The 71,340-nt window shown below is 41.4% G+C and overlaps 6 protein-coding genes and 1 long non-coding RNA gene across 8 annotated transcripts; 6 read left to right on the top strand and 1 right to left on the bottom strand.

Moving 5' to 3' along the window:
* Nucleotides 1–7,735: 7,735 nt before the first annotated feature.
* On the top strand, nt 7,736–10,057 carry LOC114427696 (interferon-inducible GTPase 1-like). Its single transcript, XM_028395886.1, has 3 exons — nt 7,736–7,785; nt 7,971–8,538; nt 9,686–10,057. Exons 2-3 carry the CDS (start codon nt 7,977–7,979, stop codon nt 9,745–9,747), a joined length of 624 nt encoding a protein of 207 aa, XP_028251687.1. The 5' UTR covers nt 7,736–7,785; nt 7,971–7,976; the 3' UTR covers nt 9,748–10,057.
* Nucleotides 10,058–14,687: 4,630 nt separating this feature from the next.
* LOC114427541 (interferon-inducible GTPase 5-like) lies at nt 14,688–16,921 on the top strand. The gene is made up of 3 exons (XM_028395658.1): nt 14,688–14,737; nt 14,923–15,490; nt 15,828–16,921. The coding sequence occupies exons 2-3, from the start codon at nt 14,929–14,931 to the stop codon at nt 16,469–16,471; spliced, it is 1,206 nt and encodes a 401-aa protein (XP_028251459.1). The 5' UTR covers nt 14,688–14,737; nt 14,923–14,928; the 3' UTR covers nt 16,472–16,921.
* Nucleotides 16,922–17,924: 1,003 nt separating this feature from the next.
* On the top strand, nt 17,925–21,373 carry LOC114427833 (interferon-inducible GTPase 5-like). Its single transcript, XM_028396039.1, has 3 exons — nt 17,925–17,931; nt 19,257–19,805; nt 20,736–21,373. The coding sequence occupies exons 1-3, from the start codon at nt 17,925–17,927 to the stop codon at nt 21,371–21,373; spliced, it is 1,194 nt and encodes a 397-aa protein (XP_028251840.1).
* A 7,019-nt stretch (nt 21,374–28,392) lies between these two features.
* Nucleotides 28,393–31,633, top strand: LOC114427648 (interferon-inducible GTPase 5-like). Of its 2 annotated transcripts, XM_028395822.1 has the most exons (4): nt 28,393–28,527; nt 28,648–28,788; nt 29,370–29,931; nt 30,470–31,633. In XM_028395822.1, the coding sequence occupies exons 3-4, from the start codon at nt 29,385–29,387 to the stop codon at nt 31,096–31,098; spliced, it is 1,176 nt and encodes a 391-aa protein (XP_028251623.1). In that variant the 5' UTR covers nt 28,393–28,527; nt 28,648–28,788; nt 29,370–29,384; the 3' UTR covers nt 31,099–31,633. The 2 variants fall into 2 exon arrangements, with proteins under 2 accessions (XP_028251623.1, XP_028251622.1); XM_028395821.1 differs by having other exon boundaries at nt 28,484–28,788.
* Nucleotides 31,634–39,917: 8,284 nt separating this feature from the next.
* LOC114428071 (tripartite motif-containing protein 16-like) lies at nt 39,918–41,679 on the top strand. The gene has a single exon (XM_028396398.1). The coding sequence runs from the start codon at nt 39,958–39,960 to the stop codon at nt 41,626–41,628; it is 1,671 nt and encodes a 556-aa protein (XP_028252199.1). The 5' UTR covers nt 39,918–39,957; the 3' UTR covers nt 41,629–41,679.
* A 4,817-nt stretch (nt 41,680–46,496) lies between these two features.
* LOC114428090 (uncharacterized) lies at nt 46,497–47,736 on the bottom strand. Its single transcript, XR_003669513.1, has 3 exons — nt 47,595–47,736; nt 47,226–47,318; nt 46,497–46,709 (listed from the first exon to the last, which is right to left on the bottom strand). It is a non-coding gene; the product is annotated as an uncharacterized LOC114428090 (long non-coding RNA).
* Nucleotides 47,737–56,330: 8,594 nt separating this feature from the next.
* Nucleotides 56,331–57,999, top strand: LOC114427835 (interferon-inducible GTPase 5-like). Its single transcript, XM_028396043.1, has 3 exons — nt 56,331–56,765; nt 56,919–57,027; nt 57,363–57,999. Exons 1-3 carry the CDS (start codon nt 56,331–56,333, stop codon nt 57,989–57,991), a joined length of 1,173 nt encoding a protein of 390 aa, XP_028251844.1. The 3' UTR covers nt 57,992–57,999.
* Nucleotides 58,000–71,340: the final 13,341 nt, after the last annotated feature.

The following is a 71,340-nucleotide window of genomic DNA, read 5'->3' on the forward strand; positions in this document are numbered from 1 at the left end:
AAACAAAAAGCTTCATCTTCCAGCATTCTCACATAGCGGCATCTCTCTTCGTAGGGCCATCAAATGCTTCTCCATTCCGTATGGTCTGAAAACACTTCACTAGATCATCCTTGTGCTCGTACACTGTGTTAACAGGCTGTTGAAATTCCAACGTGTTGATGATGCACTTGGAAGTCGATGCACCACCACCTCATCAAGCACTGCGGTTCTCTTGCTCGATCTTGTGAAAAAAAGAAGCAAATCCTCCCATGTCAGAAAAAAAGTGACCTAAGTGATCTAAGGGATGCGAGTTTGCTTGTTGCCTTACCAGGTTTAACTGGTGGGCATAAGAGTGAACGTAGTGAGCGTTTGAATAGATGTCCTGTACCTTACGCTGCACTCCTCCAGTGGCACCCCTCATACTGAAGCCCCATCATAGGCCTGGGCGATCAACTTTTTCAAAATTCAAAAAAACTCTCTTGAATGTTGTGGCGTTGGTCAATGTATCTCAGTACCAGGACTAGTTGACACCACGGCGCACAACTCTCCCTCCCCTTAAATAAATGGCAAATAGTAACGTGATGAAGTTGCACTCACCACAAAACTGAGGCACAAAGCTGCCTCCTGTAGCTGTGTGCCTCGTTCTTCTTCTCTGATCCTTCAGTACTCCGTGTTTAGTCAAGTAATCACGCTTGACATTATTTTCCCTTTGGACGCCGTTTTCTTTGCACTTCAGGCAGGTTCAATTCCCCAAAATATCCTGCTGTGTCTTTGAACCTGTGGTCACCATTCACTTTTTGTTTTTTTAACACCTTTGTTCACAGCCGTACAAATCTCTGAGCTGCACGACACAAAATAAATAATTTTTTGTTAATATTACTGTAGTGTTATTCAGCAGAATATTGTGGGTAGTTTAAATTTATATATAAAAAATAAATTCTTATATTTATAAAAAACATTTGGGCTGGATCATATATGTTTTGGACATCTTGGTGTGGGCCAGATAGAACGTTACAGCGGGCCAGATTTGGCCCGCAGGCCTTGAGTTTGAGGATAAAAGAGTCCACAAGGTGGCGACAAGTCACCGCACTACTACTAGCAGCTAATACTGCACACAATCATTTGGATATAGTTCTGTCATTACTGTTGTTTTTCAGCTCACTTAGATAATACTAATACTGCTCTCCCTTATTTTGCCTCATCTTGTTTATATGTCATACATCATCCTCCCATACTGGTACTGACAGACCTCGCTTTGTCTCTAGCTTGTAGTAATGCTAAAATCAAACAGTCCAATCAATTCCTATATTACAATATTATTCAAATATTTTCACATTTCTCACAGGTGTGGCTCCTGTATAAAATGAGGTAAACAAAAAAACGTCAAATTAAAAACACAGATGTAGAGCAGACCTGTTCATAGCATAAGGGTACATAGGACTGACCTATCTGTATGGAGGAGATCAGAGGAGAGAGTCTGTCTAACCTAAGCATCAATTGCCATGAATGTACTTGAGTCACCTTTAAACCTACACACAGAAGAGCAGAAAAAGTTATGGTCTACTGTGAGCAGGCCTGATCGTAAAGTCTGACAGCAGCAGGGAGGAGCGCTCCTTCACACAGTGCGGATGGTAGTGTTGGGAGGTTCGACTCGTTACTGACTCGATTCAGTTACTCTCAAACCCTAATGTGAACGAATCTTATTGTGAGTCATTTAGTTCATTTTTATAGCCGATGGCGCATGTTCCTCTGTAGTATAGTGCCGCGCATTGATATAGGTCAAGCGGCGACGTGCATTAGGTGTGAAGCGTTGTGTGTTGCTATGGTAACTGGAAGTCTTGCGTGAATAAACAGAACTGAAGAAGCCTTGGCCGCGGTTCTCAAACACTAAATACTGAAGACAACATGGTTTGCTTCAGCTGACAAAGTATAATACACAACTACCACAAGCAATTCAAAGCATGTGAAAACATAAGAGAGCAAATACACACCACAATAAAGCACCTGTTTTTTTTTTTAAATCAGGAAAACGGCACAACGCACTATTCTCACGGGCGGGTCTTATTTTGCTGCTGCTGGTTTATCTGTTAATAAAAACCGCCAGGCTAGGCCACACACACCACACCAAAATCCCAACAATATTTACAAAAACACAGAGGAGCCAGAGATCGATTGTTTAGAGTTCACGCTGTGTTGCAGGCAGAGCTCAGGTGATCAGCTCCGCACACAAGCAGCGCGACACAACCGGTCTTTTTCCACAAAGCTTCTCCCCTGTACCCCCAGAGTTTAGTGCAACCCGATCAGTTCCCAAATAATATATACAGAATATTTATAGTTCAGAGTTCGAGAGAACGGTCCAAATGAACCCGTGTCCCTCCGTGAGGACAAGATCAGCAGTTCCTCGGTGAGACGTCGCTCCATTAAAAAAAAGAATAAAACGCGATCTCACCAAACTCCAGTCGTTCGGGTAAATCCTTTTTAGTCCTGGGGTAATCCACTGTCTTTGGTAAATCTACATTGTCCGTAGATTCCACTTAGATCGCGGTGAATCCAGCCAGGGAAAAGGTCCACTCGTCCACCTGTGCCTTCCGTGTGTCTCCTGAGTTCCCCCCGTGTGTCCTCCGTAGAGACATCTAAATGTTCCGCACAGATATCCCACACCTCCGCAGCGTAGATTGGCAGGTGACAAATATACATACATGACATTTATATGTGATGAGAAATAATAACCTCTTTTCTCTCATTTCTAAAACAGCCATGAACGAGAGTGTGCTGCTTCCCACACAGCGTGTGTGGAGCCCGTCACGTGACAGATGAACGAAGAACGAGAACGAGAAGGAATCCACAGCTCTGATCTGTGCAGCCTGAGCAGCCTATCGCATGACAAATGAACGACGGACGAGAAGGAGAACTGCTTCTTACACACTGGTAAAGTTAAAAAATATTTATCATTAAATGAACACATATGTGCAGCGGAGAGGATGAAGTACAGGAACTATTAAAGTATGTATTATTATATTTTATTATTTAATGGCGAATAACACTAAAACATATAATTTTCGAAAGCATTTATATACAGACACACTTTACATTATATACACAATAACTCTACACATCAACAAGAACCAAAGACCACTAATTAGTTATGATAGCGTATGCCGGTTGTCACAAATGAAGGAGGTCAGATATCAGATTCATTTCCTTGTTTGTTTCTCAGTACACAGCCCCGGAGCTGAGCTTCAGCAAATGAGCAATCTATGAATGATCTGTGAACGATCCACGAACGATCCGTTCGTTTGCTGATCATTTGCTGCTGGTCAGATGCCACACAGCCTGAGTGGCTTGGTCGTCATGTGACAAAAGAACGAAGATCCGGGGGCGACTCGTGAACGAATCATATCTGTTTCCTGTCCTGCCAACTGAGCTTATGCGGCTGCCTGCCATGTGTGCGAGAGAACGAATCGCTCACTGAGACATTCTGGGTTGATGTCCAGTACTAGACCTGTTCGTTTTATCTTCTGTGCAAGACTTGTTGAGTTCATCTTCAGGCCTCAATATCCTGAAAAAGAAATTTCTAATCCTCGTCAGCAGTGTCTTCTGGGTTTTATTTGTGCTAAAACCTGTATTTTCTCTGTCACTGCCTGACTTGTGTTGTTGACTGTGGATTTCTTGACTGTACTTGTTCGGTTTATCTTCTAGACAGGACTTGTCAGTTTTATCACCACAAAGAGGCTTGTTGGGTTTATCTCCAGGTCTAGCCTTGTCAGGTTTATCTCCAGGTCTAGACTTGTCAGGTATATTCCACGTCATCCTCTTCAGAGTGGACTTCTCGAGTTTCCCTTTGGGTGTACTGTTGTTTGTGTTGTTTGTATTAGTGCCAATGTTGTTTTGACCAACAAAGCTGCAGGAAGTTGAAGGTGTGGGTTCTTCAACATCTGGAAGTTCACTTGGGTCTGTGGGACTCTTGTTAGGAAAGTGTCTCATGGTCAAAAACTGGTGCCCCAGAGCTTCTATGGGCGTGATTCTCTTTGCAGGATCTGTGTGTAACATCCTTTTAAGAAGGCTTAAAAATGCCCTATTGTCTTTCCACTTCTTGACTGTTTCTGGGTCTTGGCGCATCTTGAGCAGATCATCCACACAACGAAAGTCTTCAGAAATACCACCATAGTCTTCGCTGTGCATACTGTTTGTGGTCATGTATTCATCCCTGGTTTTCAGTTGCCATGTGTGCTGCTTTCCATGTTTTTTCTTCCAGAAAAACCTTTTAGTGTACATCCCTTTATCCAGCACATGTTTAGCTGGCTGACCTTGCATCTTTATAATGATGCTTAATTCCTCAAATGGATCCTGGATAGGAAACAGATGGGAGTTTATATACATGAAAGCCGCCACACATCCGAGAGACCACATATCCACAGCCGTGGTCACTGGGAGGCCCAAGGTTACCTCTGGCGCTCTGTAACCAGTAGGTTGTATGTGGAAACCTTGCTCTATTTCTGACACATCAGAGGCTAAACCAAAATCAATCAGTTTCACCTTTAACGGCTTTTCATGACTAAGCATTATGTTGTCTGGTTTGATATCCAAATGTACGAGACCAATGCTCTTGAGTGCATTCAAAGCCACCAGGGTCTGGTGCAGGATTACTCGAATCTCATCCACAGGTAGGTATGTGTGGTTTTCCATGTAGTTGTGTATATCTGTATTTAACTTTTCCATTGCAATATAAGTGTAGCTGCCTTGCTTGAAATAGCCATAACACTTTACCAAATTGCACTTGTCCGGATCCAAACATCTGAGTTTCTTCAAAACGTTTATCTCCCTCATGGCCATCGATCGATATTCTTTCCTAATACATTTTACTGCCACATTTGTCAGACTGGGAAGCCTGTAACCATTCAACACGGTCCCAAAGCTCCCCTCTCCGATGAAGTTTGTGAGTAAGTACCCTGACATTTTCTGTGTTTTAAACACACAACGGTTGTTACGCATGACATCATAACTTTAAGGATGTCATGACAACCGATGATATTCTAGAATTTTCTCCTAAAACCATGACAACCATCAAAACACAAGAGTCCTTCAAATTACAAATAACATGTAATTGGCTTGTACAGCACAGCATGGCATTAAATCATTGTGTAAATACTGACATGTGCCATCAACAGGGCACAGCAGGAAACATGGGTAAAACAATAAAATTATTATTAAGTTATTAAAATATTCTTGTACACCTACAGTTTAAATTTAAAGTATGTGTTTAGTATGTATTTAGATTTTTCTGCCTAAGTTTACAAATACTAGAACTTATATACCTGGGGTGATATTAAAGGCAATTAAAGCAATGGTGTGAGCTTGCAGGTAGTGTTCACCTTCAATCCACGATCAGGCTTTTTAATTTATCTGTCAGAGCTGTGCTCACTGACCCAGACTAATGCATCATTTCATGTGCATGGGGGAAAGGTTGGGTTAACACCCCAGCCTGTATCTTTCGAGAAATAAAACCCCATTAAGTTACAGAAAGCTGGAGGGCTCCAGCTCAGGACGGGAGGTGAAAAAAAAAAACACAGAAAATCGCAGATTCACTGGCTATTAAGTCTGAAGGAGCTGCAGCAGATTGGCCCCATATGCAAGCATTTGGACAATTATTTATAACACACAAACAAATCAACCACAACCTTTGTCCTGACGTCAGTGCCACTATATAAGTATCCATCCTCATGCAGTTTCTCTTGCCAAGTTTGCTTGTGCCATCTCTCCCTATCAATACATTTATTATTTTTATTTTCAATAGCCAGTTATTTTTAACTGCTAGACTGCTGCTCTGCCTTTTTCACCATATTGCAACACAACCACGACATGACACACACACACAAAGCAGTGTTTCCCCATCCTTGAAATTAGGGAGCAGCCAACCCCTCCAACTTACCTTATTTACCTTATTTACCTTATTTGCACGATGACATGTGGTTTCTGTCTCTACATGGTGGTGTTTTTATAATTCACTGCTGCTGTCTGCACACATGGGCCCGGTGCGCATATACACAGATTGTCATTTTAATGTGTTTAATTTGTTTGGCTCTCAGCATATCACTAAAACAATATATATACAAAGCATAAACCAGTAAACTGAACATGATTATTGATGAGTTACATTTTTCCAGCAGGTACCAGAGAAACAGTACCATTGCACCCATGATTATTAGACCAGAATCTTGCATGTGCGTGTGAGATGAAATCAAACGTTGACCACAAAACAAGTCTTAATTGAGAAGAAACAAAAAGATTCTTCATTCTTTGGTGTCCTTTCAAAGCTCAGTAAAGCTGGATGTTGTATATAGCATCTCTCCACTGTATACTTCTTGTAAATCATGTCATGCCTTAAGAACTGTTCCTGTTGCCTTTCCACCACATCCAACCAGTTTGACCGTTAACACAGAACCTCCGCTCACTAGACATGGTCTCCACTTTCTCAGGTCATCTTTGCATGCCTGTCTGCACAAATGCACTGAGTTTCTGTGTGTCTGATAATCTGTGGTAAGATTACATGTTAGATTGAAAAAAGATTACAGATGTGTTCCCTTTTTGACTGTCATGACATTAATAAATACAAATAAAAAGAGATGTGCATCATTTGATTATTTGTTGATATCATTATTATTAGCCATGCACAAACTTACACTAACAGCAGCAAGACCCAGAAGCAGACTGACAGCTTAGGTTGAGGGTTTCTTTAATGAACTAAACGACAGCAGAGGAGGCAGTTGTGGGCAGGAGAGGGAGTCCAGATGAGGTCCAGGTGTACCAGCAGCCAGCACCCAGGAAACCACGCCCAGCCACTCTGAAACAAAAACACCTCCCACCGAGAGGAAGAGCATAGATAGCAGGCATAGGCATAAGGCCATAAACACAAGATCAAAACATAACTCCAGTACAGTTATGTAGTGGATGAGCAGTGTGCTGTAATGAAAAACAGTTCTTCTGTATAGTCTTCACGGATAGTGAGTCAAGGTTAATGAGTTTGAGGGGGATCAATTTATTAATTGTAACATTTCTAACACCACCACACATAGGTGAGAGAGAGACAGAGACCGGGAAACTGAAGTAAACACTCTAAGTTCAGTTCAGTCATACAAAGAGTCTGTGTTTCACAAAGTGGTCAAACCTGTACCATCAAATCAAAGAAGCCATGAGCAGGAACAAGGGAAACATCACCACACCTTTGACTTTATGTAACAATCATTATCAGATTAGAATTTTCTAACAGATGTTAAAAAGTCACCCTAAAAACTACATGCCAATGCATCAACATTTGAATAAATCATTCATATAACTGTTCAGGTTATATACATATAAAATACATAAAAAGACATTTAAACAAGATGGCAGGAGCAAGGTGAAGTCAGGACAAAGGAGATTCATGTTGGCAGGTCTGATTATTTATAAGCCGTGGGCAGCTTATAAATTGTCCAAGTGGAGGACAAGACAGACCATGAATGATTTTAAACATTAAAACATAAAAATGTTTTACCCATAGCGTGCATAAAGCCCTTTACAGACTCAAACTCTCCCCGCCTACACACCTACAGAATACTTGCAGCTCCGCCCTGTGTACTTCCTGGGAATGACATGTATTACAGGTTTACCTTGAAATGAAGACAACTGATTGGTTTATACTGCGTCACCTAAAGTGTTTTGATAGGTCAATGACAGCTGATGACAGCCTAGTGCTTTGTCTAACAAATATCAGTGTAGATTAAGGTGTTGTTGCTGCTCACTCAGTGGTTGTTTGAGCAGGACTCCAGTGTAAGTACCTGCTAATATTCTGATTTATCCTTTTGATGGTGCTGTATGTAACTAAGTAGAACTCGCTTTACTATGATCATTACTTAGATTATTCCTAAATCAGGTAGAATAGGTGGAGATTTTTAAATATGATGATCATCTGTTGATTCTTTTTTCAAATTCTAACTTCCTATACTTTCCTTCAGTTGCCAATGGCTGGTCTACCTTCTTCTGAGCCACTCGCAGAAGTAATTAAAGAAGTACTCCAGAACAGTGATCAAACCCTGGCTGTAGAAAAGATCAATGAGTTTTTAGACAAGCAGAACAACATTCCACTCAACATCGCTGTCACTGGAGAGTCTGGCTCTGGTAAATCCACCTTTGTTAATGCCTTCAGAGGCATAAACAATGGAGATGATGGAGCTGCACCCACTGGTTGTGTAGAAACCACCACAGAGGTTACAGCATACCCTCATCCAAACTATCCTAATGTGGTCTTATGGGATCTCCCTGGTATCGGCACCACCAAGTTTCCAGCTAATAAGTACAAGAAGCATGTTGGACTGGAGAAGTATGACTTCTTCATCATCATCTCAGACACTCGCTTCAGAGAAAATGACGTCAGACTGGCTAAGAAGATCAGGAAGATGAAGAAGAAGTTCTACTTTGTCCGCTCAAAGATCGACAGGGATTTACAAAGTGAAGAAATTACGTGCAAGAGTAACTTTGACAGAGAGAAGACTTTAACCAAAATCAGGGACAACTGCATTCAAGGTTAGTTCACACTGAGGACATGTTCCCACCTGTGATGGTGTTCGCCATCATGCTCACACAACCCTAGCTTCCAGACTGCACACACTCACACAGTCTAATGTTGTGATCTTACAGATCTTACTAGAAGCAAATTTAATGTTGAGTTTCTATAGTCACAAACACTCTTTCTCATATGACATAATATTAAATACAATTTCCTTTTTTCATTCTGACCATTATGATGGTGTATTAAGGCCAGATGTCTTTACTAAGATTTGGTCCTTAAGTCCTTTTTAATGAGCACAGTGACCACAAACAGACTGATTTAATTTTGCTGACAAAGTATAATACACAACTACCACAAGCAATTCAAAGCATGTGAACACATAAGAGAGCAAATACACACCACAATAAAGCACCTGTTTTTTTTTAAATCAGGAAAACGGCACAACGCACTATTCTCACGGGCGGGTCTTATTTTGCTGCTGCTGGTTTATCTGTTAATAAAAACCGCCAGGCTAGGCCACACACACCACACCAAAATCCCAACAATATTTACAAAAACACAGAGGAGCCAGAGATCGATTGTTTAGAGTTCACGCTGTGTTGCAGGCAGAGCTCAGGTGATCAGCTCCGCACACAAGCAGCGCGACACAACCGGTCTTTTTCCACAAAGCTTCTCCCCTGTACCCCCAGAGTTTAGTGCAACCCGATCAGTTCCCAAATAATATATACAGAATATTTATAGTTCAGAGTTCGAGAGAACGGTCCAAATGAACCCGTGTCCCTCCGTGAGGACAAGATCAGCAGTTCCTCGGTGAGACGTCGCTCCATTAAAAAAAAGAATAAAACGCGATCTCACCAAACTCCAGTCGTTCGGGTAAATCCTTTTTAGTCCTGGGGTAATCCACTGTCTTTGGTAAATCTACATTGTCCGTAGATTCCACTTAGATCGCGGTGAATCCAACCAGGGAAAAGGTCCACTCGTCCACCTGTGCCTTCCGTGTGTCTCCTGAGTTCCCCCCGTGTGTCCTCCGTAGAGACATCTAAATGTTCCGCACAGATATCCCACACCTCCGCAGCGTAGATTGGCAGGTGACAAATATACATACATGACATTTATATGTGATGAGAAATAATAACCTCTTTTCTCTCATTTCTAAAACAGCCATGAACGAGAGTGTGCTGCTTCCCACACAGCGTGTGTGGAGCCCGTCACGTGACAGATGAACGAAGAACGAGAACGAGAAGGAATCCACAGCTCTGATCTGTGCAGCCTGAGCAGCCTATCGCATGACAAATGAACGACGGACGAGAAGGAGAACTGCTTCTTACACACTGGTAAAGTTAAAAAATATTTATCATTAAATGAACACATATGTGCAGCGGAGAGGATGAAGTACAGGAACTATTAAAGTATGTATTATTATATTTTATTATTTAATGGCGAATAACACTAAAACATATAATTTTCGAAAGCATTTATATACAGACACACTTTACATTATATACACAATAACTCTACACATCAACAAGAACCAAAGACCACTAATTAGTTATGATAGCGTATGCCGGTTGTCACAAATGAAGGAGGTCAGATATCAGATTCATTTCCTTGTTTGTTTCTCAGTACACAGCCCCGGAGCTGAGCTTCAGCAAATGAGCAATCTATGAATGATCTGTGAACGATCCACGAACGATCCGTTCGTTTGCTGATCATTTGCTGCTGGTCAGATGCCACACAGCCTGAGTGGCTTGGTCGTCATGTGACAAAAGAACGAAGATCCGGGGGCGACTCGTGAACGAATCATATCTGTTTCCTGTCCTGCCAACTGAGCTTATGCGGCTGCCTGCCATGTGTGCGAGAGAACGAATCGCTCACTGAGACATTCTGGGTTGATGTCCAGTACTAGACCTGTTCGTTTTATCTTCTGTGCAAGACTTGTTGAGTTCATCTTCAGGCCTCAATATCCTGAAAAAGAAATTTCTAATCCTCGTCAGCAGTGTCTTCTGGGTTTTATTTGTGCTAAAACCTGTATTTTCTCTGTCACTGCCTGACTTGTGTTGTTGACTGTGGATTTCTTGACTGTACTTGTTCGGTTTATCTTCTAGACAGGACTTGTCAGTTTTATCACCACAAAGAGGCTTGTTGGGTTTATCTCCAGGTCTAGCCTTGTCAGGTTTATCTCCAGGTCTAGACTTGTCAGGTATATTCCACGTCATCCTCTTCAGAGTGGACTTCTCGAGTTTCCCTTTGGGTGTACTGTTGTTTGTGTTGTTTGTATTAGTGCCAATGTTGTTTTGACCAACAAAGCTGCAGGAAGTTGAAGGTGTGGGTTCTTCAACATCTGGAAGTTCACTTGGGTCTGTGGGACTCTTGTTAGGAAAGTGTCTCATGGTCAAAAACTGGTGCCCCAGAGCTTCTATGGGCGTGATTCTCTTTGCAGGATCTGTGTGTAACATCCTTTTAAGAAGGCTTAAAAATGCCCTATTGTCTTTCCACTTCTTGACTGTTTCTGGGTCTTGGCGCATCTTGAGCAGATCATCCACACAATGAAAGTCTTCAGAAATACCACCATAGTCTTCGCTGTGCATACTGTTTGTGGTCATGTATTCATCCCTGGTTTTCAGTTGCCATGTGTGCTGCTTTCCATGTTTTTTCTTCCAGAAAAACCTTTTAGTGTACATCCCTTTATCCAGCACATGTTTAGCTGGCTGACCTTGCATCTTTATAATGATGCTTAATTCCTCAAATGGATCCTGGATAGGAAACAGATGGGAGTTTATATACATGAAAGCCGCCACACATCCGAGAGACCACATATCCACAGCCGTGGTCACTGGGAGGCCCAAGGTTACCTCTGGCGCTGTGTAACCAGTAGGTTGTATGTGGAAACCTTGCTCTATTTCTGACACATCAGAGGCTAAACCAAAATCAATCAGTTTCACCTTTAACGGCTTTTCATGACTAAGCATTATGTTGTCTGGTTTGATATCCAAATGTACAAGACCAATGCTCTTGAGTGCATTCAAAGCCACCAGGGTCTGGTGCAGGATTACTCGAATCTCATCCACAGGTAGGTATGTGTGGTTTTCCATGTAGTTGTGTATATCTGTATTTAACTTTTCCATTGCAATATAAGTGTAGCTGCCTTGCTTGAAATAGCCATAACACTTTACCAAATTGCACTTGTCCGGATCCAAACATCTGAGTTTCTTCAAAACGTTGATCTCCCTCATGGCCATCGATCGATATTCTTTCCTAATACATTTTACTGCCACATTTGTCAGACTGGGAAGCCTGTAACCATTCAACACGGTCCCAAAGCTCCCCTCTCCGATGAAGTTTGTGAGTAAGTACCCTGACATTTTCTGTGTTTTAAACACACAACGGTTGTTACGCATGACATCATAACTTTAAGGATGTCATGACAACCGATGATATTCTAGAATTTTCTCCTAAAACCATGACAACCATCAAAACACAAGAGTCCTTCAAATTACAAATAACATGTAATTGGCTTGTACAGCACAGCATGGCATTAAATCATTGTGTAAATACTGACATGTGCCATCAACAGGGCACAGCAGGAAACATGGGTAAAACAATAAAATTATTATTAAGTTATTAAAATATTCTTGTACACCTACAGTTTAAATTTAAAGTATGTGTTTAGTATGTATTTAGATTTTTCTGCCTAAGTTTACAAATACTAGAACTTATATACCTGGGGTGATATTAAAGGCAATTAAAGCAATGGTGTGAGCTTGCAGGTAGTGTTCACCTTCAATCCACGATCAGGCTTTTTAATTTATCTGTCAGAGCTGTGCTCACTGACCCAGACTAATGCATCATTTCATGTGCATGGGGGAAAGGTTGGGTTAACACCCCAGCCTGTATCTTTCGAGAAATAAAACCCCATTAAGTTACAGAAAGCTGGAGGGCTCCAGCTCAGGACGGGAGGTGAAAAAAAAAAACACAGAAAATCGCAGATTCACTGGCTATTAAGTCTGAAGGAGCTGCAGCAGATTGGCCCCATATGCAAGCATTTGGACAATTATTTATAACACACAAACAAATCAACCACAACCTTTGTCCTGACGTCAGTGCCACTATATAAGTATCCATCCTCATGCAGTTTCTCTTGCCAAGTTTGCTTGTGCCATCTCTCCCTATCAATACATTTATTATTTTTATTTTCAATAGCCAGTTATTTTTAACTGCTAGACTGCTTCTCTGCCTTTTTCACCATATTGCAACACAACCACGACATGACACACACACACAAAGCAGTGTTTCCCCATCCTTGAAATTAGGGAGCAGCCAACCCCTCCAACTTACCTTATTTACCTTATTTACCTTATTTGCACAATGACATGTGGTTTCTGTCTCTACATGGTGGTGTTTTTATAATTCACTGCTGCTGTCTGCACACATGGGCCCGGTGCGCATATACACAGATTGTCATTTTAATGTGTTTAATTTGTTTGGCTCTCAGCATATCACTAAAACAATATATATACAAAGCATAAACCAGTAAACTGAACATGATTATTGATGAGTTACATTTTTCCAGCAGGTACCAGAGAAACAGTACCATTGCACCCATGATTATTAGACCAGAATCTTGCATGTGCGTGTGAGATGAAATCAAACGTTGACCACAATACAAGTCTTAATTGAGAAGAAACAAAAAGATTCTTCATTCTTTGGTGTCCTTTCAAAGCTCAGTAAAGCTGGATGTTGTATATAGCATCTCTCCACTGTATACTTCTTGTAAATCATGTCATGCCTTAAGAACTGTTCCTGTTGCCTTTCCACCACATCCAACCAGTTTGACCGTTAACACAGAACCTCCGCTCACTAGACATGGTCTCCACTTTCTCAGGTCATCTTTGCATGCCTGTCTGCACAAATGCACTGAGTTTCTGTGTGTCTGATAATCTGTGGTAAGATTACATGTTAGATTGAAAAAAGATTACAGATGTGTTCCCTTTTTGACTGTCATGACATTAATAAATACAAATAAAAGAGATGTGCATCATTTGATTATTTGTTGATATCATTATTATTAGCCATGCACAAACTTACACTAACAGCAGCAAGACCCAGAAGCAGACTGACAGCTTAGGTTGAGGGTTTCTTTAATGAACTAAACGACAGCAGAGGAGGCAGTTGTGGGCAGGAGAGGGAGTCCAGATGAGGTCCAGGTGTACCAGCAGCCAGCACCCAGGAAACCACGCCCAGCCACTCTGAAACAAAAACACCTCCCACCGAGAGGAAGAGCATAGATAGCAGGCATAGGCATAAGGCCATAAACACAAGATCAAAACATAACTCCAGTACAGTTATGTAGTGGATGAGCAGTGTGCTGTAATGAAAAACAGTTCTTTTGTATAGTCTTCACGGATAGTGAGTCAAGGTTAATGAGTTTGAGGGGGATCAATTTATTAATTGTAACATTTCTAACACCACCACACATAGGTGAGAGAGAGACAGAGACCAGGAAACTGAAGTAAACACTCTAAGTTCAGTTCAGTCATACAAAGAGTCTGTGTTTCACAAAGTGGTCAAACCTGTACCATCAAATCAAAGAAGCCATGAGCAGGAACAAGGGAAACATCACCACACCTTTGACTTTATGTAACAATCATTATCAGATTAGAATTTTCTAGCAGATGTTAAAAAGTCACCCTAATAACTACATGCCAATGCATCAACATTTGAATAAATCATTCATATAACTGTTCAGGTTATATACATATAAAATACATAAAAAGACATTTAAACAAGATGGCAGGAGCAAGGTGAAGCCAGGACAAAGGAGATTCATGTTGGCAGGTCTGATTATTTATAAGCCGTGGGCAGCTTATAAATTGTCCAAGTGGAGGACAAGACAGACCATGAATGATTTTAAACATTAAAACATAAAAATGTTTTACCCATAGCGTGCATAAAGCCCTTTACAGACTCAAACTCTCCCCGCCTACACACCTACAGTGAATACTTGCAGCTCCGCCCTGTGTACTTCCTGGGAATGACATGTATTACAGGTTTACCTTGAAATGAAGACAACTGATTGGTTTATACTGCGTCACCTAAAGTGTTTTGATAGGTCAATGACAGCTGATGACAGCCTAGTGCTTTGTCTAACAAATATCAGTGTAGATTAAGGTGTTGTTGCTGCTCACTCAGTGGTTGTTTGAGCAGGACTCCAGTGTAAGTACCTGCTAATATTCTGATTTATCCTTTTGATGGTGCTGTATGTAACTAAGTAGAACTCGCTTTACTATGATTATTACTTAGATTATTCCTAAATCAGGTAGAATAGGTGGAGATTTTTAAATATGATGATCATCTGTTGATTCTTTTTTCAAATTCTAACTTCCTATACTTTCCTTCAGTTGCCAATGGCTGGTCTACCTTCTTCTGAGCCACTCGCAGAAGTAATTAAAGAAGTACTCCAGAACAGTGATCAAACCCTGGCTGTAGAAAAGATCAATGAGTTTTTAGACAAGCAGAACAACATTCCACTCAACATCGCTGTCACTGGAGAGTCTGGCTCTGGTAAATCCACCTTTGTTAATGCCTTCAGAGGCATAAACAATGGAGATGATGGAGCTGCACCCACTGGTTGTGTAGAAACCACCACAGAGGTTACAGCATACCCTCATCCAAACTATCCTAATGTGGTCTTATGGGATCTCCCTGGTATCGGCACCACCAAGTTTCCAGCTAATAAGTACAAGAAGCATGTTGGACTGGAGAAGTATGACTTCTTCATCATCATCTCAGACACTCGCTTCAGAGAAAATGACGTCAGACTGGCTAAGAAGATCAGGAAGATGAAGAAGAAGTTCTACTTTGTCCGCTCAAAGATCGACAGGGATTTACAAAGTGAAGAAATTACGTGCAAGAGTAACTTTGACAGAGAGAAGACTTTAACCAAAATCAGGGACAACTGCATTCAAGGTTAGTTCACACTGAGGACATGTTCCCACCTGTGATGGTGTTCGCCATCATGCTCACACAACCCTAGCTTCCAGACTGCACACACTCACACAGTCTAATGTTGTGATCTTACAGATCTTACTAGAAGCAAATTTAATGTTGAGTTTCTATAGTCACAAACACTCTTTCTCATATGACATAATATTAAATACAATTTCCTTTTTTCATTCTGACCATTATGATGGTGTATTAAGGCCAGATGTCTTTACTAAGATTTGGTCCTTAAGTCCTTTTTAATGAGCACAGTGACCACAAACAGACTGATTTAATTTTATTTTTCTTTTCTTTTCTAACACAGGTCTTCAGAAAGAAGGCTTTGAGTCTCCACAGGTCTTCCTGGGGTCCAGCTTTAACCTCCATGACTTTGACTTCCCTCAGCTACAGGAGACATTAGAGACAGAACTTCCTGAACACAAAAAGGATGCTCTCCTGAGAACCACACCCATCACCAGCCTGGAGATCATCAAGAAAAAAAAAAACGCTTTTAAGTCCAAAATAAAATACTATGCTGCTGCCTCTGCAGTAGGAGCAGCTGTTCCTGTTCCTGGTCTTTCTATTGCTGTTGATGTAGGCATACTTATTGCTGCTATCACGCAGTACGTGGTTGGGTTTGGTCTCGATGTCTCAACGCTGCAGAGACTTGCTGCAAGGATAAATGTTCCTTTTAAGGATCTGTCTGTCACAGTTTCACCGCTGGCTGCAAAAAGAGTAACCCGAGACCTTGTCGTGAGGGTGCTGTCTTCACTAGCAGGCACGGCTGCACTGATGGCAACAGAGGAAGGCTCCAGATTAATTCCAATTCTCGGAATCCCAGTATCAATGGGCGTCTCTTTTATCACAACCTACAAAGGTCTGAATCATATCCTCGACATGCTCACTGAAGATTCAGAGAGAGTCTTTAAAAGGGCTTTGACACCTCAGAGTGATGCATCATATTCGTAAACAATATGCTGATATAGATATTCAGTGTGTTAAGGCTTCCTGCTTTCTGTCCAGGTTTTTTCCATTATGTCACACAATCACTGTAAAAAGGTCTGGAGGTGTGGAGTTTCAGTACATTACAGCAGATGATGTTAGTAGGAGCTACTTTGCCAATTTGTTTATTGGAATAATTTGTTTATTTTTGGGTTAGTTAGTTAGTGGGTATTATTTCGCATGTTTATTTAATGTAAATTAGTTATTGATTTAGTTTAATTTATTGTTGCAATTTAGTGTCACTAGGGGGCACCAAGGTTATATTTATTAGGTAAGCAGGTAGACACAGGTAGACCAGAATGCCCTGGGTGGGCTAATGGTTTTTTACCAGCACAAGAGACACAGCAGGGACAAGTTTGTCTGGTTGTCTGCCTGAACACGGACTAAATAAACCTGCCATCAAAATGATTTTTTGGAATGGACATTGAGTTTTTTCTGCCAAATCCCCACGGTGCATATGAGTGATTGTTTGATTTTAGTTGATCGGTTTTGTTTAGTTAGAGTTTCAAATATTTTCGACAAATAGTCACTACAATGTTAGTAATATGTAACATCCACCAACCACAGCCATAATAACCCAGATAATCTCTTTGTTCTGTTCTTGTACGTTTGATTTATGTCCCCCTCTCTTGTATAAATAAATATGATTCTAGGTATAAAGTAGTCACATTAGTGCACATGATTTTTTTTCACAAGACATAATTCACTGATGTACTGTGTTACTGAGTCTGTCTGACGCCTGTAAGACTAATTGTGATTAATGTTTGCTGCCCTCTAGTGGTCGTGGTGAGGAAAAAGAACAGATGAAATGATTGCCGATTTGTAATTATTAAAACAATGAACAGCATTGTTTTAATCCTTCTTCTCTGCCATTTCTTCTTTAACCAAAAACAATGTTTGGAATTTCAGGCAGGTACCACTCAGCTGGCTTATCTTAACAGAGGGGAGTGCCAATCAATTGGCACCCCCTGCTTGTGTTGTCCTGCAGACTGTCTGGGATGGAATGATGTTAACCACAGTATAAAATTGTCTGTCTGTGCTCACCAGAAGGAATTTCAGGTAGGTACCACTCACCACTGTATTATTATATTGAGTGTCTGATTATAACTTATGTGGCCAGTCAGGTGCTTTTAGTGAACACTAAAAGTGAAGCAAATAGTAAATCCTCTATTAGTTACACTGAACTACGTCCTCAATAGAAACAGAAGCTCTGATGGCTCTGCACACCTGTTCATGAGTGTAACGCACACACCTGCAACAGACCCACTGATAATGACGCTGGTCATTTGACACGTCACAGTCTGGGTGCATAGAGCCTGACAGTCACCTCCTTCCTGCTGCCACACTAAACTACTTTTCATCTGTACTACACACAGCAGCATGAACACAGCTAAGAAGCCATCGGCCACACTTCAGAACCATGGAGGGTGAACAGCGAGCACACAACCACAGCAAACCAGCACTATGATCAAATATCAAATATCTTACACTATGATGACGGCTGAGTTGGTAAATACACAGATAATTCAGCATCACGACTTTTCTCAGATAAACATTAACACAGACTGCAAACAGCAGCAGCAGCAGCAGAGTGAAACCAGTCAGCACGACAGTTCTGTTCTATCCTCAGGGACAGGCAGAGAAACACCATTGAACAGTGCCTGTGATTTAAATCTTAAACTTATTGTGGCTTGTTGAGCTCCTGCACTTTTGTCAAAAATACAATTTCACTTGTCAAATTGTATGTTTTAATTGTCACATTTTGTAATTGTTTTATTGACATGTGCTGCTGACCTATCATTTTATATATATTTTATCAGGTTAAATAAAGGTTGATAGAGACAGCTATGGCATAATATTTGTGAATTTATTGTGAGCGCAGGCGAATAAAACTCCAAGCATGTCAATTATATGTTGAGGAGAAAATGTAATACTGTAAGGAAAAAATATTTTCGAGCACACAATAACTGAATTTGAGCAGACAAAAACATGTTTCCTTTGCTCAAATAAAGTGTCATCTACACACAAAATTACATATTTCCTTCAGTTTCAGGTTCTTTCTCCTTGCCTTGCGCTCTCTCTCCACTTCTCCTTATCTGCATGCCCAGTTCAGCCTTCCTGCTTGCACAACTATTACACACATGCCAGAATTCTGATACACCAGTTTGACATTCATGCTGCCATTCATGGAAGAAGGATGTATCCCACATGATGTGTGTTTATTGTGCCAACAAGAGCACACAGAGACACACTGTTATTTAGCCTAAAACAATAAGTACACAATAAGTACTACTGAACATACCAAAAGTGGACAAAGCTTCAGCAGTTATAAAACATAAAAAGCTGCCTGTGTTTGTAAGTGATATATGTATGCCCAGCTGATGACTACCTGGAGGTCTTTATGTCAACTTTCTTCTTTTAGAATACTCAAACTCTTCCTCAGTCTCAAATATGCAGTGAATACTTTACATACATTCTTGTAAATCAGGTGATTAGGTATTTAGTTTAGGCTGTTTGCCCTCTGATGACTGTATAAAGTTGTCCAGTAGTTGAACTCATACAGCTGGTCTTTTAAAAATCACAAACGTCTCTGCTCAGTCTGTTTTAACAGGACTCCTGTGTAAGTATCTGCCAAAATTCTACTTCCGTTTAATCTTATGTAGTTGAAATTATGTACTCAGATTACTACTGACATGGATTTTGTCTGTGGCAGGTAAGATAGTAAGACAGTAAGAACATCATCCATTAACAGCAGAAATTAAAGAAGCCCTGCAGAACAATGAGCAAAACCTGCAAAACAATGCCCAAAACTTGGCTGTAGAAAAAATCCATAGGTTTCTGGAGGAGAAAAAAAATATTCCACTCAACATTGCCATCACTGGAGACTCTGGCTCTGGTAAATCCACCTTTGTTAATGCCTTCAGAGGCCTAAAACGTGGAGATAAGGGAGCTGCACCTACTGGTTGTAATGAAACCACCACAGAGGTTACAGCATATCCCCATCCAAACTATCCTAAGGTGATCCTATGGGATCTCCCTGGAGTTGGCACCCCCAGGTTTCGAGCTGATAAGTACCTGGACAAAGTTGGACTGGACAAGTTTGACTTCTTCATCATCATCTCAGCCACTCGTTTCACAGAAAACAATGTGAAACTCGCTCGGGAGATTCAGAAGATGAAGAAGAAGTTCTACTTTGTCCGCTGCAAGATTGACAGTGATTTATGTAATGAAGAGCAGGATTTCAAGACGAAGTTTGACAGAGAGAAGACTCTGATGGAAATCAGACAAAACTGCATTCAAAGTAAGTTTCTGAATTAATATTGAATGTTATCCTCTTACAGTGTTAAAATGCAGTTGCATAGGTGTCATTTACAAAGAGTTTGGGCTGGCGCACATATCACAGATGAGTAGCAGCCAGCAGCCAACACGTTTGCTAATGTTCAGGTTAATACTATAGGAGTATTGTGGCCTTAGAGGCCAACAAGAAGCAGATTAGTGTGCACTGGCAGTGTCAGAACATAAATGCAGGCATGCATACACTTTTTTATTATCCCTAAGCATGGAGGGGTAGGCTGGTGCAGCATCACAGTGTGACAGATATGGCACACTGGTAGTGCCAGAACTGACTGTTGTGTTCTGGTATTGCTGCTACAGCGGCTATACTTCAAAATAGAGACACAATTTAAGACCCGTGTTTATATGTATGTAAAAACAAAAAAAACATTAAAAAAAAGCTGTGATTATATTATATTTCAGACATCATGTTCCTGCAAATGAGGAGCCACACAGAATAAAATGCAGGGGTTGCAGCCCCCTAATGTCCCCTCGTGGCACAAACTTCTTTTCATAATTTCGTCCTTTTCTTTTGTATTACATATTTTAACTGTTTTGAAATGTTGAGCTGACCAAACGATAGTTATTCATTTTGTCAGAAATTCAGATTTTACTTTATTGTCCATACATATTGCATCTATTTTAAATACAGTTGTAGTGTTCATCAGAATATTTGTGTGTTTTCATAAAATAAAAAAAATAAGTTTGACAGAAAGAGTTATTTGATTTATATCCTGATATGTATCATAAAAAAAACAATCCTCAAGTCCAGTTGCCTCGATTTAAATCACTTTCCTCATTTTAGCACACATTAATTACTGTACATTGTTTACAGATAATCTGGTGAGTTGACTTAAGAGTTATATTAACTCTGAAACATTTTGTATAATACAAACAGATCTTAAAGATGAAGGCCTTACGTCCCCAGAGGTCTTCCTGGTGTCCAGCTTTAAACTCGGTAAGTTCGACTTCCCTCTGTTACAGAAGACATTAGAGAGACAAATTCCCAGACACAAGAGGGACGCTCTGCTGTTTGCCATGCCCACCATCAACTCGGAGATCATCACGAAAAAGAAAGAAGTTTTCCAGTCCTGCATTAAATACCATGCCCTGGTATCTGCAGCAATAGCAGCTGTTCCTGTTCCTGACCTGTCTTTTGCTGTTGATCTAACTCTACTGCTTAGAGTTCTCAAAGAGTATATACTTGAGCTTGGTCTTGATAAGTCGTCACTGGAAAGACTTGCTGCCAGCTCAGATGTGCCATATGATGATTTGAGATCTGTCATTAAATCACCACTGGCTGCAGAAAAAATAACCTGTGAGCTCATCCTGAAGGCGTTGACCGCATTAGCAGGCACAGCTGTGCTCATGGCAGCAGAGGAAGGGTCCAGATTCATTCCAATATTTGGAATTCCAGTAGCAATGGGCCTCTCTTTCACCACAACCTACAGAGCTCTGAATCATTTCCTGGATGTGCTTGCTGAAGATGCACAGAGAGTCTTTATAAAGGCTCTGGGTGTGGACACCTCAGTGTGATGCATCATACGGTTTCTAACTGAATACCAGCTGCGAATGTAGTCAAATATAGTTTTTTTTTAAAAATAAAAACTATATTTGACTTGATTTGAAATAAAGATTAATCACTTTATTATGGCCTCAATCAGTCTCATTTATGTTATTAGTGCAGGACAGGAAATTTGAGAAAAATAAGATATTATTGTGTAAATGTTATAAAATGCTTATTATTGCGATTGTATTGTATAGTTACAATTGTAATTGTAATCATTTACGTAGGTGTATAGCATGTTAGAATCACTGCATTTATTTTGTTGCACACTGCAAGTTTCACCTCACTATTTCAGATTTGTTGGGGCCTCAGTCCTCTTTCTGTTCATGCCAGATCCTCTAGAGCTCTCACACCGCAAGTGCACTGAACTCTGGGTAGTTTTCACTTGAAGCAAAATATCTACTGTAATGCTTGTTAAATTATTACATGTCCATCCATCCATCATCCATTAACCTGCTTCGTCCTGCAGTGCAGGGTCACGTGGAGCCTATCCCAGCTAACTATAGGTGAGAGGCATGCAGACAAACAACCCTCACACTCGCAATTTAGAGTGACCAACTGACCTAGCATCTTTAGAATGTAGGCACAGGGAGAACACAGTGGAAAGATTTACATATTTACATTATTTATTGCCATAGTTATTTTTTATTGGGTGTCTAAATAACTTGTTTATAAAATGTAAATTATATTTATATAATTCGAATTATGCATTTATAATAGTAATAATTATAATAATTATTATATTTTATATAATTATTGTTTATTGCCATTGCCACGACCACGACCTGCTGCTGCCATGCTTTGTTTGTTTTCACCGACTACAGTCACTACGGCAAGTAAAGAAGGTTATAATACAGTGAAAAAGTCAAAGTGGACCCAGTGCACGTTCACAATGTTCACAATGCGCTGATTAGGTGAACCATACTGCAGACTTTTTTAGCAAACTTTTTAGGTTCGTTTTAAATGGGGTCTGGGTACGGTTGGAGCATTCACACAAAAAATGTGTCATTGATCTGAATTTGAGTTCGAAATACACCATATCTATGGTCTTTATATGCACAAGTAGTTGGAGGTCAACACTGAGAGAATGTGAGGGCATTCCCCCTTTTGGAAAAAAAAGGAAGCACAATGCCATTATTGCAATTACTGCCAGGGAATGGCGTAACATGTGAACTTAAAGTGGAGAACTTCACTACATTAAAGTCAATGACATAACACCAACACTTTATCACGTACATATCCAACATCAACAAAGCCACACTGCCATCAGTCTTGCATCCGTTTTCTTCTTTCAGCTATCACAACAAGTGTAACATTGTCCAATATTTACTATAGTTTGGTCACTTTCTAGCTTCCTGTTGTTTGTTTGCCACACATGTTCCTCTTCACTGGCGCTGCCATAACCTCCACTCAGATAATAACAGGCTAGATCTATCTTAACAGTTTGCTGGTGGTTAGCTCCTCCTTTGAGCAGCTCTAATATAGATATATGCCACAAAGCATGTCATATTTAGTTTCTGTGTGTCCTGTGTGGATCGGCTTCATACTGTTGAGTTAATATGCCATAAAAATTAATTTGCAGCATTATTTCAAGGGACAAAGAGGCATAGTATTAGTTAAAATATACACATCATGTCCTTAAAGACCCAAATAAGCAACTGACAACTACACACTTGGAGACAGCAAGAGCAGCACTGTCTGAATCTTCACTTCAGACAGGTCAGCTTTCAGTTTATAAACTACACACATATAAACTACATAAACTTGTGTTTGGACACACAAAGCAGTTGTTTGGAGGTTGCAACCCCCATTAAAATACATGGGATCTGCCCTGAGAGGAGTAAAATGAGGATTTTATGAATGATTCAGCTTGTATAATAATTTCAGCTTTTGTTCAAGCTTTTGAGTAATTCAACTCTTGTTCTGCCATTCAGCTTCTATTCATATGCATTCTGATGTGTTTTTTCATATTTTAAGAATTCAAAGCAATCGTTCAAATAAGCTTTTAAAGCAATGCTTCAGCTCCTGCAATCAAACTTGCATTTTCTTCAGGAAATTATTTTTCTAGTTATTATTATTATTTAATCAATATGCAACATTTATCTTAATATTAAAAATAAACTTTGAATTCATGTGGCTGTGAGCAAAATGTTCAACTGTTTGGATATTGTTGACTGTAACAATGTGGTGAGTTTACTGGCCTCCAGTGGTGACTGTGAGAAACTACAACAGATACAAAAAATGTCATATGGACATTTTTTGATCATAGATGTCAAAAAATTATTTTTATAACCATATTTGATTTTTTTAATCAAACAATCAATGCACCCTATAACATATTCTAACACAAGGTGAAGTTCTACACTTTCACATTCAGTAGGTACAATTACAACATCTGACTCAGCTCTAACAGTGGAGGTGCTGCAGGATGCTGCATCATGGCTTCAAAGCTGACCTCAACCTGCTGCCCTTAGAGCACACCTCCATCACCTTTCTTCTGGATGAACTGCAGAATGCTGCTGTCAACATATCAGGGTGTCACACTGCAGCCAGGACAAGAGTGAGGATAGAGGCATATATCATGTGTATGAAGCAGTCACATCAATCTATTGCTAATATATTCAATGTCAAATTCAAGTCTTTTCTTCAACTTTCCTGCTTTTTTTATTCTGTTTTCATGACTGAAACTGCGACAAATTACTGATGTGATTCCACACATTGATTTCTCTCAGTTATTCAGCATCTCACTTGTTCAAACTGGACAAATGGCTCAAAATATTTTTGAATAAAACATGACAGCTGTAACTGCAGGAGGTAACAGATGAGGGTAGGTTTAAGCTGGTTGGACTTAAACTTGCTTCTAATACTCGGTGAGAAATATCAAATATCTTCCTCTGTTACAGCACACATTTGTCAGTTTAGTTTTTCTGATGTTTATTTACCTCTGTGATCCACTGGACAGTCTGGATATTTAATAGCTATGAAAAAAACAAACTCTTGGATGTATGAGTTTTTTTTATTTATTTATAGTGCTCATTTAAAGTTTGTCAACCCTGTAGGATTTTTTTTATATTTCTGCACAAATATATAACACTAAAGTTTAAAAGAACAGCTTGAGTTCTACCACAGCGGTAAACTGAAAGAGGGGAGTGGAGGAGTGAGTGATCCCTAAATGCCACCAGCAGTCTGATAGGAGGATGGAAAACAGGTGAGTCCACCCAGATCCAGCATTCTGCCCAGCAACCACAGCAGCCTCATCAGTGCACCTAAAACACAAAGAAACCAACAACAGATAAGAGTCCACAAGGTGGCGACAAGTCACCTCACCGCATCCACTTTCTACACAACTACGGCTCACTGTCAGCACTCAGTGCGTCAACACACTCATCCAGCATCAACATCCGTCCTCTGAGGTACTTTGAGGATGTGACAGCAGCTGTGTCAGAGCTCAGAGACAAACTACAGGACACTCTGAGACAGAAAAAAAGTTCACTGGGGAAAATGTATTAATGTGATTAATTAATCATATTAACATATGAATCGATCTTTAAAAAATAATATAAGAATCTATTCAGATTAAGCCCAACACCATGCAGGGTGATTGGCATTTGCCAGAGAACACCAAGACTGGCATATTCACCGTTGGCGCCCTGTGTTCTTCACGGATGAGAGCAGGTTCACACTGAGCATGTGTTAGACGTGAGTCTGGAGACACCGTCGAGAACATTCTGCTGCCTGCAACATCCTCCAGCATTATTACTTATTCATTTTTTGCCTTTCTGGTTTTGGACCTCTACTCATTCTCATAGAAACCTTGAATAAAACTGAACTTGTTTTCTTTGAACTCATGTGTGCACCTGAGTCCACCTACCAAACCTGACAGGATTCAAATGCAAACAGGGAGTCAACCTTATTTAAAATGTATTTCACTTGAATTATACAAATATTGCCTCTCCCTTATTGACTCTCACATTGTTTGATATTACACAGCACACTCCAATATTGACAGACCTCTGTTTGTCTCCTTCAACTCATGTTGTATCACACTCACTTTCTACCTCAGTTATGTAATGTGTTTTCTGACCAAGTTCTTTCCTTGAGTGTGTTGTCTTGTGTGAGGCATCTCCTCTGTGGCTTCTGATGTAGAGATTCAGGTGAACAGGGAGGTGACACCACCTGCCGCTTAGGCAGGAATCCCCCCGGGTCTAGACCTGGTGGTGGTGAAGGAGCAGAAGAGCAGGGGATAAGAGGCCTTGCCCTGATGAGGAACTGGTGGAGCTTGGGGTGGAGGAGGGTTGCCGAAATCGATCTGAAAGACAGCTGGAGAGGAGACGGAGAAATTTTAAATGAATTGCTGAGCGATGATTGGGCAGGAGAGGAATGGCTCGGCCGCTGATTGGTGGGGGAGTTGCTCTATATTAACTAGCATATTCTCACTCTCACTCACATATATTCTTCTCTCACTCACATATATTCTCATCTCACATACATATATGTTTTCACTCTCACTCACATATATTCTTCTCTCATGCACATATATTCTTCTCTCACGCACATATATTCTTCTCTCATGCACATATATTCTTCTCTCACACACATATATTCTTACCTACATCCGTTTCCACTATTCTTTCTCTCTCACTCACATATATTCTTACTCTCACACACATATATGAATGTAAAATATGAATATATGTATGTGAGAGGGAGAATATATGTATGTGAGAGGGAGAATATATGTATGTGAGAGGGAGAATATATGTGTGTGAGAGTGTCAGACTGCATTATGTCTTGTACGGCCCCTCATAGCTACCTAGGGGGCATATTGTACAAGGGGCTACGACTCACCACACCCATTGTGCAATAGTAATGTTTCAAAATCCCAGAATTTGTTTACCGTATTATCCAGACTATAAGTCGCACTTTTTTTTCATCCTTTGGCTGGGTATGCGACTTATACTCAGGGGTATACTCAGGTGCGAGTTATCTATGAAAAAATATACAACTAGTTAGCCTTGCGTCCTGACGTCCCATTACAAATATAATGGCAGCTGTTCTGTCCCTCTCCTGATGGTTCTCTTCCACCTCCAGCTTGTCCACACTTTGCATTCCAAGCATAGATGACACGCATGTTCACGGAACGTGTGCTTGCAGCTGAGCCTCTGCCTGAACCTCAGACCTCACCTGGCAACAAGGAATTCTATTTTCTGATTGGTCGATATGTCGCTAATTCCAGACAGCTATGTGAGCGCACAGTAGTCTGCCTTTTACTCATCCTGTGAAGTTTGGGTGGGGTCAAATAAAACGTATGAATTCATTTGTTTGATCCTCAGATCACAAACATATTTTTTAGACAGTTCAATTTTTTTAATAAAATATAACCAGAAAACAATGTGGAATGATTTACAAACATGAAGTGAAATTCAACTATATGCTCTCCTCAGGAACCTTTTTTGTTGCCTTGGAGAGTCTCCACTGCCACCTGCTGGCTGTTTTAACTTGTGAATCCATCCATTAATGGAATAGATAGCTTTGAATCATGCAACAGGAACATTCACATTTTCTTAAATCAAATTATTCTTACCTATCAGTCCATTTATTAAAAAACTAAGTAAGGTCACTGATAATGGGAAATCATCACTTTTAGTGCAGAAAAAAACAATCAATCATCAGTGTACAGTTTTGTCTGTCCAAGCCATTAATTAAAATAGAAAGTCAACATAGAATTGGAAAGGATGTTTGCATTGGCAAGTAAAGCAGTAAAGCCAATGGAGACAATGTCCTCTCTTCTGTCTCCTGCCAACAAATTTCAGCTTCTTTAGCAATTCAGAGCAGTTTTTAATATGTTAATGTGGAAAAGTGAAATAAGCGATAAGGGCATGCTCTTCATAACATAATGTTGTTGACATAGTGAGGAGTCAAAGCAAATATTCAGACTTTTCCTTCCTTCCACTATTCTGGGCTGTGTTGCATTCCCCGGACTTGTGGAATAGATCATCATTTCACTTCATCACTTCAGTTGTGATGCTTCAAAAGTTTACTAGTAAGATTCTGCTGTGACTTAATATGAAACTATGAAGTTCCCTGTTACTAATAGACATGGTGGATAAATCAACAGGAAGTGTGGAGGTTTCTGCAAATTTGCAGAAATATGAATGCTGAGTATCAGCACTGTGGTGCAGCGGTTAGCCATGTCACAAAAAGGTTCCTGGTTCAATTCCAGCTGCAGCCTTACTTTGTGGAGTTTGCACATTCTCCCTGTGCCTGTGTGGGTTTTCTCTGGTTTGCTCTGGCCTCCTCCTACATACCAAAGACTTGTTAGTTTAATTTAAATTGCCCGTAAGTGTGAATTAAGTTTGTTCATGTTTGCCCTATTATGGACTGGTGACCTGTAGATAGGTTGATAGGCTGGGATAGGTTCCAGCCCCCCATGACCCTGCACTGCAGGAGGAAGCGGATTCAGGGAAGAGGATGGATGGATGGATGCTGACTATGGTAGAACAATTTGAGGACAGTGTGCAACATTTACACTAAATGGTAGGATTACCGCTGCTCCTCCACATCAGGAGTCAGCTGAGGTAGCTCGGGCATCTGTTTCGGATGCCTCCTGGATGCCTCTTTGGGGAGGTGTTCCAGGCATCTGTGTGTGTCCGGTGAGAGGGAAGTCTGGGTGTCCCTGCTTAGACTGCTGCCCCTGCGACCCGGCCCCGGATAAGCGGTTAAAGATGGATGGATGGATTAATACAGGAAGGCAGGCATCCCTGAGGGAAATTTAGGCTCTCAGGAAAATCACAGCTTATCAATTAATTGTTAATCGAACGATAAGGTCATTTAATGAAGGATTATTTGCACTCACTACTCACTTAAATATTATTAGTCTGTGTTTTGTACACTGGCTGTATATCTAAACAACAATGAAGTCTGGCTCTGTCTAAGTGTTAAGTCTTTTTAAAGGATCACACCTGGAGAGTGACTGAAGTTCAATGATGATCTATTCCACAAGAGAATGCAGCAGCACAATAAAGTGTAGTGGATGCATCATTTTCCAACATCCTCATCATTTATGAATGGATGTTATTATTTTAAGGGGTCTTCTAAGATCACTTTCTGTCCTTGTGTGCAGGTTAGTGTGCATTCACATTTTAACCGCCTGTTAGCAACATTTTCTAGTTTCTGTCATTAGTTTGTCAATCAATAGATAACAGCTCATTTCCTGTTTGTCTCCACCTTTTGTTGACTGAAGAACAAACTGAACCACAGATATTGCCAGAGAAGACACCACCCCTGTGTCATTTGCAAACACATTATCAGTCACAAAAGTGAAACTACTGTTTCAAACCAGACGAACCCACTGCTGTGGAAGGACTCATAAGTTTGGATCCAGGTGAGTATTATCATGGAATTTACTGATTTTACACATACGGCCTCAATATTTGATGAATTTGTTCTGAAGATCATCCCTCATACTCACGTTTGATACATTAAGCTGCAAGATAACAAGACTAAGTGCACAAGGGTGTGAATTTGAATGAATTCTGAATATTTGAGTTTGTATCTGTGTCTTTGGTTCACTGTGTTTCGCATGCACACAGAGGTGAAGCAGCTGACGTCTGTCTGACCATATAAAGCAAAAATTAGCCATGACCCAACACTGTGAACTGAAGTAACCTGTTTTCATTTGACCCTGTACTTTATTTTGAAATGGACTAATAATTATTCATTCCACTATTTATTTATTTATTAATTTTTTTATTTCAGGGGCAGTGTATATTAATTAACATGTCTGCAAATATGCCAGAGTTAGCCAAAGGGCTATTTTTCATCTGTAGTCCCTAGACTGATGTTAAAAGTCACTCTAAAAAAAAAATAAACTAAGAGTTAAATTGTCATATGTGCAGAACATATGGATGACTGTCTGCTATGTCATGAAAGGAAATGATTATGTTTACCTCTGTTTTACTGCAGATATTAGTTCTCATCATGGAGGCTGAAACTGATGCTGAAATTAGACAAATACTGCAGAACAGTGATCAAAGCCTGGCTGCGGCACAGATCAATGAAGTTTTGGAAAGGCAGAACAACGTCCCACTCAACATCGCCGTCACTGGAGAGACTGGCGCTGGTAAATCCACCTTTATTAATGCCTTCAGAGATCTAAATGATGAAGATGAGGGAGCTGCACTCACTGGTTGTAAGGAAACCACCAAAGAGGTTACAGCATACCCCCATCCAAACTATCCTAATGTGACCTTCTGGGATCTCCCTGGTATCGGCACCACCAACTTTCCAGCTAAAAAATACAAAAAGAAAGTTGGACTGGAGAAGTTTGACTTCTTCATCATCATCTCAGCACACCGCTTCACAGAAAATGATGTCAAACTCGCAAAGGAGATCAAGAAGATGAAGAAAACGTTCTACTTTGTCCGCTCAAAGATCGACAGTGATTTAGATAATGAGAAAAGGAGTAGAAAGAGCAACTTTAACAAAGAGAAGACTCTGACAGACATCAAGGAGGACTGCATTAAAGGTGAGCTTTCTGTACTTAATGTTATCCTATTACAACATTACAATGCAGTTCAATGCATAGGCTAATGTTACAGTGGGGGTGCAGAGGGTCCTCAGCTCTTTCTGTGGACCCCATTAATTTATAATTTAATTTAATATTATCAACTCAAGCTGGTTACAGAAAATCATACTAAGATGACTTATTGCTGCTGTCTGCATCGTCACACCCTGACACAGCTCCCTGTCTGATAGAAGTCACTCTATGGACTGAACACACAAATTGTAATGAACTGTCATGTAACTATGTGATCTTACAAATCTAACAAACTGCTGAACAGCCAAATTTACTATCAGCTCAACTGTTACTTTCTATGAAACATCAAATCTCTTTTTTGATTACATGTTTACAACTGTGTGTTATGGTAAATGTTAAAGCCAAAACATATACATATACATATACAGTAGCAGTCATGATGTTCTGCTCGTTAGAGTCTGAAAGTCATTTTTAATAACAACAATGATCAAGTCTGAGTTGTATTTTGTCCTTTTTTCTAACGCAGGTCTTCAAGATGCAGGTTTTGAGTCTCCACAGGTCTTCCTGGTGTCCAGCTTTGAGCTCCATGAGTATGACTTCTCTCTGCTACAGGAGACATTAGAGAGAGAACTTCCTGAACACAAGAGGGACGCTCTGCTGATGACCACACCCATCACCAGCCTGGAGATCATTGCTAAAAAGAAAAAGGCTTTTAAGTCCAAAATTAAATACTGGGCTGCTGCATCTGCAGCTGGAGCAGCTGTTCCTGTTCCTGGTCTTTCTATTGCTGTTGATGTAAGCATACTGATTGCTGCTATCACACAGTATGTACATGGGTTTGGCCTTGATATTCCAACAATGAAGAGGGTTGCTGCCAGAACAGGTGTGTCATATGATGATCTGCTTGCTGTCATTGTTTCACCACTGGCTGCAGCAGAAGTCACCCCTACACTTCTCCTCAGAGTGATGGCCTCACTAGCAGGCACAGCTGCATTAATGGCAGCAGAGGAAGGATCCAGGTTCATTCCAATACTTGGAATCCCAATAGCAATGGGCCTCTCTTATGTCACAACCTCCAGAGTTCTGAGTCACATCCTTAACATACTTACTGAGGATTCAGAGAGAGTCTTTAGAAAGGCTTTTGGTTCTAAGTGAATACCTGCTGTGCATTTTAACCAATATGTGTTCATAGTTGATCAGTGTGTCAGAGGGCCTCAGCAGGTCTCTGTTTCTCTTTCAGTGCAGAAACAACAGAGAAACATTAAAACTTCCCTTCTTCATTTGAACATACAAAAAAATTGTTTTCCCATTATTCATGTTCAAAATGTTCAAAATCTGTTGAATATTGTTGTTCTGCCTTTTCTATGTCTTTGTAACAGCTTTGCTTTACTACTAGTAATATAGTTTTGGCTGTCCAAGCCTGTAAAACAAGTTATTATGTTTGCTTCCCTCTAGTGGTCACAGTGAGGAATGACAACAGATATAATTATTATTTTCACAATGATGTTGATGACTATTATAATATTTATGACTTGTTTTTCACATGGTAACATATTGATTGTTGCTCTTCTACATGCACAAACATGGACTTTACTTTTATTGTGAAGAAGAAAAAAAACAATGTATTGTAAGGGACAAAGGTTTATTGTAACCCTACAAAAGACACAGGCTGAGAAAAATACAAAACAAAAATAAAATTAGTACAAATGAAAAAAGGTTTCTCATCCTTATACAAGTCTCAGGACTATCCATCATACACGGACTATTCATATTTTTTTTAAAAAACAAAATATAGCAAAATAAATAAGGCAAATATAGTTGATTAGGAAGAGTGAGTGAGGAAGTCTCAGCTTTAACTCAGTGAAGTGCACAGGAGCCACCAGATGGCGCTAGTTAGCCTAATTGCATTCAAAGCTAGAATTATGTTAGTACCTGTGCATTTAAATCCTCCCATCATATAAAGACAAAAATAAAATAAACCAAAATAAACCAGTGAACACATTCCACTAAAAGTGAAGCAAATGTTTAGTTACACTGAACTAAATCTATATTTAATGTGCTTAATAGAAACAGAAGCTCTGACGGCTCTGCACACCTGTTCATGAGTGTAACTCACACACCTGCAACAGACCCACTGATAATGACACTGTTCATTTGACACGTCACAGTCTGGGTGCATAGAGCCTGACAGTCACCTCCTTCCTCCTTCGTCCTTGTTTACTGCTCCAAATTAACTCCACACTTTCACTGAAACTTAAACTGGACAACGTCTGTCTCCCTCAGTGATGTTACTATGTACCATCATGAACTAAGCTAGCTCGTTTGTTACTAGCTTCTGTCACAGTAGACGGAAGTTGTCTGAGTGAGCAATAACAAAGCCCGCCCACTTCTAGGAGAGGATTGGTCCATTTGGACAGTAGTTTAAACTTGCTTCTAAGACTTGGTGAGAAATATCAAGTTGTTCCTCTGTTACAGCACAACATTTAAGATTTGTCAGTTTAGTTTTTCTGATGTTTATTTACCTTTATTTACCTTATCCACTGGACGCTCTGGATATTTGGACATTTACTACATTACAGTAGATGATAGCTATACAAAAGTGAATAAAAAGTTGATAAGTAATATTTTTACTCTGCTTTCCCACAGTTTACTCTCTTTTTTATTTACAGTTTTTTATTTACAATTTATGGTTACTAATTTAAAGTTTGTCAACCCTGTAGGATTTTCTATATTTCTGCACAAATATATGACACCAACGTTCAAAAGAACAGCTTGAGTTCTACCACAGAGGTACACTGAAAAAGTGGAGGAGTGAGTGATCCTTAAATGCTACCAGCAGTCTGATAGGAGGATGGAAAACAGGCTAGTCCACCCAGATCCAGCATTCTTCCCAGCAACCACAGCAGCCTCATTAGTGCACCTAAAACGATGAAGACAATGGAGCGTCTCATCCTCGACCTCCTCAAGCCCCAAGTGCATCAGGCTCAGGACCCCCTACAGTTTGCCTACCGGGCAGGTGTGGGTGTGGAGGACGCCATTCTCTACCTCCTACACCGTGTTCAAGCACATCTGGACAAAGGGAGGGGCACAGTTAGGATTCTTTTCTTGGACTTCAACACCATCCAGCCCTTGCTACTACTGGGCAAACTGAGGGAGATGCTAGTGGACCACTACTTGGTGTCCTGGATTGCTGCCTCATGGAGAGACCCCAGGACATCAGGCTAAAAGACACTGTAATCAGCAGCACCGGAGCTCCCCAGGGGACGGTGCTGGCCCCCCTCCTCTTCACCCTTTACACCTCAGACTTCTGCTACAACTCAGAACTGTGTCACATTCAGAAGTTTGCAGATGACACAGCCGTTGTGGGGTGTGTCAGGGATGATGGAGAGGATGAGTACAGAAGTGTAGTCAGCAACTTTGTCACCTGGAGTCAGATGAACCATCTCTAGCTTAACACCTCAAAGACTAAGGAGCTGGTCGTTGACTTCAGGAAATCCAGCCCACAGCCACGTCCAGTGACCATCAGGGACGACGAGGTGGAGATTGTAGACAACTACAAGTACCTCGGGTTGTGGCTGGACAACAAGCTGGACTGGACATGCTGTACAGATCACCTGTACAAGAAGGGCCAGAGCCGTCTGTACTTCCTGCGAAGACTGGGAGCCTTCAACATCTGCAGGAAACTCCTGTGGATGTTCTACCAGTCTGTGGTGGCCAGTACACTTTTTATGCTGTTGTCTGCTGGGGGGTAACATAAACAAAAGGTGTGCTAACAGGCTGGACTTATCAGGCGGGCCGGCTCTGTGGTTGGCATGAAGCTGGACTCCCTGGTGACAGTGGCAGAGAGGAGAACACTAAGAAAACTTCTGGCTATTGTGGACGATGCCAGTGATCCTCTGCACACTGTCATCAGTGCTCAGAGGAGCCTGAACGGTCACAGGCTGCTCCTCCCCAAGAGCAGGACCAACAGACTCAGAGACTCCTTTGTCCCCCGATCCATCAAACTCTACAACTCTGCTTTTGGCAGGAGGGGGAGAAGGAGGGAGGAGCACAGCCCGCCTGATACAACACACGTGCAATAATTTATATGTGCAATAATACATCTGTACAATCTATGCTGCTGTGCAATGTTTGTGCATAATTCCTCTTATCTTTTATTTTTTACTGTACTATATTCTATTTTATTATATTTAACTCTTGCAGCAGCTGAGTCAGAGTTTAGAGACAAACTACAGGACACTCTGAGACAGAAAAAAGTTCACATGCAACACAAGTTCAAATGCAAACAGGGAGTCAACCTTATTTAAAATGTATTTCACCTGAATTATACAAATATTGCCTCTCCCTTATTGACTCTCACATTGTTTTGATATTACACAGCACACTCCAATATTGACAGAGCTCTGTCATAGTTTCAGCCAGGTCTTTTATTTTGTAGTTTCTGTTGCATTAGTTCCAGTTTTACCAGTTATTTTGTAGCCACTGTTCTCCCTCTTGTTTCTGGTGTTTTGACTTCCTTCCTCATGTGTGCTCCCTTCCCCCTCCTGTGATTACCTCCTCCGCCCTAATGTGCTTCACCTGTGTCCAATTGTCTTCCCGCCCTCCTGTGTATAAAGCCTGTGTGTTTCCTGCCCCTTGTTGCCAGTTCGTCTTGTGAGTAATCCGAGTGTCCCAGCCTTTCTTCAGCCAGTTGGTTTCAGTGAGTAATTTGGTGTTTCAGTGTTCAGCCCTGTGTTTTTGGATCCTTTGTGTTTCGACCCTGCTTGGATTCTTGACTACTGTTTTGCCTTTTGTCCCTTGTACCTTTGCCACGCTTACTGATCACCCGTGTACCGAACCCTGGCTTATATTAAAGGAACTGAGTTTGTTTTCACTCCGGCTAAGTCTGCATTTGTGTCCGCCATCTCACAGTCCCCTGACAACCTCTGTTTGTCTCCTTCAACTCATGTTGTATCACACTCACTTTCTACCTCAGTTATGTAATGTGTTTTCTGACCAAGTTCCGGCAGTCTCATAGTCGTTGTCTGTTGGTGTTGTCTGTTACCACGGTGCCTAAGTCTAAACATAACCTGGTCTGGAGCAGGTTTCCTTCAATAAACCCTGAGTTTGTCTCTGACTCCCCCACTTCTAAAGACACCGGTTCACTTGCTCATTCGTTCACGTCTTATCAGGCACATTTTGTGGAGACTGAGTGAATAATGATCAGCTGACATGTTCCCCCACTATATATTATATATTATATATATTATATATATATATATATATATATATATATATATATATATATATATATATATATATATATATATATATATATATATATATATATATATACATATATACATATATATATATATATATATATATAGTTCAGACTTGCTTTTATATAAAATGTAAGCGTTATTCCATAGAATACAGTTGTGAGGTGAATAATTGTGTTTATATAATAAAGACCAACACTGCAAAACCTGCTGATGGAAATTGGCTAGTTTCACTGGAAGTTTTCCGAAAAGGGACATCGTAGAAGGAAATTTAGACCTCCCATCTTATTGAAAACGTAATTTGGGAAGATATTCCATAAACTATATGGGTTTTTGTTAAATCTTTTCATCCAATTTATTTTTAATACTTGATTAAATGTGGTAAAGGTCAATACATCTAAACCTCCTTCAGCTAATGGATTCGAAAGAATTGTTTTCTTTATTTTATGAGATTTGTTTTTCCATATGAAATTAAATAGAATTCTATCTAGATCAGAGCAGAGGTATTTGGGGCCATCTAGTGTCAAAAAAAGGTATGAGGCTCTTGACATTCCTTCTGCTTTACTTAACAACACTACCATATATAGACAAGTCTCTGACAAGCCAGCTATTAAATTTCTTTTTGATGGCATCAACCACTGGTGTAAAGTTATTTGTTACCTCATTATACTTTTTGGAGATTTTCACCCCAAGATAAGTTACAGTGTCTTTCACAGGGATGCCACATATATTTCCTAATTGAGTGTGATATAAAGTTAGGATCTCACATTTATTAAAATTAAGTTTAAGTCCAGAAATATCAGAGAACGTAGATATTACAGATAAGGCCACTGGTACTTCCTCAGAACTCTTCAAGAAAATTGTTGTATCATCCGCTAATTGTGATATTTTGAGTTCCCGATCAAGGACCTGGATTCCCTTAAAGGAGCTTTGTCGGATTAAATAATTTAAAATTTGTCCCACCAGTAAAAAAATATAAGGTGAGGCTGGACAGCCTTGTCTCACACCTTTATTAATGTTAAATCTGTGTGATGTACGATAGAGAAGTTTTACAGCACTATTATTATCTTTATATAAAGTCTTAAAAGCTTTGACAAAAAAATTTCCAAAATTCAGAAAACATAATGTATCAAAGATAAATTTATGACTAACTGTGTCAAAGGCTTTTTGATAATCCAAAAAAAGAATTAGAGGCTCGCCAGGGATCAACTCTATATAATGAATAAGGTCTAAAACTAATCTGATATTATCAGCGATGTGTCGTCCAGGCATAAAACCATTTTGAGATTCATGAATAATATCATTTAACCCACTTTTCAATCTTTTTGCTAAGAGGGACGCTAAAATCTTATAATCATTATTAAGTAAAGTAATACCTCGCCAATTATCAATAATTAAGGGGTCTTTATTGGGCTTTGGAATCAGAGTAATAAGACCTTGTTTCATTGAGTGGGGTAACTCTTCCTTGTTAATGGATTCATTATAAACTGCAAGAAGAAATTCTGAGATTTCAGAAGAAAATTTGTAATAGAATTCAGAGGTTAGACCATCGTTGCCTGGTGATTTGTTGGGTTTCAGGCTTTTGATAGAACATTTTATTTCTTCAATAGATAGGGATTCATCACATTCTTCTTTTAGATGGTCACTTGCTTTCTTCACATCTATTAGAGAGTTGAGTACATCTGTGCTGTCTTTGCAGATATCACTTTTATAAAGATCCCTATAAAAATTTGACACGTATTGTGAAATTGTATTATAATCTTCAGTTATTGAGTTATTAATATTTAATTTAGACAGTGAATTTCTTTCATAGTTTCTCTTTTCAATACTAAAAAAATACTTGTTATTCTTTTCACCCTCTTCAATCCACTTTAAACGAGACCGGATAAAAGCACCTTGTGCTTTCTCCTTAAAAATATCATCTAATTCTTGTTGATAATCTTGTAATTGTGTCTGTAACCCCTCATCATCTTGATCTATAACAAGTGTGGTAATGTCTGAAATGTTCTTTATCAGTTGCTCTAAGTGGTGTTTTTTACTTTGATTAAGTCTTTTGCTAAAACCAATTACAAATTTTCTAATTTCGTATTTAAGTAATTCCCAATATTTTCCAAATTCGTTATTGGTTTTTGCAAGTGCCCAGTACTGGTTAATTAGTTTCTTAATAGCGATAATCAGTTCCTCATTGTTCAACAGAGAGTTGTTAAGTTTCCAGTGGTTAAACATTTTTCTATTTTTTTCACATGAGAAATTAAATTTTATGTTAATAGATTTGTGATCAGTTAATATTGCTGGACAGATATGCACCTCTGATACATGTTCTTTAATTTCCCTTGAAACCAACCAAAAGTCAATTCTAGATAGAGATGAAAATGTTTTGTTATTCCATGTATACTGTCGGTCATTGGGATGGTGAATTCTCCATATATCCAATAAGTTCAGACTGTTTGAAAAATCAATGAGATGATCATCTCCATTTCTGGATCTAGGTGGATATCTGTCCAACTGGTTTGACCAGACCATGTTAAAATCTCCTAAAGTGTATTTAATGCATAGAAAGGTAATAGCATCTTTTAACTCGTTCAGCAGATTTATATTTAGATTATCAGAATTATAACCATACACGTTACCCAGCAAAAGTGTATTAGAGTGAAATTCAACAACAACAATAATCCAGTGCCCTTTACTATCAGATGTTACGTCTAAAATTTTTCCTTTAAAATTATCTTTTAATATTGCAACTCCTGCAGATTTGTTGGTGCCATGTGCAAACCACAAGTCTTTGCCCCATTGGTTTTTCCAAAATGATACATCTTCTAAATTAGAATGACATTCTTGAAGAAAGATGAAATCTACTTTTGCTTCCCTAGAGAATAAAAAGAAAGCTTTTCTTTTAATGTTGTCACGCAGACCCCTTGTATTAACAGACAGAACATTTAAATCCAACTTGTTTTATGAAGAGAACCCTTAATAAGACGAAAACCAAATATAATGACTCCTGAATCGTCATATCAAAACCAAAACTAGATTAAGAACTTAAACTCAGCTTCACGTAGTGAGAACAAAAATGTAGTGAAAACAGATCACCTTTAAATGACCAATGGTAAACGTTCCTTTCTGTTAACGGCAGTCAAGATGTGCGTCGTATTTCTTTTCCCTCCACGTAGCCTTTGCGTCCCACGAAGTGTGCCTTCTTTCCATCCTTGCGAATTCAATGATGGGCCACAGCGCAGCTCTGGCATCCTTATCTTCCTTCGTGAGATCTTCTCCAAAGCGCAGCTTGTTGTCACGCAGAAAGGAGTTGTTTTTCGCATTTCTCCAGATCTCATCTCTCAGTGTACGATAGGCGAAAAGAATGATGATCCCTCTGGCCTTGTTACCGTCACGCCTTCCCAGCCGGTGGACAACGTCAATCCCATCAGCAGCTCTCGGTCCCAGTTCAGGGGCCACCGTTTGGCAGATGCTCGTCACCTTCTCTTTGACATTTTCTTGGTCGTGTTCAGGCAAACCATAAAGACGAAGACACCACCTGCGCTTGTAGCGTTCTGCATCCGCGACCCGCTCTTGTAACATCTCAAACTCGGTCTCAAACTTTTCACATTTTGTCTTCAGCACTTTGTTGTCTTCTTTTATATCATCGACCTCTTTGTGCAAATATCCAATGGATTTTTGTAACTCTTTAATGTCCTCTGAGTTTTGGTTGATGAGAGTTTTTACCTCTTCCGCCCTGTCGTTTACAGCTTTCAAAATGGATCGCAAAGACGGTTCTGGCGCACCGCTGCAGGATTTTTTCGGAGCCGGGCTGTTAATCGGTGTCTCAGGGAGAGGAGTAAACTCCGGGTCAATTTCCAGGTCCTCAAAAATGTTCACATCAGCGTAGTCATGTTCATTGATCATCGTCTTTGGCGGACATCTAGTTCTGGGACGCTTGGTGTCTTCTCTTTTGGCACCGCTCATCTTGGCTTTTTAACGGTTTAGCTAACCGATGGCTAACTAAAGTTGAAGTCCGGTTCCTAAGTTGTGGAGTGGTTTTTTTGTTGTTTTTTCCGGCCGTTTTGGTATTTAAGCTTAAGTTCTTTAATTAACTAAACCAAGTATTTCGTTTTGGTTTCATAAATACCGTGGTAAGTCAGCTTGGAGTCCTATTTTTCTGGAGACGTCTTAAAAAACGTGGTGACTCTGCGCCATCTTGGCCGGCCCCCCTTTTCTTCATTTCTCTGCGGTCAAAGAAGAGTAAGAGGACTCGGACAGTGAAGCTGTTGCTGCTACAAGTGCTCTGTAAGTTCACCACTTTGTTCACATGTTAGCTACAGTTGGACCAATCCATTATTCACGTTCTTACCCGAGTTTATCACAATGTATTTATGAGTTATTGATTATGAAAAAGCTGAACTCTGCAGCATGTTCTGACTGTTTGTATTGTCAGTAACAGAGGAGTCAGACTCCGCAGCAGCTGGAGGCGGTTACACTTCCTTTATTTTGTTCCTTTACTAACTGACAATGAAACCTGAAAAGAAATAGCGTGTAGTTCTGATCTTGCTGGGCTTCCGTAGTTCCCTCCCTCACAGGTAGCTTGTGCAGGGAGCTGATGGCAGCTAAATGTGGTACATTACTGTGAACTGAGGGTCAGAACTTCCCACACTGTTCCAGGTGCACCAGGTTAAATTCTACATCATGACTCACTGAAATAATCGATTTATTCTGCTGGTTTAAGTACAGTTCTTCATCTGTGTCCCTGCTATCAAGAGCTGACATGAACCACAACAGTGTTTGTCTGGAGCGGGAAGCTTTCTGCTGCTCCATCTGTCTGGATCTACTGAAGGATCCGGTGACGATTCCCTGTGGACACAGCTACTGCATGAACTGTATTCAAAGCCACTGGAACAGAGAGGACGAGAGAAGAATCCACAGCTGCCCTCAGTGCAGGAAGACTTTCACACCGAGGCCTGTCCTGGTGAAAAACACCATGTTAGCACATTTAGTGGAGCAGCTGAAGAAAACTGGACTCCAAGCTGCTCCTGCTGATCACTGCTATGCTGGACCTGAAGATGTGGCCTGTGATGTCTGCACTGGAAGAAAACTGAAAGCCTTCAAATCCTGCATGCAGTGTTTGGCTTCATACTGTAAGAAACACCTGCAGCTTCATTATGATGTGCCTCGACTGAAGAAACACAAGCTGGTGGAGCCCTCCAAGAACCTCCAGGACAACATCTGCTCTCATCATAATGAGGTGATGAAGATGTTCTGCCGCACTGATCAGCAGTCTGTCTGTTATCTCTGCTCTGTGGATGGACATAAAGGCCACGACATAGTCTCAGCTGCAGCAGAGAGGACTGAGAGGCAGAGAGAGCTCCAGGAGAGTCTCCAACAAATCCTGCAGAGAGTCCAGGACAGAGAGGGAGATGTGAAGCTGCTCCAACAGCAGGTGGAGGCCATCAGTCGCTCTGCTGATAAAACAGTGGAGGACAGTGAGAAAATCTTCACTGAGCTGATCCGTCTGATCCAGAAAATTAGCTCTGATGTGAAGCAGCAGGTCAGATCCCAGCAGGAAGCTGAAGTGAGTCGAGTCGCAGAGCGTCAGGAGGAGCTGGAGCAGGAGATCACTGAGCTGAAGAGGAAAGCTGCTGAGCTGGAGCAGCTCTCACACACAGAGGACCACATCCACTTTGTACACAACTACCGCTCACTGTCAGCACTCAGTGAGTCTACACACTCATCCAGCATCAACATCCGTCCTCTGAGGTACTTTGAGGATGTGACAGCAGCTGTGTCAGAGCTCAGAGACAAACTACAGGACACTCTGAGGGAGACGAAGACAAACGTCTCACTGACTGAGGTGGATGTTTTACTGTCAGAACCAGAGCCACAGACCAGAGCTGGATTCTTACAGTATTCATGTGAACTCACGCTGGATCCAAACACAGCATACATACAGCTGAAACTATCAGAGGGGAACAGAAAAGTAACATGTGTGACACGATCACAGCCTTATTCTGATCATCCAGACAGATTCACTGACAAGTTTCAGGTCCTGAGTAGAGAGAGTCTGACTGGACGTTGTTACTGGGAGGTGGAGTGTGGAAGAGAACGGTTAGTTTTTGTAGCAGTCACATACAAGAGTATCAACAGTGAAGGGAGCTATAAAGAATGTCTATTTGGACAAAATGACAAGTCTTGGGCTTTATATTGTTACCCAAGCGGGTACGGATTTTGTCACAACAACATCAACAAAGAGGTCCCAGTTTCTCGTTCCTCCAGAGTAGGAGTGTACCTTGATCACAGAGCAGGTATTCTGTCCTTCTACAGCGTCTCTGAAACCATGACTCTCCTCCACAGAGTCCAGACCACATTCACTGAGCCCCTCTATGCTGGAATTATGATTTATCATACTGGATCCTCATGTGAGTTGTTGAGAGTGAAGTAGAACAGATCAATCATAGAGGTCATGAGTGAATAAAGGATTGTTTCATCATTATTCCATGTGTCAGTCTCACAGTCATTGTTTTAGGGGCACTTCTGCCCCCTAGTGGTTGTACTGTGTATGACAACTTGCTGCACTGAAGCCTCTGTTTACTGTGCAGCTGTGGATGTAAATACATGTTGTGTGTTTGACCATCAACAGACCAGATACTGACTGAATGAGACCTTGTACCTGCACTTGAAAGAACATCAATAGTATCAATATATAATGTAACATTAAGAGATTTTTTTACTTTTTTATTTTGTGTACAGTGTTTTCAGTGAGGTCATCACTGGGCGTTGCTAACAACACAATCGCTATTTTGCTTCACGTCATTGAAGAGCTTGAAGCAGGTCAGCTGGACTTGTTAAGGATCCTTGAAGCTTTTCTCTGCTCCTCCAAGCAGCTTCATCAGTTCTAAGTGTTTTGGTGGGGAAACGTAATTTATGTGGTGGAGGACCTCAGTGGGTGGCTCTGGGTCTAATGAAAATGACCTGGATGGCTGAGAATACTGTGTGATTTTATTAAAAGTTATTTTTGTTCGTTTCTTGTGTTTGGGGACCTTTTTCATTTTCCATACGGACTAATGTTCTTTAGTTTGTTTATGGATGGACCGTCATTACCTGCGCACTAACATAAGGAAGAGACGGATGACGCTGTGAAGTCTTGCTGTTTTGGAGGAGATACATTTGGCAGATGACCCTCGTTGAAAGGCTCTCTCATAGACTTCAATGTTAAATGGCTTTTGAATTTTTTTTAATATTTTGAAAACTAAACATATTTGAACAAATCTGAATACAAGTTTAATAGCCCTCGAAGAGCTGAACAGAGTGATGTTTGAACGGTTTCTGTAGCTCAAAGCATGTGGAACTAGTTACATGTCAAAGTTGAAGGTGGTTTTGAAGGCTCCTCCATAGACTCCCATGTTAAAAACGACGCATAAATTGCTTAATATTTGAAAAACTATAATTTTTTTAAAAAAACTTGTTGACCCAGAATGTCCCCTGTGAGATGAACATTTTGTGTCAATTATTAGTTTGATTGCTGCAGCAAGCTATCACTGTCTGTTATTATTACTGTTGCGTGCACCAGGCAGCTCTTACTGGTAAGAATGATTAAGGCTACATACTACATTTCATCCTGCCGTGCAGGAACATCATTGATTTATGATTAAGGCTTCTCTGGACTGTATAAACAGGATGTACGGTGTCTGCCTCTTACACTGGGCCCAGGTGCTTTCGCATCAATTTTGATGATATTGTCTGGTTGTTGACAAACAATGTTGTGTATTTACCCCTCAAAAGCATTCTGCAGTCCCCTCTGCCTGGCTCTTTCAGGTACTCCACTATTTGCTTTTGAGCTCGAGATTCACCTGAAGCAGAGCTACAAAAGAGGACACATGTTAAGGTGAAACACAGTATTTTGTATTCACATTTAAAAACAAACAGCGGTCTGTAAAGTTTTTTTTGTTATTGGCGAAACGTTTATGGCAAATGGTTTCCGATGATGTCATTGACGGCTGTCGCCAACTGCTCATATGTGGCTGTTTTCACAAATGTGCTCTCAGTGCACAGCTGGTAGCCCTCTGTTGTAAAGGAAAAGGAAAGTGTGGTATCTTCATTGTTTGTCTTTTAAAAATAGAATTTTTAGCTTTAGTGAACCTCGGCTGATCCCTCTGGAGTAAGCAGAGGTGGATGTTTGCAGTTTTTCTTTCAAGGCCTGGGGACAATCCTACCGTTTCCAAAGGTTTGTTGTGACAATCTGTAAAATGTTGGAGTCGTCCTTATTACACTCTGATTTCTCCAGCAGATTTTGAGCAGTCTGCACCGCCTGCCTGTCCACCTTTCAGCATGTCTTTGAACTCAGCACTGACATACTGAGAACCTCAGATGACAACATCAGGAATAACATGCCTGAAAAACATGTCTTTTATAATGGCAACCATGACACTGATTCTAGTGGTGTCTCTCGGTTTGGGGACTTCAGGGAACTTTCAGCAGGTCTTGCTACATTGCAAACATACTCATGTATGTTCAGTGAGTTTGAATAGCCTGATAACCCTCCCTCTGCTCTGCTGCCAGGCAAAGGTAATAATCTCTTCACACACTTTGCAGGTTGAACATGAACTAACAAGAAATAACATTTCACATATGCCATTAGAACCACGGATATATTAAAAATATCAAACATTTCCCACCTTTAAATTGCCTTCTGGAAAATGCTACTCCTCCTACAAATTTCAAGATAGAGAAACCATTCAAAGCTTAAAAAACTTCAAATATCTTGGTCTTCAAAACTTGTATACAGAATTTGGAAATTCAGCTCCGTCTTCAAAGGTGATTAAAGATGAAGTGGTTTTTGAGGTCTCTTCTGGGTTTAACATTAGTGTGTATTGGGTGGAATGTTGGGAGCCAGAGTGGGCCGAATCTTCAGCAGAGTGGAGAGAGGCTGAGGAGATGCCTAAAAAAATCTCTAACCTGTGCTCAGGCCTGAACCTTCCATCTAACTGGGATCATTTTTATATCGGTTCGAAGGAACACTCGTTAGCTTTCTGACGGTGTGACTCTTAAAACTGAACACCAGACCGTTTTGCCCTGACAGCCAGCTGTTCGAGGAGAGTGCCGGTCATTCTTCCATTAAGACATAATGTAAAACCAAAAACCAGGAACCTTTTTGTGACAGTCCTATACTTCCTCATCTGTGTGTCCCTCCTTTGAACACTTCTGGTAGGTGCTAAACTCTAACCAATGCCACAAAATCTAATCTTTAAAAATCTAATATTTTTAGAAACTAGGAACCTAGTAGAATGTCCTGTTGACTTGTGCCCTTATTGGTCAATGCATAAGGCACCTTGACCTTGACCCTACATTTTTACTACATCAGAATCAGAATGTCAGGGTTCGTCTCAGGAGGAGGACACAGATGCAGCACACAGAGTGGTTAGCTTGCTAGGAGTCTTTATTCAAAGCCACACGGACAACAGAGCAAAGACCAGAACACAAAATCACACTTGAAGTGGTAACTCAGGCTAAAAGTCAAAAACTTAGCATGGTACATAACGTGGCAAGATAACAAAAGTAAAACAAGAAATCTAAATCAGACTAGAACCTAATCTGAGCTTAGTGCAAAATGAAACCAAAAAACAGGCAAAAGGCCCAACGAGATCATAACATGGCACGGCAAACATGAGATGAACAAGGCATTGCATTACACCTGGAGTCATGGCAGGGACAATCCCTCAGAAGAGCCGAGGACAGGAACAAACCCTCAACAGAGACAAGACGAACTAGCACCCGGTGCAAGGAAGACACAGACTAAATACATGGGACCAGGGAAGACAACGAGACACAGGTGGCACACATTAGGGCAGGTAATCACACAAGGAGGAAAACCACAGGAAGTAAATCACAAGACAAAGCACAAGGACAGGACTATCAAAATAAAACAGGAAACACGAGACAAACACCCCAAGGACAAAGACTCAAGAGCTAAACAAAAACCCAGAGAAACTAAACACAAGCCTACAACTACCAGGATAACAACAATAAGTGAGCACAAGATAAAACAGTAACTCAAAACAAGGAAAACAAAACACAGGGTCATGACAGAATCAGAATCGTGTTTAGTAAAAACAAAGTAAACAATGTAATCTAAAAATAAGGTAATACAATGACATATCAGACAGATCATTGTTAGGTTCAAACCCCAAACATTTGTATTACACAACCTGTACAAAAGAGACACAGAGAGTTAGATATCTTTTTACTTGCAAGGAGAGTGACCAGAGACTGCTCAGTTACAATCTCCCACGCCACTCTGAAACAGCTCTGGGTTCTCCAAGCCTTTTATTAGTTAGGAACGCCCTAATACATAGTTTACTAAGGGAAAAAGGGTTCATGTATCACAAAGTTTGTCTCAGCACTCCTTATCTTAGTTTCGTTTTACAATGTCCTTGAACATCTTTAACAAGCTCTGTGTGAGTGTGTGTGTGTGTCATCTCATAAATGATAATACACACAATAAGATAGTTAATTCATTATGCACACATAAAGAGTAAGATGTAAACTCATATAAACTCATAAAGAATAAAGTAAAAGTAGGATAACTTATGTACATTGATTCCAACATTTCCCTCCTGTTTATTCACTTTTACTGCTTTATGTTACATCCTTTAATGACCACTTCTGGTTAAGATTTTCGGTCACAAATTCATACATGCAGTATAAAATGGTACACTCAGAGGGATGGATCATCTCAGTCAGGTAGGAAGACAGCCATGTCTTCGTCATCGTCATCCTCATTCTCCTCCTCCGGTGGATTTTCTACAACAAAAGGTAACAGAGCATACACTTCCCGCATCTCTGCTCTAACAGGTGCTATGGCGGTGGTTATCATTCTAGTGCACAATGCTCTAATGCAGGGAATGCAACAACATCCACATAAGGTGAGAATAGCGGCAAATACAGCGATAGACATGATGATGGACATCACCAATTGTTTATACTTGCCAAACATGTCTCCAAAACCGTTCCACAGCGATGTGTCCACTCCAGAATGGTCTTTCATCTTGCTGTTAAGGGATTTTAAGCCTTCCAGAGCCCTGGTAAGGCTGCCATCAGCTGCTGTGTTATTCGGAATGAACGTGCAGCACTGGTCCCCAAAGATGGAACAGACTCCACCTTTCTCTGCCAACAACATATCAACAGCAATACGATTTTGGAAAGCCATTAAAGAGGTAGCGGAAAGCTGCTCGTGAATAGCGGAGAAACCTTCTTCAGTTTTGTTTCCTAATTTCTGCACATTAAAGTGGATGTAGTTGATTCGGTCTACATTCTTATTAATAGTGCACCACCAACATAAAACAGATTCAAAACCTGCAGAAACTTGGTTTACCAGTTTATACTCATCTGGGACGCCCCTGGGTACTCCGATGCTGTCTATGTATGTCGGGTCATCACCCTGCCAAGACCTAGTGGATCTCCTTTTAGCTGTATGGATCCAATGATGAGGCATCACACTTTTAACATTCTCAACTAAATCTGTAGCTGAGAGAGGAACGAGGGATACAGGCAGAATCAATGTTACAGAAGCACACAGTCCTGTGGTTTTAGCTGGTAATACATCAAACAATCTGTCATCTCCACACCACCACCAGATGTCGCTGCGGGATTTTGGCTTGAAGTGCTCACCCACAGTTTCCACAGCATAACATTGTGTGTCATTCAGTCTTCCCAGTCTTTTACCTGTACCTGTACGGTTAACACATGTGAAATTTCCTGCAGCTACTTTGTTAGAAAACTTAGGCTTTTTTCTTTCAGGTGGAGTTAGAGGGTGAATTTTATCCCAAAAGGAACATTTTGCTGACGGAGTAGTATAGCTCATTACATTTACTAGGCATGTCAAATTCAAAGCTGAAGGTACAACCTGTAGGAGTGGTCTAGCACTCAAACACACAACACAATCTGCCTGTGTTGCTTGGGCAGCTTGTTCTGCCATTAAAAGCCAATTATTCTCAAATCCTGAAATGCCAGTAGTAATTTTGAACCATTCATCCGTCTCACCATCTTCCTCCTTAATGATGATTGTCTTTGTCCTTGGTTGGCCTCCTGCCACAACGAGTTTACCCTCCGTGTTGTTGAAAGTCGTGTCCTGTCCTGCACTCAGAAGGGAACATAATCGTAAAATCCAGCATGGATCACGACCTGACATCCAGGCACACAAGTATACTCGTCTACAGTTTTCTCTGTCTAAGAGTACATGTCCAGATTTGACCTTTAATGTTACACTGTCTTTAGTGACCATCAGAGTAGGAATGATTCTCTTAAATTCTTGGGCACACTCAGCCCATCCGTAGGAATTTGGAGCCCACTTCAGATCAGTGGATCTAAAAACTGTACCCCACGACCCGCTTTCACCCATAGGTGACTTACCGTAGGGAGTGCAATCAAGGTAAAACGTATGTCCGAAATAGTCTTTTGGCTGTGAACGATGAACTGCAGTCTGAAAGGCGGAACTAGGAATAACAATGGTCTGGCTCACAGCTACAGAGTTGTAACACAAAACTACTTCTGGGTTGAAGTCAGGTTGGCGATATTTTTCTGAGCATGGGTGTACAGGAACAAAGTCGATCGCTCTCTTTTCCTTAGCTGATAGTGTCTCATATCTTTCCCATAGCAAGATTATAGTTATAGCAACAAGTCCAATTGCTCCTGCTACGGCTACCATCCTCTTATGTGCTGGGGTCAACATCATTTTTCAACATTCACCGAGTTTGAGACGACAGCAACCTATGGTTACGGCCCCCTTTGTAGTCGGCCTTTGCTCTGGAGGTGCCTGTTTTGAGAAGTCACTAATCTACGCCAAATACCACAGCACTAACACTACAATACAGAGGATGATAGCAACTGCCTGCGCTATAATCACAAAAGTTATTTTACTCATGTTTAATTATTTTCTTACAATGAGACAAATGAACCCAAGTACTCCTTTCTGCAACCTTCACTGCTGTGCCAGTTGTTAAAAGTACCTGATACGGGCCTTCCCACTTAGGTGAATGCCAATGTTTCTTCTTTATACTTTTTATCAGGACCCAGTCTCCTGGCTCTACTAGCTGGTCATCCTGTGGGAACACAGAGGATGTATCATCGTTATCGGTCTGATTAAACACCTGTTTCCGTTGCTCCAGCATTTTTCTCATGTAGTCAGCTAAAGTACTTTCATCATCAGTTTCCCACACATTTTGAAAGAAAGGCAATCTGTAAGGTCTGCCAAACAGAATTTCATAAGGTGTTAGTCCATTTGTACTTGTAATGTTTATGTACAACTTTACTAAATCTAAGCATTTAGTCCATGGTCTGTTTGTCTCTTCCATACATTTTTTAAGTCTATTTTTTATTGTGCCATTCATTCTCTCTACCAACCCTGCGCTCTGTGGATGATAAGCACAATGGTGTTTTAGATCTATACAAAACATTTTGCCTATGTTAGAGATTAGTTGATTTACAAAATGAGAACCATTATCACTGTAGATTTTTTCTGGAATCCCATAGCGAGGAATAATGTCTTTACACAAAGCTTTCGCTACCGTTAGTGCGTCTGGGTTTTTGGTAGGAAATAGTTCAATCCATTTTGAAAAAGAATCAATTATGACTAAACAGTATTTTTTACCTTCACTTTTGTTTAGTTCTATGAAATCCATGTGTATGTGCTGGAACGGATAATTAGGTTTTGGAAACTGTCCTCTTCTTGGTCTCAAATTGCCTTGAGCATTATGTTTTGCACATATCAAACATGCTCTGCAAAAATTTTTTGAATAGGAATTGAATCCATATGTTGTGTACTTTCTGGCTACCAAGCTCAACATCCCCCCTGTGGAGACATGTGTTTGCCCATGGCTCCATATAGCGGCCCATTTATATAGATTTTTTGGTAGGATTGGTTTATTTTCTGGTCATGTGTATATTCCCTCTTTTAGTTGTGCCCCCTTTCGTTTCCACTGTTCCAGCTCTTGGTTGGGTGATTGTTGTTGCATATCACGTAGTATGTCATGGTTTAAGTTAGTGTCTGACATACTGAAAACATGGATTTCACCCTGCGCGGCTTCTTTTGCTGTTTTGTCTGCAAATGCATTTCCTCTAGAAACAGGGTCAGTCCCGTTTGTGTGTGCTGCACATTTGCATATGGCTAATTGTTTCGGCAAATTTATAGCCTGTAGCAGTTCTGAGAGAAGTTTTGCATGCGTTACTGGTTTTCCCGTAGATGTTATCATGCCTCTATTTTTCCAATGTTGCGCAAATGTATGAGTTGTTGCATATGCGTATTGGCTGTCAGTGTAAATTGTTGCTATTTTGTCTTTCATTAATTTACAAGCTTCAGTGAGAGCTACTAATTCTGCTGCTTGTGCAGAAAAATGTTGAGGGAGTGCCTCTGCTCTCAAAACCTTATCTTGTGTTACGACAGCATAGCCTGTCTTTGTTTTTCCTTTATCATCCTTTTTAGAAGAACCGTCAACAAACAGTGTGTGTCCCTGCTGTAAAGGAATATCCTTTAAGTCTGCTCTGCTCTTAGCTGTCTGCTCTGATAGAGATTCACAGTCATGAGGCTCCCCCTCCCCTTCCGTGGGCACGAGTGTAGCCGGGTTAAGCACTGTGCACCGTTCTATTTTTAGATGTGGTTGTGAGAGTAAAATGGACATGCAGGATAAATGTCTGGCCGGGGAGAGAAAAGTCATTTTGGTTTGCAATAATAAGGCAGACACAGCATGAGGGACTTTTAAAAGTAACGGATGAAAAAGTACAATGTCTGCACTTGAAATTACAGCTAATGACGCAGCGATCACTGCTCTCACGCAATGAGGCAATGCACATGCTACAGCATCCAACTTTGTCGAGTAGTAGGCAATTGGCCTGAGTTTATTTCCATGCATTTGTGTCAAAACTGAGGTCATGAAATATCCTTTACAATCTACCATTTGCACAAACTCCTTTTGGTAGTCTGGTAAGGCCAATGTGCAGCTGCTTACCATGGCCTGTTTTAAATTGCACAGAGCATTTTCAGCTTCAATTGTCCACTTAAGGCTGTCAGACATTTTCAATTCTTCCTTATACATCAAAGACTGCAATGGTGCAGTTAATTCTGCATAATTCGGCACCCAACTTCGGCAATAATTAGTCAAACCTAAAAATGACATCATCTGCTTTTTTGTTAGTGGCTTGGGTGCTTGTAGAATTGCAGCTTTTCTCTCCTCCAGTATTGTTCTCCCCCCTGTACATAACTGGTGTCCTAAATATTTTACTTTTTCCTGACAGAACTGTAGTTTGCTTTTGTTTACTTTATGGCCCTCTTGTGCCAAATGTTTTAACAATGCAATCGTGTCCGTTTTACAGCCTGCCTCTGTTTCTGACGCCACGAGAATGTCATCTACATAAGTAAGCAATTGACTCTTACTTGGAGGTTCAAAAGTGGAAAGACTAGAAGCAATTACTTGTGAATAAATAGTTGGACTTTCACAATAACCTTGAGGCAACCTGGTGTATGTGTATCTTTTCCCTTTGAAAGTAAATGCAAACCAGAATTGGCTATCTTTATGCACTGGTACCGAAAAGAATGCATTGCTTATGTCTATCACAGTAAAATATTTAGCTTTTGGATTCAGTGAATTTAATAGTGTATGTGGGTCTGCTACGCATGGAGACCTCTGAATTACTGCATTATTCACTGCTATCAAATCCTGAACCATCCTCCACCCTGTAGATGGAGGCGCCTTTTTCACTGGAAAAATAGGCGTGTTCACTGGAGAGTCTGCGCATTCTATCAATACACCTGCTTTCTTTAAATCCTCAATTACCGGTTCTATTCCTTCCATTGCATCAGGCTTTAAAGGATACTGTTTTATTCTAGGACGATGTTCTGTTTTGGGCCTGATTATTACCGGTTGTGCTCGTTTCACTAGTCCTACATCCGTGGGTCCTTGTGACCATAGTTCAGAGGGAACTTGTTTCAATAAATTCTCCTGCTCATCAGTGAAGAAAATGTATCACTTTTCAGTTTCAGCCAAATGTACTCCTGCTTGGACAGTCACAGTCCAGAACAATGCTTTTCTGGTCAGTTCAGTTGAATCACTATACCAGGTGTTTACACCTGTTGCTGTCCAATCACAAGCTTTCTCTCCTCTATTCACTAGCTGTCCGAGATCTCTCCATCTAGCATGTGTGTGTTTACATAGAGAGATGTGCATGTGGTTCCAGTGTTGTCTGTACAAAGTTTTAACTTGATCTGGTACAGTGACTGCAGCTGCAGCATTTGCTATACCATCAGAATACAAGTATGTCACTGTCACTTTAGCAGGTGTGACTTTATCCAAACGTTCTTTATACTTAGGATCAACGTGGTCAGTGTACCACATGGTGATATGCAAATCATTTGGTGACATTTGATCCTGAACCTGCCTCACCGCTCCTTTCCCTTCATTCATAAGAGAATCTCCCATAGAAATGGGTTGCCTGTTAGGAACGTCAAGTGTATAGTAGTAATTAGGTTTCCCTGTCCCTTGCACTACATATACTTCATCTGGTTTTTGTCTGATCATTTTTAATCCTTCAGATGTTGGTACAATGGCTAGGCCTAGAGAAACTAAGGCATCTCTTCCAAGCAAATTTACTGGACATTCTGGCAGCCACAAAACTGATAGCTGACATGATTTTCCTTTCGGGTCTCTAAGCCATATAGGTTCTGTTTCTTGGACCATTTTAATAGCACCTTGTGCTGATCGTACAGTAGAATAATTAGGGCCCAATGAAAGGTGCGGTAGCTTTTCTCTAATTGTGGTCCTGCACGCTCCAGTGTCACAAAGAAATTTAACTGGAGTGCCTTGTACCATTATAGTGATCTCTGGCCTTATTTTCTCCTCAAAAAACAAATCCTCTAGATTTAACACTTCCTCTCCTTCATCAACCTCTCCCTCAGGTTCTCCTTCTAACTGTGTATGTTCTAGTCATGCTGTCCCGTGACTGTGGGGGGAGGGATTGCTTCTGCAATCTCTCGCTATGTGGCCTTCCTTTCCGCATGACCAGCACGCTCTGGGGTTATCAGTTGAGCGTGATCCAAAACCTCCTCTGCCTCTGGCCCTACCGCGTCCGCGACCTCGACCTCTGGCTTGTTGATAAAACACAGCTGGCTCTTCTTCTTCCTGATAGAAGACCAACTCCTTTTTTCCTTTTTTGCTGCTAATGACTTTCTCCGCATGCAGGGCATGATTTACATATTCTGCGAGTGTTCCCCCGCTCATGCCTATATAATGACGACTTACCCACCCACTAATCTCTGGTAGTGAGCCTGAGTGTAAAGCGTTTTTTAGCTGTTGTTTATAAGCTCCATCATCAGCGTCATCCATCACTAGACCACTGTGCGCTCTAAAAATTTTCTCCATCCTTACTCTGTACTCCTCAAACGGCTCCTCTGGCTTTTGTTTACACCTTCCAATTTCAGTGTAATTTGCTCTCCTTCTATATCTGTTTCTGATCCGATCTAAAAGCGGATTCATATTTCTATTTAATTCCCCACTCTCAGGAGGATGAATCTGGTTTTGTGCATCAGTAGGGGAATAATTTCCTTTTACATAAAACCAGTCAGGACCTGTTAAGGTCATCCAAATTTGCTGAACTTCTGCTCCATTTAAATGATATGATTGTCGCAGATTTTCCATTTGTGTGATGCATTCCTCAACATCCTCCTTAGGGTGTGGAATCCCCTCAACTGCTTTTTTAACATCACTTTGAGTCCAAGTTCTGAATACTCTAATTACCTCTCTCTCACCTTCCTGGCCTGCGCGTGGATTAGGTAATTCTATTAGAGGGAAAACATCTGTGTCTTCTCTCTCTTGTGAGAAATCAGGTATTTTTGGTTTCGGAGAAAACATATTTTGTATTCCGGTTGTTAAGCCTTTTGACCAGTCTCCTACACTGCCTTTTGAACGGGTCAGCATTGTGTGTGGAGTTTCAAATACAGGAGGTGCGTAGCCGGGCTGTGAAATTGCATTTGCAAGAGGTGTGTATTTGGGTGGCCCCCCTGGTGGCCCCGCTGCTATGTGTGTGTCTGGAGCGGAGACCTCAGCCTGTTGTTGCAACAGCTGTCTAGCCTCTGCATATGGCCCACTAAATTCATCATCCTCCTTCCTGTGAAACATCAATGTCTGTTTCTCTCCTACACTGTCACTGCCTGCTGCCCCTTTTTTCTTTTTCTCATCCCTCTCCCGTCTCGCCTTCTTCTCACCCTCCTCACGCTGTCCTGCTATTTTGATCCAGACCTGCGTGTGTTCATAACCTTCTTTTTTCAATTTATTTTTATCATCTTTACATTTGATCCTAATTTTGAGTTGTAGGTCTTTTACATCAGTAGTTGATAGTTTACCATTAAAACTATACTTTTTTATCCAACGACCTAACGGTTCTATCGCGGCCTCATCTGCCTTTTGAACTATTTTCCAATCTTTACAAGTTAACTCATCAATTAACTTTTGTCGGGTTTTGCTTTGCCCCTTCCCCATTTTGATCTAGATGTTGGATCCAGTGGGTCTTAATACCTGCTGTATTCTATCACTGGATTTCTTTCAACAAGATGGCAATCAACAACCTTTTGTGGTAAAACTCACTTCAACCTTTTCAGGTGGAGTTTTCTTGCCTACATGCATCCACAAAGGCTCACCATTTGAGTCTTGTTGTTTTATATGAAATATAATTACCTAGTGGTAATTATGCTTCCATTCACACATTCACTTTCACACCTTTTTGTTCGAACGTGCACTTCACTTTTTACTTTTAATTTTAACACAGTTGCCAAACAGGTTCCGCTGACCTACGTAGAATTTAACTAGTCGTTTTAAACTAGGGGAGTCTACCCTCCTGCGGACTTTTTTACTTGACCTGATAGAGTCTAGAATTGTCAGGGTTTTATTCACTTTTTCAACACACAGAGGATCTCACTATCCTCTTGTCACTTCTTCAACACACAGAGGATCTCACTATCCTCTTGTACTTCTTATCTTTTACTGCGCGCGTCTTTCACACATTCCCCCTTTTTAAGGAAATCTATACTCACACTCGTCTGTGTCTCCTGGACTTTCCGTCAACCATCGGACCCCAGCCCACGAGGGAGGGACCAGTCCCGGAAAGGGTCTCAAGCAGTGGCCACTGTCTTTCTCTGGATCTCACCTCGTTCGCTGGGATCGTCAGGTATCTTGGAATCCGGCTCGAAGGACCAATTAAATGTTAGGTTCAAACCCCAAACATTTGTATTACACAACCTGTACAAAAGAGACACAGAGAGTTAGATATCTTTTTACTTGCAAGGAGAGTGACCAGAGACTGCTCAGTTACAATCTCCCACGCCACTCTGAAACAGCTCTGGGTTCTCCAAGCCTTTTATTAGTTAGGAACGCCCTAATACATAGTTTACTAAGGGAAAAAGGGTTCATGTATCACAAAGTTTGTCTCAGCACTCCTTATCTTAGTTTCGTTTTACAATGTCCTTGAACATCTTTAACAAGCTCTGTGTGAGTGTGTGTGTGTGTCATCTCATAAATGATAATACACACAATAAGATAGTTAATTCATTATGCACACATAAAGAGTAAGATGTAAACTCATATAAACTCATAAAGAATAAAGTAAAAGTAGGATAACTTATGTACATTGATTCCAACAATCATACAGTTCATACACTTAATGATTAAGTAATCCCAACAAATAGCTTATGTATTCTCTATTGTTTGGATGATAATGATGATGATGATGATGATGAACGAATGATAAACAGAAATGTGAATGTTACAGTCAAAGCTTACCATCTGCAGTGTTGCACCAACCACTGTACTTCCTGTTGGTGTAACTAATGTGGTTGTTTCTGTTAGTAACATGGCTTATTTTGTTTCTCAGTCACAGCACAATCACCTGTAGTGCTTGCATGTTTTAGATGATCAGAAGTTCAGTGATAGCAGTCATACTGTTGAAGATTAATGAAGGATTATTTGCACTCACTACTCACTTAAATATTATTAGTCTGTGTTTTGTACACTGGCTGTATATCTAAACAACAATGAAGTCTGGCTCTGTCTAAGTGTTAAGTCTTTTTAAAGGATCACAACTGGAGAGTGACTGAAGTTCAATGATGATCTATTCCACAAGAGAATGCAGCAACACAATAAAGTGTAGTGGATGCATCATTTTCCAACATCCTCATCATTTATGAATGGATGTTATTATTTTAAGGGGTCTTCTAAGATCACTTTCTGTCCTTGTGTGCAGGTTAGTGTGTGTTCACTAACTGTTAGCAACATTTTCTAGTTTCTGTCATTAGTTTGTCAATCAATAGATAACAGCTCATTTCCTGTTTGTCTCCACCTTTTGTTGAAGGACTGAAGAACAAATTGAACCACAGATATTGCCAGAGAAGACACCACCCCTGTGTCATTTGCAAACACATTATCAGTCACAAAAGTGAAACTATTGTTTCAAACCAGACGAACCCACTGCTGTGGAAGGACTCATAAGTTTGGATCCAGGTGAGTATTATCATGGAATTTACTGATTTTACACACACTGCCTCAATATTTGATGAATTTGTTCTGATGATAAAATTAAGACCACTCACACTGTTTTATGAATTAAAGTGCAATTGACTGCAGTCTGATTATGGTATATTTAAGTTTGTTTCTGTGTCTTCGGTGCCCTGTGTTTAACATGCACACAGAGGTGAAGCAGCTGATAGCTGACGTCTGTCTGTCTGACCTTATGTGGCAAAGATTAACCATGACCCAACACTGTGGACTGAAGTTTCCTGTTTTAACTTGGCCTGTATTTTACTATTACTATTAATAGTCCATCCCACTAGGGGTTAGATTGTTAATTCCTTTACCACAGTATCAGGTCATTAACAAATTTACAAACACAATGTTGATGAAGATTCTCAGTCATTCAGGTCGTTTTTATTCAGAAGGTTGAAGACAGGCATCTGGACTTGTAGAGTTTCCTTGAAGACATTTCGCTGGTCCACCAAGCAGCTTCATCCGTTCTACAATGTATCAGGCAGGACATTAAGGACGACTGTCTGCTATGTCATGAAAGGAAATGATTATGTTTACCTCTGTTTTACTGCAGATATTAGTTCTCATCATGGAGGCTGAAACTGATGCTGAAATTAGACAAATACTGCAGAACAGTGATCAAAGCCTGGCTGCTGCAGAGATCAATGAAGTTTTGGAACAACAGAACAACATTTCACTCAACATCGCCGTCACTGGAGAGACTGGCGCTGGTAAATCCACCTTTATTAATGCCTTTAGAGGTCTAAATGATGAAGATGATGGAGCTGCACTCACTGGTTGTAAGGAAACTACCAAAGAGGTTACAGCATACCCCCATCCAAACTATCCTAATGTGACCTTCTGGGATCTCCCTGGTATCGGCACCACCAACTTTCCAGCTAAAAAATACAAAAAGAAAGTTGGACTGGAGAAGTTTGACTTCTTCATCATAATTTCAGCTAACCGCTTCACAGAAAATGATGTCAAACTCGCTCAGGAGATCAAGAAGATGAAGAAAAACTATTCACACTCGCACGCACACCTACAGGCAATTTAGAGTGACCAATTGACCTGACATTCTAAAAACGTGCTTGTTAGAATAGAATATTCTAAGAAGCGCAACTTTAGAATTGGTCACTCTAAAGAATGAGGGAGGAAGCTGGAGAAAACCCATGCATACTTTGTCCGCTCAAAGATCGACAGTGATTTAGATAATGAAAAGAAATTCAGGACCAACTTCAACAGAGAGGAGACTCTGACAGACATCAAGGAGGACTGCATTAAAGGTGAGCTTTTTAAGCTTAATGTTATCCTGTTACAACATTACAATGCAGTTCAATGCATAGGCTAATGTTACAGTGGGGGTTCTGAGGGTCCTCAGCTTTTTCTGTGGATAAATAATATATAAAATATAAAATAATAATAATATAATATAAAAAAAATAACTTTTGAAATAAAGGATGTATCCAAAGTACAGTTGATCCAAAGTATATTCTATTCTAACAAGCGCAACTTTAGAATAGGTTTCAGCTCCCTGTGACCCTGCACTGCAGAATCAAGCAGATTAATGATAAAACAATGGTAAAATCTGAGTTGTGTTTTGATCTTTTTTCTAACACAGGTCTTCAAGATGCAGGTTTTGAGTCTCCACAGGTCTTCCTGGTGTCCAGCTTTGAGCTCCATGAGTATGACATCTCTCTGCTACAGGAGACATTCGAGACAGAACTTCCTGAACACAAGAGGAACGCTCTGCTGATGACCACACCCATCACCAGCCTGGAGATCATTGCTAAAAAGAAAGAAGCTTTTAAGTCCAAAATTAAATACTGGGCTGCTGCATCTGCAGCTGGAGCAGCTGTTTCTGTTCCTGGTCTTTCTATTGCTGTTGATGTAAGCATACTGATTGCTGCTGTCACACAGTATGTACATGGGTTTGGCCTTGATGTTCCAACAATGAAGAGGCTTGCTGCCAGAACAGGTGTGTCATATGATGATCTGCTTGCTGTCATTGTTTCACCGCTGGCTGCAGCAGAAGTCACCTCTGCACTTGTCCTCAGAGTGATGAGCTCACTAGCTGGTAGGACTGTGTTAATGGCAGTAGAGGAAGGATCCAGGTTCATTCCAATAATTGGAATCCCAATAGCAATGGGCCTCTCTTATATCGCAATCTACAGAGTTCTGAGTCACATCCTTAACACACTTGCTGAGGATTCAGAGAGAGTCTTTAGAAAGGCTTTTGGTTCTAAGTGAATACCTGCTGTGCATTTTAACCAATATGTGTTCATAGTTGATCAGTGTGTCAGAGGGCCTCAGCAGGTCTCTGTTTCTCTTTCAGTGCAGAAACAACAAAGTCCAGACGCCTTGCTTCAATCTTCTCTATGTATTATGACCTGGACGACTGAGAATCTTCATCAACAACATTCCTCAATGTTTTAATCTTACCAACTGTGGTGTAACATGGTGTGTTCTCCAACTGGTCTAATGAAGTGAGTGAACGGGTCACAGATGATCCAATGAATCCAAAGTCAACAAATCTAGCAGAGACATTTTCCCTTTAAATTTCTTCATGTTCTCTGTGGTGTTGCTGTCACCCACTGTCTTAGGTGTGTTAATAAATAGCAGCTTACCCCCATGACAGATTGACAGCCTCACAAATATGAAGCCTAAACAGCGCCCCCTAGTGTCTTGCTGCTGTATATATAATGAGTCAATTAACACTGACAAAGGCTACAAAATGACAGAAAACTGGAATATCAATACATTAATATGTCAAATAATAATAATATATCACTATAATATATATAATATCTCAACTTCTGGGCACCTGGCCCACAGAGTGTTGGCTGAAGAAATTTCTGGCCCTGGCATCGGGTTTAAAAGCTCTGACAAATCAGAGATACTGGTTGAAGAAAACAAGTTTACACTTGCTTCTAAGACTTGGTGAGAAATATCAAGTTCTTCCTCTGCACAACACTTGGTTTGTCAGTTTAGTTTTTCTGATGTTTATTTACATCTGTGATCCACTGGAAAGTCTGGATATTTGGACATTTACTACATTATCAGTAGATCAGTAGACATTATCGGTAGATGATAACTATAAAAAAGTGAATAAAAAGTTGATAACAAATAATAAATTCCTCTGCTTTCCCATAGTTTACTCTCTTGTAGTTTTTTTATTTACAGTGCTAATTTAAATTTTGTCAACCCTGTAGGATTATTTCTGCACAAATATATGACACCAAAGTTCAAAAGAACAGCTTAAGTTCTACCCATTGACAGTAAAAACTATGGACAGAGCTTCCGTGACGTCACCCGTTTGTTTCTGAAGAGCCGTTTTGAGTCTCAGTGGGAGGTTCCGGGACGTGATGACCGCCGCCATGTTGGCAGCGTCATGTCAACTAAAACTCCGAATATGGACAAAGAGGGGGAGCACGAGCGGGGATTAGGGGGGCAGGCGATCGTGGGAGCAGGAAACTCATGCTGTGATACGTCAACTGTCTGTCACTTGTTGTGACCTGATCTGGTCACCCCGGATTCCCAGACTCCGTCCCCGATGCGCAGAACATTGAATGAAAACCAGTACTGATCAGTTTCGCCTTTATAAAGGGAGAATGCACAGCTCAATACAGACCCCTCGATCTGCTCCAGCAGCTGACCGTTTGCATTCTGTCCGTCCCATGCATTAGGCTCGTTTTATTAATCTTACAACAAGGTGTGGTTACATTTACATAGAAAGGCATAAAAGGTAATGTTTTTCAGTGAAACATGCATATTCAATAATCACAGGTGGAGGGCGTATACGAAACTTAAAAGACATTGAAGTTCTCCACTCACATCTTTGATGTGTGTGTGTGTATTCTCACAGGTCCTCCTGCTACACGACCTTGAGTATATCTTATCTCTTTGGCAAGCTTGTGTTTTCATCTTTGGGGTCAACTAAGGGGTTTGCAGTTCGAATTTCTAGACTAACCATTAAACCTCAGAATACTTTATGGCCTCAGTCAGAGGTCTCGATCTATGAGCAACCATACACTTTTACCATATGTGCAAACAAACATATATTTTGACCAGGTTTGACCATATATTTCCACAATTCCCCCTTTTGGACTCTACTAAGAGTCCAACACTCAGAAATATAAGGAAAAAGAAACAATAAACGGTCACATCAGCAAATAGGAAAAACACTGTGTGTAATCAAACAAAACTATGGGTAAAAGTGACATCTATATGTAACAACACTGTGAGTAAATGTCCAAACACCTGGTGTGTGTGTATGCGTGTCAAAACCATAAATGAAGGTGCAAAAAAGAAAAACTCTGTGAAGAATGTAGTGTATTAAAAAACATATCATGTGAGTACATAAAACGAAACATGTTATACATCATAGTATGTGGGGGTATTTTAATCGGTCGGTCTTTCACCGTTCCCGCCCCCAGATACTCCTAACAGCTCAAATGTAATGAAAATTATCCTACAATAAGAATGTTCAAAATTGTGTTTTATCAGTTCATGTGTGTGTTCCTGTCCGTCTGCCTCATCGTCCAGCGCCCCGCCTGGTTCTCTGGTCCTCTCGTCCTCAGGATGTGTCTTCTTTCTTTGGATCCCTGGGGTTAGACTACCCGGGATCCTGGATTCCTGTCAGGGGATTATTCTGCCCCTTTTGTGACAGGATCCGTATCTGAATCAGCCGATTCAGACTTCTGCGCCCTCAGATCAGCTTGGACGTCCTGTAGAGAGCGTTGAGGCTCCCCTGCGCCTGCGCACTGGCTCCAGTGATACCAGGTGTCCCCCTTTCCTTTTAGCCGAACCGCGTGTGAGGTGCGTTCCGTCACCTGATAGGGACCTGTCCACCTTGGCTCCGACCACTTCCTTTTATCACCTTCAGGAGGACCCACTCGGCTGTGTGTGGCTCCTTCTGGACTCACCATCTCTCCTTTCTCCTGTAATACAAATTCTAACACCAAAGCTTCAAATTCATTATATTATGGTTTATATTAATACCATACTGCATGCTTCTTCAGTCTCAGAAGCATGCAGTTATTGGGATTCTTTAGGGGGAACCGAACAAGTCATAACTGGTATAAAACAATCAGTGGTCAGATAAGCTGACACCACCTGTAACAAAGGTCTGGGTCCCAAGCAGACCACACAATCAACTTGGAATGCATTAGCTGACTGTTCAGCCAATAAAAGCCAATTATTCCTGTAGCCAGTGACACCTGTAGCAACCTGAAACCATTGATCAGTATACAATCCTTCTGTTCCTGATACAATAACAACCCCTCCTCAATTAGCATTATTCTTACCTGTCACTAAGCTCCCCTGCACTGCTGAACTCTCTGGGATTGTGGAGGTGGTTGTATTAGGTGGACTATGTGTTTGATGATGATGTTATATTCCCCATCACCAAGCTATTTGAGAAAAATCCTGTGTTTTCCACAAATGTGGCCTCTGGAGATTTTTCTTGTGTTAACCTTACTGTTACAGGTGCAAGCTTAGGACAGATAAACGAGACATGGTGAATGATCACTAACTTTTCACTAACTTTTTATTAGCTTTGAACACATGTTTACTGTTTGATTGCTCATGATCTTTTACTTATCTTTTTGATACATATAACCTTTGTCACGGTTTTCTTTGGGTGTTGGACTCTAGTAGAGTCCAAAAGGGGGAATTGTGAAGTATACAAGGTTATTTACGCAATGACATGATACAGACCATGTATGTATTTGATTATATAAGCTTACACTTTGAGAAAAACACATCTATAACTCTTACAGAGAGTTAGGGAGGAACTCTTTGATGCGGTGAAGGCCGAAGCACTAGGAGGCATGGACTAAGATAAATCATCCAACATAGAAGGGACAAAGGGTTTCATAGTCATAAATATGTTAGACCAATTATGATAATTAGTAGGTGGAGATAAAGGGGCAACATGTCCCAATATGGGAATACCAACGAGGGTCTTGAAGAACTGTTTATCTATTATGCAAATGTACCTCAACTTTCAATAAAACAAGCCTGTGTCCAGGGGAAGGGCAGAACACTTATGGACGGGAGTGAAGCAGACTGAAAGGCCTGTGTTCACTGTGTTCTCCCTTTTGCAAAAGGTGAAACTACAAAACCCAGGGTATTTTCTTTCACTCGATGTTCTGAATACAGGAGACGGAATCTGACAATCCGGGGTGACCAGGGAAGGTCACGACACTACAGGTAGGATGGGAGTGTTCCAATCTGAGTGAGAGAGTTCCAGCACGCCATTTTCAAAGAGTCCATGAATAGTATCTGCAATGCCAGCTCCGGCTGCTGGCTTGTGGGGATACTGTGGTATCCATAAAGGGCCTGGTGTGTTAATCTGAAACGTCACAGGTTCACAGTCCACCAGACCCACATCAGTGGGTCCGTCTGCCCATAAATGTGGTGGCAAGCTGTCAATCACAGCCTGTGCCAGAGGATGATCAGTTTTCTCGCTACCATGATGTCTAGCAAGCAGTTCATGTGCCAGAGTGACAGTGTTCATAGTTGAAACAGTTATTTTGTATGCTTTAGCAGATGGAGAATACATGATTTGAGGTAAAGGTGTGGGTTGCCAGTCTGATTGCCCCATGGCACGTTTAACCATGCCACCCAGTTCTTTGGCCTGGTGGTTTGGATGTACAGCTAATGAGACGTGGGGATGCCCTTCGTCACTCATCATGTACCAAGACATTTGTTCTGGAGTGAGGTCCACACCGGCTGCCACGCCCTCAGGTGCCACAAAAATGTCTCGGACTGTAATAGACCAGTCCTGTCCCTCTAGGGAGTGCGCAAACTTCTCATGGTACCAATCAGTTTGCTGCCTGTCATAAAACAGAGTCACATGAGGGGGGTCAGGGGGAGAAACATATGGTTCGACCTGGGCTATCCAGGGCTTCCACTGCAGGTAGGCAGAGAGGATTCCTGGGTTCTGGGGAGTTTCAGGATGTAACATGCCCCAGTAGATGTCAGCACATGGGTCAGTCACAGGTCTCATCAGATATTGTCCGCCTGTGTCTGCAACATTACAGTGGAACATGGTGCCGTCCGGCAGTGTCACTGTCAGCCCGTCTGGGCCGCACAAAATAGATGCTCCAAACTTAATCAGCAAGTCTCTCCCCAGTATATTCAGAGGCAGAAGAGGTGAGTGTACAAAACAGTGTGAAACAGTCTGATGTCCCAGCTGAGCAGTCATGGGAGTGGTTATAGGCAGAGTCTGTTTATCCCCAGAGAAGCCCATCACAGTGATAGAATTGCTGGACAGTTCCATAGAAGATGAGTGAAACAATGTAGAACAGGTGGCGCCAGTATCCACCAGAAAAGGCAGTGTCTCATCCTCTACTTGCATAGATAACATCGGATCTGCCGTAACGATGTAATCTGAGCTGCTCTGTGGGGCGTGTCATTGTTGTGAGAAGTCACAATCCCACTGTTCCCAGCCGGAAACAGGAAACTGTCCAGTGAATGGAGGTCCTGGGGGGCGGGAGGAAGCCCTCCGTGGACCAGACGCTGCACGTCCTCGGGCATACGGTCCCTGTCTGTGTGGACAGTCTTTGGCCCAGTGTCCCAACTCCTCACAGTAATAGCAGCGGTCACGACCTGGGTCTCCCCTCGGCTGTCCCCTAAGTGTTCCACCCCTTCCGCGCCTGCCTCTCCATCTGCCCCTCCCTGATCCGTACCCCCTGTAGGACCCCGTAGGCTGCTGATAATCAGGAGAATAAGGTGGTGGAGGCACCCAAGGTGTGCCAGGAGGTGCGTCAGAGCTTTCAGTGACAACCATGACTTTATTATTTTTATCTTTCTTTTTGTCATTGGCCTTCTGTCTGGCCTCAGTCAATTGCATTTTCAATAATTGTGTTTGCAAATCCTGGACATCCTTACTGTCAGCTTGTGCTGCCTCTTGGGCACGAGCCAAATGATGCACTAGATGTCTCTCCCACACACTGGAATCACACCCTGCCATGTCTGGGTTATTATCCATGGCAGTTTTTACGGTCTCAGGAACCCCGTTTAGGACGGCGGTCCTGTATCACACCCTCTGAATGCCTGGGTTACCAGGGTGGCACCCGGTGTGTTTGATCCATGTGTCTTTGCTTTGATTAAGATATTCTCTTGGACTCTGTTTGGGGTCCCATTTCAAAGTGGGAACGGCGGCTCCAGCAGGCAGAGGATATTTATTTCTTAGTGCTCTGCCTATTTCAGTGCTGACCTGAGTGAAAGGTGTGTCATCTCTCTGTCTAGTAGTGGCGGCGTCCTCCTCTATGTCCCTCACTTCTGAAGCTGTAAGACACCTAGAAATAACGGCCCGAAAATCACCTAGAGCGAGTCTGTGGCCTGCTGTCAGACTGTCAAGTTGACTTAGCCACATTGCTCCACCTTCGGCCACTGGAGGTAATTTATCCACTAGTGCCTGTACATCACCTAGTGGGAATGGACGATATTTGATCTGGTGTTCAGTTTGAATCAGTGGTAACTGATGGTTGAGTGTCTGTGTATTATCATGTCCTTGAGATCTAGTTGTCATGCGGTGTGTTCTGCTTCTGTGTGCTAAGTGTTCAGCTTCATGTGTTTTCAACCACTCCTCAGTAGCCTTGACCTGTCTCTGTAATAAATCAAACATGTCTCCCTGCTCCGCGGACCAAACACCCTCGACCTGCATCTGAACTCCAGCTGTCCTCCCTTCCTGTGATCCGTCTTTCCACACGCCTCCCACCTGAAGTGTAGCGTCTCCAAATTGGGGGTTAGCGTGTGCATATGTGTGTGGTGTTAAGTCCTGAGCTATAGCAGCCCGCAACTCCTTTAATTCTTCCTGCAACTGTTGCACCTTGTCTATTTCTCCCTGCTTTGTGTTCACAATGTCTGGTGTCTGTGTTCTGTGTGACAGCGGGGCTTCAGCTGCAACACATAGTGCTCTGTCGCAGCTCGGTTCTCTCTCCTTTCGCAGCTGGAAAGGTGAGAGGTCAGGGACCTCTGGAGGCCCTTCACGGGTGCTAACTCCCGAGGGTAAAGCAGACACACTACTCACTTGGGACGTGTGAGAGCTGTTATCAGACCACGCCTCAGGGGAATCAGGCATGTCTGTTATGGCCAGTGTGCCTTGAGTTATTTGTAAAACTGGATATAATCCAGCAGATGAATGAGAGGATGGTGGTGCAGTAGGAGGGGGTGGTGTATACGGTGGGGGATCCTTATGTTTTTCTGCTTTGTCATCCTGTGTTTTGGGCTTCTCAGTCATGAGGTGAGTTACACCCTGACCTATCAAAGCCCATCGCGCCCACTGAGCTCTCTTTTCCTCTGCTTTTTCCTGCTCCCTCTTAAATCTCCCTTTCTTAGACCAACCACACTGCTCTGCACTCTTCCTGGCCTTCTCCCTCTCTGCCTTCGCTTCACCCTCCTTTCTCCAAAACTCCTTCTGTAAACAACCTCTATCTTTCATGCCACGGCCTATTTCTCCCAACAAATTAATGACTGCCTCCCTCATCTGAGTCATCTCTTCTGATGCGGTTTTAGAGTCAAAAGCCTGATGCAGCGCTTTCTCTAAAATTATCAGTTGAGCTTCTACTGTTTTTAGTGGGCTGTTCGGACCCCACCCATCATCAACAGTGTCTCTGTTAAAATCTCCGTCCATGTCGTCAGTCATCAAAGTCTCAGTCATGTGATTACGTGAAAATAAAAAACTAAAGCTTAATAAGTTTGTGTTATTTGCAAAACTGTGCTCTGAAGAATTAACAAAACTATGTTGTTAGAAAAGTTCACAAAACTATGTTCACATCAGAAATATATACAAAAGTATGTGCACAACAAAAACACTAATCCAGTTCGTGAGTGAACCTACTTCAACAGGCCACTGCTTTACGTTTACACCAATTAAGGTTTCCAGCAGTGCTGCTGCTTCAGTTCACCTCGTCTCTGGCATTCATACACATTCCACACTCATGCTTTACCCATTTATACTGCGCGCTCTGTGTGTGTGTCAGTACTGTATCTTCACTTCTCTTTGTTTCTCTTTAGGGGTGCTTCATGAACTCACAGGACTTATTCTCTGGTCTTGCCGTCCAGTGTAAGAACGGCTCACAGTTATTTCATTATTTATTCTCTACTCTCTGGTCTTGTCGTCTTTATCTCAGACGACTCACAGTTATGAGTCTCAGTGTTCCTTTCTTTTCTAGATTCTGGCCGACTGAGAAATATGGCACGCTGTGTCCCTGGTACTCAGTCCAATGGATTCGAGACTAGCCTCTGTCCGTGACACCAGAATCTTATATATCTGTAATTTGGAAGCCTGTAGACTTACTACAAATCCTGCTTAACTAGTGCGGTCATTGTTTCAGTTTCCAGTCAGTCCAACATTCATACCATGTGTTTTTGCCTGGTCTTGTTCTTTTTCTCTCTCTCTTTTCTGTAGTGATTTAGGGTTCCTCAAGCCCCGGGCCTCAAACCCAGTTTTTCCCGGCCTCTCGTCAGAGCACCGGTGGAGTCGCCACACTCAGGATTTTCTGCTACCCCTTTTTCTCTTAAATTCTCTTAATCCTCTGCAGGCATCATTTACTTATCTCTTAAACAGCTGTAGTCATTACTCATTCACCGTAGTCATAATTCATTCACTTACGGTTATTGTTAATTCACTGTAGTCATAATTCATTCACTTACAGTTATTGTTCATTCTCTTAAATTCATTCAGTCAATGTTCTTTTTACTTTTACAGACAGATTACTACTAAGACTCGGGACACGTTACATTTTAGAGTAGTCAATGCAGATATAAAAGGTCTGCTTACCTTATTGTTGCCATGGCACGTGTCCTCTGTCTGTTCGTAATCGGCCCCTGTGTTCAATTGACGGATCTGAGGATGATGAAAGGCAAAAGCCTTTGATCCCGGACTGAGCCCCCAAATTGTTGTGACCTGATCTGGTCACCCCGGATTCCCAGACTCCGTCCCCGATGCACAGAACATTGAATGAAAACCAGTACTGATCAGTTTCAGTTTCGCCTTTATAAAGGGAGAATGCACAGCTCAATACAGACCCCTCGATCCAGCAGCTGACCATTTGCATTCTGTCCGTCCCATGCATTAGGCTCGTTTTATTAATCTTACAACAAGGTGTGGTTACATTTACATAGAAAGAAACATGCATATTCAATAATCACAAGGTGGAGGGCGTATACGAAACTTAAAAGACATTGAAGTTCTCCACTCACATCTTTGATGTGAGTGTGTGTGTGTATTCTCACAGGTCCTCCTGCTACACGACCTTGAGTATATCTTATCTCTTTGGCAAGCTTGTGTTTTCATCTTTGGGGTCAACTAAGGGGTTTGCAGTTCGAATTTCTAGACTAACCATTAAACATCAGAATGCTTTATGGCCTCAGTCAGAGGTCTCGATCTATGAGCAACCATACACTTTTACCATATGTGCAAACAAACATATATTTTGACCAGGTTTGACCATATATTTCCACAGTAACTAAACTGTTAATGAAACTAAAACTTCTGTGGCTACGGTCATGGCTATGGTTGAAAAACTGTGTGCCTTCCTACCAACTAAGACCAGGAAGACCGGAAAGGGTGTGGCTTTAAAGGTAAAACAAAGGTGCCCTCTACTGGCCAAATCAACAAAAAACACAGGCCACAAACCATGTGAACCAAACTGTGAAAAACACCAAAAATTCCTTCTTGGTCCCTACATTTCCGGCCCCCTCTGATGAGTTGCTCCATACTCCACCTTGATGGGATGCAGATGGAGGATTGAACTGCCACTGTATTCCTCGCTGCAGTAAGGTGTGTTCAATTTTTGATGTGTTCCACTCCTTTATTGCCTTCTTCAGTTCATCTCCAGCTCTGCTTCCTGAAGATCGGCCACGGTGAGAGACTGTTTGCTCCGAATCTTTGTTTGGTTCCTGGTGGCCCTTTTAGTCTGCAGGACCTTGGAGTCTTTGACTGACTGCAGCAAGAAGTTCTTTACCTTCAAGATCCACGCCACTGCCCTCTTCAGCCGGTCCCAGGAGGAGAAGTGCTGCACCAGCTGCTCCATCGGCTCAGTCCTGCTCATGGTAAGTATGTTGACTGTTGCATTCCTTTTCATTTCAGGATCTGTAGCTGGAAGTATTTTGAGATCGCCCGGGCTTTGTGGCCAAGTCTCTGTGGACTTTGTGAGGAATGGAGGTCCATTGGTCCAACTCTTTGGACAATTGGACAAACTGCATTACCTTCTGTCCTCTTGATGCATAATCAGCAGGATTCAGATGTGTACCGATGTGTCGCCACTGAGATACTGTAGTTAATTTGAGGATTTCTGTCACTCTGTTGGCCACAAAGGTCCTGAATCTTGTGGTTTAGTTGTTGATGTACTTTAGCACTGCCACACTTTGTTGTAGTTGCTTAGCAGGTGCAAGCTGTCAACCCACTCACACCACTGATGTGCCAGGCTGCCGTGGATAATGTCATCCCACCGAGTCTTTAACCTGCAGAGCTCTTGAAGGAGTTTCTTGGCCTGTAGCACCACTGGGGAGACTTCCCAGTGGGTCGTATATGGAACTCACTATAGAGAGAATGTTTCGTCTGGTTGGTGGTCTGTCTTGAATGGTGATTTTGAACTTGATCTGGTCTGATTGGACACACCACTGGACTCCCAGTGCTCTCTCAACAGGAAGATGATCTCGATCCAGGTCCAGCTCTGACACTTCCTTTGCCCTTTCCACCTCTGGTATAGCTGCCAACACTGTACGACTATTGCTGATCCACTTCATCAGCTTGAAGCCTCCCTTCAGACAGATAGTTTTGAGGTCTTGATACAGCCTTATAGCTTCAGTGTCCATTCCCACTGACATCAGGCAGTCATCTACGTAAACGTTCTGCAACACTGTGTCAACTGCAGTGGAATCGAACTGGTCTCTGTTGTCCTCTGCAGAGCGCCTAAGGGCATACCTCGCGCAAGCTGGTGATGGCGTGGCACCAAATATGTAGACAACCTTCCTGTACATGGACAGCTCTTTGTTGAGATCACCGTTGGTCCACCACAGGAAGTGGAGGAGGTCAGCATCTTCAGGTGGGACCTTTACTTGATGGAACATGGCTTTCAGGGAAGTCGCACTTGAACTGCTGCCACAGGTCGTCCAGCTTGGCAACAGATAGTCTGTTGGACATAACAGCCACTGTAGCCCTGCTGTCTGTAATGTAGCCCTCCCGCAGTGGCCCATTAATCGTCCAACCCAGAAGAGTTCTCACTGCGTACGGTCCATCATTTACACTCTTGATGACCTCTTGTGGCTCCATAGACTTTGGGACGTTTGTTCCAATCAGCAGCTCTATGCCAGCATTTAAATGTGGAATAGTCAACCCCTTCAGATGTGACCACCTGTCTATGTCAGCTTGTCTGGGAATGTTGCTTTGGTGTGCTGGTATATTCTTTTGGGTGAAGACTTCTGGCAGCTGGATGAAGTTGCAGCTGGTCAAACTGCCCACCTCCAGCCCGGTCACCACATTAGCTGGAACAGCTCTTTTGCTCCCCATCGTTGTAAGAAGAATGTTTATCTTTCTGCCTTGCAGTTTAAGCATATTCATTAGTCTTTCAGTACAGAAGGTAGCTGTACTGCCTAGATCAAGGACGGTGTATGCTTCAACAACTTTATTTCCTTTGATAGCCTTCACTTTAACTGGAACAATGGGAAGAATAATGTCTGCACCTCTGGCCCCAGTACCATCACATGGCTTGCCTTTAGCGTCCACAAGACCACTTGTAACTGGTCGCTTGCCACCTTGTTTCCCTCTGTGTGCCTCCTCCTCTTGCCAACGCTGCATGATTTCTCGTGCTCCACCACGCGGACCATAGGTGCTCCCCCCGCGTCTCGAAAGCTCCGGCTATAAAGTCCTCAGCGCTGGGATTTAGTCCATGAAGCGATGCCACCATGCGCGCTCCCGGTCTCACGGTCAATGCAGCGCAGTGCACTGCACGCAGATCAAGGGCCTTGTTTCCATACGGTCCGTAGCATCAACGAGGGCAGTTTTTCTACTAATGAATGGTCTTCAGTGTGCTCAGTTGGAATGTTGATCTACGTGTGCCGTTTAGTGCAGAAAATGTGAAAATGTTTGGTGAAAAACACCAAAAATTCCTTCTTGGTCCCTACACCGGCGCTCTGAAGACTGTGTTGTGACCTAATCTGGTCACCCCGGATTCCCAGACTCCGTCCCCGAAGCACAGAACATTGAATGAAAACCAGTACTGATCAGTTTCAGTTTCGCCTTTATAAAGGGAGAATGCACAGCTCAATACAGACCCCTCGATCTGCTCCTGCAGCTGACCATTTGCATTCTGTCCGTCCCATGCGTTAGGCTCGTTTTATTAATCTTACAACAAGGTGTGGTTACATTTACATAGAAAGGCATAAAAGGTAATGTTTTTCAGTGAAACATGCATATTCAATAATCACAAGGTGGAAGGCGTATACGAAACTAAAAGACATTGAAGTTCTCCCACTCATATTTCTGATGTGAGGGTGTGTGTGTATTTCACAGATCCTCCTGTTACGGCCTTGAGTATATCTTGTCTTTCTGGCAAGCTTGTGTTTACATCTCTGCGTCAACTTAGGGGTTTGCAGTTCGAATTTCTAAACTAACCATTAAACATCAGAATGCTTTATGACCTCAGTCAGAGGTCACGATCTATGAGCAACCATACACTTTTACCATATGTGCAGACAAACATATATTTTGACCAAGTTTGACCATATATTTCCACAATTCCCCCTTTTGGACTCTACTAAGAGTCCAACACAAAATAAGCAAAAAGAAACAACAAACGGTCACATCAGCAAATAGAAAACACTGTGTGTAATCAAACAAAACTATGGGTAAAAGTGACATCTATATATAACAACACTGTGAGTAAATGTCCAAACACCCGGTGTGTGTGTATGCGTGTCAAAACCATAAATGAAGGTGCAAAAAAGAAAAACTCTGTGAGAATGTAGTGTATTAAAAACATATCATGTGAGTGTATAAACGAAACGTGATGGCAAAGTTTAAATCCCTGCATCGAAAATCAGATCGTCCTCCAAGTTCTCTGCCACAATGGGATAATATAAGAATAATATAAGTAACAAGTAGAACAGTATAAAGATTAATATAAAAATAAATATGTAGTATTACACCTCTGTCCAGGGAACTCGCAGTGTAACCAATAGATCAAAAAAAATTATGAACAACCCTAATATGGTTATCCTAACAAGAAAACAAATACATGTTATACATCATAGTATGTGGGGGTATTTAATCGGTCGGTCTTTCACCGTTCCCGCCCCCAGATACTCCTAACAGCTCAAATATAATGACAATTGTCAGTTAGAATGTACAAAATTGTGTTTTATCAGTTCATGTGTGTGTTCCTGTCCGTCTGCCTCGTCCATCCAGCCCCCGTCAGGTTCTCTGGTCCTCTCGTCCTCTCGTCCTCAGGATGTGTCTTCTTTCTTCGGATCCCTGGGGTTAGACTACCCGGGATCCTTGATCTCTGTCAGGGGATTATTCTGCCCCTTTTGTGACAGGATCTGTGTCTGAATCAGCCGATTCAGACTTCTGTGCCCTCAGATCA

The sequence above is a fragment of the Parambassis ranga genome, chromosome 22 (assembly GCF_900634625.1).
Source record: "Parambassis ranga chromosome 22, fParRan2.1, whole genome shotgun sequence".
NCBI lineage: Eukaryota > Metazoa > Chordata > Actinopteri > Ambassidae > Parambassis > Parambassis ranga.

Bases quoted from the DNA above. Each gene is read 5' to 3' on its own strand.
- LOC114427696 (XM_028395886.1), top strand. From the start codon at position 7,977: ATGGCTGGTCTACCTTCTTCTGAGCCACTCGCAGAAGTAATTAAAGAA. The intron at 8,539-9,685 runs GTTAGTTCACAC...TTTCTAAAACAG, and splicing joins CAGGGACAACTGCATTCAAG to CCATGAACGAGAGTGTGCTG.
- LOC114427541 (XM_028395658.1), top strand. From the start codon at position 14,929: ATGGCTGGTCTACCTTCTTCTGAGCCACTCGCAGAAGTAATTAAAGAA. The intron at 15,491-15,827 runs GTTAGTTCACAC...TTTCTAACACAG, and splicing joins CAGGGACAACTGCATTCAAG to GTCTTCAGAAAGAAGGCTTT.
- LOC114427833 (XM_028396039.1), top strand. The intron at 19,806-20,735 runs GTAAGTTTCTGA...TAATACAAACAG, and splicing joins CAGACAAAACTGCATTCAAA to ATCTTAAAGATGAAGGCCTT.
- LOC114427648 (XM_028395822.1), top strand. From the start codon at position 29,385: ATGGAGGCTGAAACTGATGCTGAAATTAGACAAATACTGCAGAACAGT. The intron at 29,932-30,469 runs GTGAGCTTTCTG...TTTCTAACGCAG, and splicing joins CAAGGAGGACTGCATTAAAG to GTCTTCAAGATGCAGGTTTT.
- LOC114428071 (XM_028396398.1), top strand. From the start codon at position 39,958: ATGAACCACAACAGTGTTTGTCTGGAGCGGGAAGCTTTCTGCTGCTCC.
- LOC114427835 (XM_028396043.1), top strand. From the start codon at position 56,331: ATGGAGGCTGAAACTGATGCTGAAATTAGACAAATACTGCAGAACAGT. The intron at 56,766-56,918 runs TCACACTCGCAC...AAAACCCATGCA, and splicing joins AGAAGATGAAGAAAAACTAT to TACTTTGTCCGCTCAAAGAT. The intron at 57,028-57,362 runs GTGAGCTTTTTA...TTTCTAACACAG, and splicing joins CAAGGAGGACTGCATTAAAG to GTCTTCAAGATGCAGGTTTT.